At 43.3% G+C, this 72089-nt stretch overlaps 1 protein-coding gene and 1 pseudogene across 1 annotated transcript; one reads left to right on the forward strand and one right to left on the reverse strand.

Moving 5' to 3' along the window:
• The first annotated feature begins 6163 nt into the window (after nucleotides 1-6163).
• Nucleotides 6164-28411, forward strand: LOC150040780 (uncharacterized). The gene is made up of 7 exons (XM_090327094.1): nucleotides 6164-6260; nucleotides 10005-10088; nucleotides 17355-17557; nucleotides 17730-21893; nucleotides 22204-22529; nucleotides 26862-27104; nucleotides 28279-28411. Exons 4-7 carry the CDS (start codon nucleotides 17925-17927, stop codon nucleotides 28409-28411), a joined length of 4671 nt encoding a protein of 1556 aa, XP_090183220.1. The 5' UTR covers nucleotides 6164-6260; nucleotides 10005-10088; nucleotides 17355-17557; nucleotides 17730-17924.
• A 70-nt stretch (nucleotides 28412-28481) lies between these two features.
• LOC150040781 (coiled-coil domain-containing protein 85C pseudogene) lies at nucleotides 28482-29366 on the reverse strand (annotated as a pseudogene).
• Between the last annotated feature and the right edge of the window lie 42723 nt (nucleotides 29367-72089).

Genomic DNA, 72089 nt, shown 5'->3' on the forward strand with positions numbered 1-72089 from the left:
ATGTTAGTCACTCTAATATGTGTATAGGCCCTAATTTCAGCAACAGGGCCACAGAGCTAGGCCACTTTATTCACAGACATGCATTTGAATCCCACCCTGATGTCTGGGACTAGGCTGCTCTTGCAAGCTCACATCAACCCAGCTGGGCCCATTGACCATGTTTCATTTTCTGGAACAGTGTACCTTAGTTGCCCCATTATATATCTGAAATCAGCACTTGGCCAAATCTTCTTCTCCAGAGCAATACATCTTTATCCCTGCATGTTGTCCAGGAAAGCTTCACTATCTAAAACTGTGTCACTTTGCCAGATACTCTTACCTTCAGCAGTACATCTACGTCCACCACTAATCTAAATATGTGCACCAAACAAGCAGGCTCTGATCAGCAGTACTGCCACAACATGGCAGAACTTTAGTTCCAGTTTCCTACCACCCAAAGAGCTGAGATTCTTCACAACCTGGGCAACCTATCATACTCTGTTTTCAGCAGAAACATAATCATGTTAAGCCTGTATTTTCCATAACCATATCACCTGTGCTGGCCAAGATAACCACAGGAGGTCCATGACATCAGGGCATATCTTCTCAACAGGGGAATGGGACTGACCCCAATTTCCATGGCTGTGGCACCCAGAGAAGTGTTGATATCTGCATCCAGGTTAACAAAACAGATATGACATCACCAGGCACAGGTTTGAATCTCTGCAGGTCAACAGGAATTCCACACAGTACTCTCCCATTTCATTACTCTGTACCAAGAGCTTTCTTCTGCTTCTTGAGCACTATGACAGGCCCTATTTGCCACCACCGTGAACCTCCATATCAACTTTGTTTTCAGAAGTTTCTGTTAGGACCTGTTCCAGGTCCTGTTGCAAGAGGCTACCCCACCCCAACTGGTACACTACACACAACCAGAACAATCCACCAAGTTCTGCCCCAGAGAGTCAAGCCGTTAAGGAATGGTCTGGCTTCCATAGCCAGGTAAATCACCAGGCAATGTCACCAAATATGGAAGCCATACCACAAGACCCTACTCTGTTGCAACCATGTCAAATTCCTGGAGTTATTCTTCCACAACCCAGTTCCAAACACCCCACCATCATAGGGTTAAATCCAACCATTGTATTTTTCCTTTGGCAACCATCAAAGTCCACTAGGTCTTTTCATTCAGTGTTACTAGCCAGGCAACTACTAAACCATATACTATGGCCCCAGTGAATATGACAGGCCCTATTGTCTGCAGACAATCTTGTGTCTTAGCCTTCATATCTAGGTTGATAAACCGACAATGTTACCACAGGCAGACCAGAGAATTGGGAATCTGTTAGGATGCAAAAGGACTGTGCCCATCCCACACAGCCAGGCCAAGCTATCATGCTCTTCGTTCTACAGCCAATTTGAACCACCAGACCCTGTACTCCATAGGCAGGCCAAATCAAGAGAACTTGCTCTTCAGAGCCCCCATTCTAGGATAGGCTGTGTTCTACATGTAATGCCACTTTGGCCACACTTTGTTTTACACAACTGCTGTACATCACCACACCGCTGTCAGGGTAGTTGGGATTCCTTTGTGAAAGATCTTTCCATCGTGAGGTAAGTTGCCAGGTTTTCATAGGACAACTTTCTTTTTTTTTCATTGTTTTTTTCATATATTTTTATTGTAATTAATAGAAGGGTTACATTATATTCACCAGATAGAAGGTGCATTACTTCACATACATTGATACCCTTTCTCATGACATGGTCCCCATTTCCCTCCCCCTCCCCCCACTCATCTTGATTTCCCCCTTCCCTATCCAATTTCAATTAATCAATTAAGCATATATAAAATATATCAGATAACAAGGTGAAATATTTTAACAATATGAGATAACCAAGGGACAGCAAAAGAGATGAGAGATAACATAGTACATTAAGGACAACAATCACTCATTATATGGCTTTTGTTTCTATATCCTGGAGGTCTTTACATTTAGGGTCATACTATATGGCCTAATGAATCTAGATTTTGTTCTATTGTAATTCTCTGCTAGGAGAGCCCAAGGTTTCTACTGATTATGACAAATGAGGGAAACCATTAAGCCTATGTTCCTTTGAGTCTGGCTTACTTCACTTAATATAATTTTTTCCAAGTCTTTCCATTTTCCATAGGACAACTTTCAAACAACACTGGCTGCTTCTACCACTGCGAGGAGCAGAACAAGAACTCCAAGGACAACCTAAGTAGGAATCTTCCATTGAGTGACCAGGCTGAAAACTAGCTAGGGTGCCCTTTCCTATGAGTTATGACCTGTCTTACATTATCTTCTCAGAGCTCTGAGCCCAACAGCATCTGCCAAAGTTTAGCTCCTAAGGAAACATTCTCAACCCTTCAGGGTAAGTACTTTTTTCTTAATGCCATCACTGCATCAGGTTGTGATGTTCCACAGAATGTATCTACATGATATATCTGCATGAGTCCATCCACTGATAACAGGACCAGATCATTCTACTGAGGCAATTCCTGAAGCCCTCAAAAGCAACCAGGCCACAGGACAAAACCTAGTTCTCAGAAACTGGGCCACCTTGTCAGAACTAGTCCTCTCAGATCTTTGTGGCCAGAATATCTAGTAATTCCTTCATTGACACCACCACTACCACTGCCACACTTGGGTAGGTTTTGTTATCCAGGGCCTCCCCCACAGGCTTGTTATCATAGCTGCCATCACCCCACATGGGCAGTACCTGATCTGTGCTGCTGCACTGTTTAGGGCAGGGTCAGATCTCTGTAAGCAGTCTACTAGACAAAGCCTGGCTCTCCACACTAGTATATCTTGGATAAATACTGGTCTCTATTACCATACTAGGCTGTCAGACCCAGATCTCTGCTACTTAGCTACTTTACCCAGCCCAGTATTCTACAGCAGTGCATCAAGGAAAAACCCAGTCTATAACCCTACCCAATCAATGTGCATAGTAAGCCCCATTCTCCACAGTCAGGGCAAAACCCCAAGACCATCCACTATAGGTAGAGTGAAATATCATGCCCTGCCTTCTGTAAGCCAAAAGGAACCAGACTCTGTCCTGTGTAACTATATAAAAGAACTGGGTACAACCCACACAGCTAGGAAAAACCACTATATTCTTTCATCCAGCAAACAAACCCAACAGTGTCTATACCCCTATACACCATAGCCAGGATAAATAAAGAAGCATTGTCCTTCAGAGCCTTCATGCCAAGGGCAGGCTCTGTCCTTCAATGTGTTGCTACTTTACCACACTCTGATGTCTACAGCTGTGTGCTACATCATCAGGTCCTCACATCTGTATTTGTGTCTCTACCCCAAACCCAATCCCCTAGAGCCAAACCACTCATAAAAGGTCATTCCCCAGCTGTGTCCCTTTTTGCATCTGTGCTGGCTGCCTATAGTACTCCCTTTTCTCATGGGTTTGACTTACAAATGCTTGACTTCTAGAGCAGCTCTCCCAGGAGTGTTTCCTCACCCTTGTCTCTTGGCATAATTCTGTTCTCTACTGAGAATTTCTGCTCCTCCTCTCCAAGGTCCTCTGGCCTGAGCTCTGATATCATCTTCTAGACTTTGTCTTTTGACGACCTCCTCCTCCTCCTCCTCCTCCTCCTCCTCCTCCTCCTCCTCCTCCTCCTCCTCCTCCTCATCCTCCTCCCATGGTTTTGCACCTGGGCTCATTCTACACTCCCCGCCCAGCAAGGCTTAGGATCACCTTTATCCCTGACCTTCAGGTTCTGAATCTAGCCTCTCTGGAGAGCAAATATAAGGAGCAAACCTCCCTCCTTTACCCTCCTAAATTAGGACCCTCTCCAAGAGTTCTGCAATGCATCTACTCCGTGTGTTGAGTGTGCTGCAGGCTATATGCTTACATATAACTAAGCCATTATCTAGAATAAAATTGTAGCCAACTTTCCCTCTTGATGCCATCATGTAGCACTTATCTCATATGGACCACTGATTAAAAAATGTGCTTCCACTTAAAAGGGCTTACTTTTGTTTTAGTGTTGACTTTTCTATTTTCCATGTTGTCTCCTATATAGGGTTGTTTAAAAAGTAAAATTACAATGCTGATTTCCTTTTTTTTTTACTGCTTCTCTTGATTAAGTTCAGAGTATTGTGTCCTTGCTCAGTACACATTCTAATATGGAATTACACCCAACACCAAGAGGACTTTGCAGTGTGGCAAAAATAGGCACTTCTTCACTATATTTGGAGAATCAATGAAGGGAGTGACAATCAGTCTGTGAGAATTAAGACCACCTTTCTTGCTGAACTTTAGGTCCTGAATCTAACCTCCCTGAAGAGCAAATATAGGGAATATCCTCACCACTTTCCCCCTTGGAGTTGTGGCCCTGTCTTATAATAACAACACAAGCCTGTACTCATGGGGTGTTACAAGATAGGTAATTATAAATGCTTCAGAGAAGATACCTCCTGAAGGGCACAAAGGGCTTTGCCAAGCCAGTGGACACTTTGTTCCTGATGTTATTTCAAAAAGGAATTTTGGGGACACAATGACCAAAGTTATTCTTAAAGCCAAGGAGGTGGGGGAGAGAGAGAGTGATAGAGAGAGAGTGGGGGAGAGACAGTGTCAGAGAGAGAGAGGGGGAAGGGGGGGAAAGGGTGAGACAGAGACAGAGACAGAACACACCCATGTAAGGGTTCTGACATGTCTGATGACAGGTTCAGTAATTAGTATAACATTACAAATATTTTCTGGGAAAAGTAGGTTTGTGTTTGGCTCAGATTCACCTTAGAATTAGTTTTTCCTTTTGATGCTATACCTGATACAATTTATCATTCTTGCTGTTACAATATTTTATAATGGGCACAGAGATTTTGAATTTGGCTGACAATGTAAACTTGGGACATTAATATCTAACATCCCTTCTGGATTCTATCACATGCTCCCTCCAAGTCAGATGTCCATTCTCCTGATATGTTTTCTTTATTAAATGGGTTTTGTGTCATTTTCCTTGGTTAAACTTATTTTATTCTATTAACATCTCCTTACACAAGTTCTAAAACATATTAATCATTGGACCAGGAGACAGGGTCACTGAGTAACTGATGTTTTCTTGACATTGTTTTTCCCTTTTGGCAAATTATTGCAGTTTATAAGGCAGTATAAGGATTAAGGCAAAAACAGTGGTTATGTATTTTTAATCAACATGGATATCAATATAATTTTTGTCTTTGGATGTCTGGGCACCGTTTCTTATACCCAGTGAGGAAGATCCAGCATGGTTTCAAGGTAGTAGCACCTTGGGCTCCACAGTAAGACATTCTTATGTATACATATCCATATATATATATATATGTATATGGTATCATGCATAATATAGCATTGTATATTTTATGTAGTATGTGTTATACATTAATGCATATTATATAACATTTTATGTGATTTACATTGCATATGACATAGTACACCTATATAACAAAATGGAATATGTAAAATGAAGGAATGTATGGGTCATAATAGCTAATTTTAAAAGTAAAACAACATAATAATCTATCAATCACTCGATTTCTGTGAAATGAGGTTGTAACTAAAAGCTCATTCGTAGACACTATGTATCTTTTTATTACAGGCTCTGGCAGACTTCTCCAACAGAACTTGAAAGACTTGGGCAGCGTCCAGCAGCAGACTCTTCCCAAAGATTCTCATTAGACTTTGAGAAAAGATCCCAGTTAGACTTCCCCAGACCTTGGCCGACTTCGGCAGACACCAGCAAACAGAACCCAAAGTCTCCATTGGACTGTTGGGAAAGAACGCCATCAGAGCTGGGCCGACTCCTGCGGACTCTGCGGCGTCCCGTGGCCAACTCCCCGCACAGCACTGGAGACACCACTCCCGAAGACCGGCCCAAGGCCTCCAGAGACCGGGTCAGTCCCCGCAGACCACTGACAGGGCAGGGGTGGGGGAGGGGCGGGCAGATCAGGCAAGTGGGGGTCAGAGGGCCCAGTCCAGCCTCCGGACATCTTGGATGTGTCATGTGCTGCACGCCTAGCCAATCAGAAGCGGGGTTCAGTCACTCCCTCCCTCCGCCCCTGCCACAGGCTCTGCCTCCTCGGGGCTCCCACCGAGGACATCTTGGCAGCCCCGTCACTTGTCCCCGAGTGACAGCCTGCCGGTGGAGCCTCCGAGACACCCCAGCTCCGCCGAGAGCGAAGAAGGGGGCTTCCCTAGCCCCTGGACACGCGTGCGGAGTGACGGTTGCCCTGCTGGGTTCTGAGGCCACAAACCAGGTACTGTGGCGTCGGCCGCCATCTTTGTTTCCGAAGCCCAGGCGCCGCCCCTCAGGACTGCAGACCCTCAGTGCCTTCTGCCGTCGGGGTTAGGAAAGCCGAGGTCCCTGCACATCCTCAGCCGTCGGGGACCGCAGGGGCCAGCCAGGGCTCGGCGGGGCAGTACTCGCAGGGCACTGGTTCCCCTGGCCGGTATGGGGGCAGACGCAGAACCCGAGGACAGTGTCGTTGGGGATTGGTCTGGCAGTGCCAGGCAGCAAAGCGTGCAGGGTGCCATCTTCTTCCCGGGCTCTTCAGTCTCCTCCCTGTTCTCCTCTACTTGCATCTGAGAGCTCTCAGCCCTGTAAGCAGTAGTCAGCCTGCCGCTTCTGGAGGAAGACTCGTCTCTCGTTCAGGGCCACCGCCTGTGACAGTTAGTGTAGGGTTTTGTTTTGTTTTGGCTAAAATGTATACTAAGCCCTGTTCTGTACAGCATATATCAACTCAAGATACTAATATCTGCCGAGTTCCACCTAGACTGTTTACAAACTGGTTAGAATCGCTCAGAGAACCAGATATCTGAAAACAGGCCAGAGGAGAAGGCCCTGAACTTTATTCATAATCAACATGTAGATCTTTGTGAATGTGTACCTTTGCCATGCTGGGTCAGGGTCCTCTGGCGCAGTATATCAAGGTCTGGCTTTGATTTGTTTGTCCTGAATTGTACAATGAGGTTATGATAGAGGCTGCTTCTACTGCCCCTCGTAGGCATGTTCTGATTAGTCTTGAATTCTGGGCTACGTAGTAAGACTGTGTGTGTATATATGTTTATACACACATATTTGTAGATATATATTCACATCTAAAATGTATATATACCCATATATATAATGGATAGTATATAATATGTTGCATTATTGTTGTGGGCTCTCAAATAGGGAGATGTAATACCAGGAAAGAGTATATGTGCAATCCCATAGTTGATAGAGTCCTATTTTCCTAAAACTGTATGAGAATGAAATGTTTGTGTATTTTAGATCCTCTCTGCCTCCTTATATTTTTACATAGTATTTTTTGGCTTTATTTTATTTAATTTTGTCATCAGGGTGATGTAAGGTTACATATGTAAGGTAGTAAGTACATTTCTTCAGAAACATAGTTATTCCCTCTCACATTTTGCTCCCACTTTACATCCACTCAACCCTCCAAGTTGTAAAGTTCATTTCCAACATGTTATCTTGTAATTATCGCTGTTATGTTGCACCACCCTTTCTCCTTTGTCTCATCATTTTTTTTTGTATACAATACAGCAGGTAACAAAGTCAGATGCAGTGACAACAGGAGATAAACCATACGGGGAAAACAACAAAAGAAAAGAAAAAAGAAATAGCTTCACATAATACATTGAAAACAACAAACACAAAGAAAAAAACTCTTGTTTCCATATCTTCCTCTACCACTTGAGCCACAGTGCCACTTCCAGTTTTATAGTGGTTAACTGGAAATAAGTCTCATGGACTTTCATGCCTGGGCTAGCTTCAAACTACGATCCACACATCTGAGCCTCCTGAGTAGCTAAGATTATAGGCATGAACCAGCACCCAGCTGGTTGATGTATATTTTTACATTATTATAAGAGTGTCTGACATTTGTCATTTTTTGACCATAGCTTGCATAAAGAACTAGAGACATAATGAGTTTTCCTCATTTGCCATAATTAGTATAAACCTTGGACTCTCCTAACAGAGGTTTACAATAGGGCCTAGATACATAAGGCCATATAGGACGAGGGTAAATGAAAGGACCTCCAAGATAAAGAAACCAGAGCCATATAAGATGTGGCTGTTATTTTTAATGTAATATGTTATTTTTCATCTCTTTTGTTGTCTTTGGTTATCTCATATTGTTACAGTATCTTACCTTGTTATCTGATATATTATATAAATGAAAGGACCTCCAATATATAGAAACAAGAGCCATATAAGGTGTGGCTGTTGTTCTTAATGTAATATGTTACTTCTCATCTCTTTTGTTGTTCTTGGTTATCTCATATTGTTACATTATCTTACCTTGTTTTCTGATATTATATATATATATTTATTTGAAATAGGATAGGGAAGGGGGGAAAACAAGATGAGAGGAGAGGGTGGGGGAAGGAAATGGGGTAGCAATGATTGTTAAATAATGCCCCTTCTATCTGGCAAATATAATATAACATTTCTATTAATTACAATAAGTAATAAAAAAGAACTACAGACAGATTTTATATCCAGAGCTTACAGGCAAGAAAGTAGTGGATATGCTCCTAATGGTAAGCCCACAATACCAGTGAGGGTTTTGCTTTCCAGAATAGTTGAGACCCACCATCCAATTAATTCTCTGGGGTTCCAAATCTATCAAGTTTAGACTAGGACCTGGGCTATTCTTGCGTTTGTAAACTGAACTCTTATAATCAGTCTTTAACATTTATATGTCAGCAATAGTTATTTAGGGTAACTTTCTACATAGTCTATCCTCCAGAGACCAATAAGTAGTTTAAGTCTAAGGGGTTTTATTAGATACATTGTGTGCCTTAGAAATCTTTTGTGCTTATAGAGTGAGAGTTTGGCAGTTACAATAACATGTTCATTGGATAATGTTTAGTAATTCTGCTGTTCTTGCCAGGATGTTTCATTTTTTGTTGACTGAAACCTCTAATTGTTTCCCTGTTCAAGAGGGAGTAAGAAGAAGGAAGGGTTAATACTCCCTGGGATGTGCCTTTCTTACCGACCTTTTGGTAAAACAAAATTACTCCATTTTCTTACAAATCCAATAATTGGGCCTCCCAGTTTGTCTCAATCATTTCATGTCACCATTCCATGCAGCCTAGAATTGGTGGAAATTAGAGGGTACAGGTCCAGTTTGGTCTAATTTGGAACCTCTCCCCCCACACACCATTTAGTCTCCTGTGTTGAATTGGTAGGTGTTTTTCGACCCAGACATGTTAGTTTTCCGACCAATTCCTTAGATGGACTTTTTGACCAAGAGCTACAATACATTTTATTAATAGAAGACTTTTAGAACCATCCATTGGTGCTTGTATTGTCAAATCTAGTTGCAACGTAGGGTTCCTGGAGATCAAACATAGATCTGTCATATTAGTCCCCCCACAGGCGAACCAGGAGGAGACATTTACAGATTGAACTATAAATATTCTGTGCTAATCCAGATATTTGACTGTGGAAGAATTGGGGTTCTTGGTCTTACCTATCTCCTTGTAGACAAGACTCACCTTTATGGGTGATAGTAACTCCATGAAATAGAATAGGAATCCTAGGTTACTGCCCCATCTGTAGCTAAAAATTGTAGTATGTTAGCTATATTCCCATGTAGGGTCCTCTGACCTAAAGACAGTGAAATTCACCAGATTATAAGTCCTAGAGATGCAGTTGCATGTAGCAAAGCCTTTTCGTAGGAGTGCTGTATATATTGGCTTTTAATATGCCAAGAAGCAAAGTTAACATATTTCTAGATGGGACAGTGTGAGGTTGTAGGACCCATCCCTAGGTTAGAGTGAATAATGATACATAACACTTGTATTAATCGGAGTCTTTATCGCCATTTTGTGAGATAGCCTCCCACTTCGGCTGAAGTGGCCAGTCTCTACAGTTGTCCTCTTACTGCAAGTAACTGGGGTAAGAAATCAGATTTTTGGACCATTCATAACATCAAATTGAATTGACAACAGCAATTTTAGGGTGGTCATATGTATTTTCTTAATTACAGACCCATTGCTGTTGTGGTTTCTGACCTCCAGCCCTTTGTCATCTGGGAAGTAAGTGAGGAGGCCAATATAATCCATCTGTCCTGGTAAGTGGGTGATCTCTTAAGCTTCCTCCATTGGTAGATTAGTTAGCTTCTGAGATAACTAAAGCATCCCCATCATCTCACTGCCTGGAGGTAGCTGGAATTTCTGGAAGGTTTTGTTGATGGAATGAGAAGATGTTTCTGAGGGTGAGCTTGCACAATGAAGCCAGGTAAAGGTTCTACTACTACTCTGAAGAAGCTGGTTTTACTTGGCTGAGGTGCATCCAGGGAAAAGTCTTTCCCACATGACAGCTGTGGAGCAGAAAAAAATCACAATAAGGACCCCTCCAAAGGGGGCCTTTTGCATTTTGTTTTATTTTTATCCAGATAATCAAAAGGTATGATCAAAACTTGTTAGGCTAGTTGGGAGACACTTCCAGACTCGTTTAGTAATTTTTGAGTCAGCTATGTCAGGGTTTTTAGTCCTCAGTCCCTCGCTACCTGCAGGAGGGATAGAGAGAACATGCCCTGACCCTGACAAGCTGAGAAAGGAGAGGGCCGACTGATGGCCCCCAGCCCTCCCTCCTTGGAGGACAATCAGACACACATGTCAGGGAGACCAGTCAAGGCAGGAACTCGTTTATTGAGGAAATACATTTAGCTAATATAAGGTGCAGGAGCCAGTCAGCACAAAGGTGGGCAGGGCAGTGGGAGGTAGGTAAAGAAGGGGAATCAGGTGCTGTCTGAGAGGGAAGAAGTGTTCAGGGAAAACCCCAGAGGTAGCCTTACTTTACGTCACAAATCATAGCCATGCCTTCCAACCAGGTGACAGGCAGGTTGGGACCTAAAACCAGGAAAGGAGCACTGGGCTACGAGGTAGGCCTCTTTTCCATTTCACTGATGTGACGTGCCTCACAAGCTAGAGTACTGTATTTGCTATCTTAAGGTGAGGTCTTTTATCTGTTGTAGGTCCCTTCTTAGGCCTCCAGTTACAGTGATTTCCCATAGTACATCTCATATGATGACAGTCTGATCTGCCTGTGAGAGTGGACATAATTTTTTTTTGCCAGTCCTGGGCTTAAGCTCAGGGCCTGAGCACTGTCCTTGGACTTTTCTCAAGGCTAGAGCTCTACCACTTGAGCCTCAGCACTACTTCTGGCTTTTTTAAAGTATGTGGTACCAAGGAATCGAACCCGGGTCTTCGTGCATGTTAGGCAAGCACTTTAACCACTAGGCCAAACTCCCGGCCAGAGTGGACATAATTTTTAACAATTATATAGGTAAAAATAAGTTACATTTTAAATGTTTCTTGAAATTGTGGTGTGTGTGTGTGTGTGTGTGTGTGTGTGTGTGTGTGTGATCTAGGTTCCAGGGTCTAGTACTGTGTAAAAAGTTACCTGAACGCTGGATGCAATAGACTGAGTCATTCTTACACATTTGACATTCATTGTATCATCTCTGCCATAATTGCCAATAGACACAGATATTTTAAACCAAGGGATAATTTTTTAACAGGTAACTTGTCACTCCTTGGTCCTTTTTAGTATGTATGGGGGAAATTCTCAAGTTGTCCTGACAAGGTACAGACAATCACCAAAGAGTATCTGCATCCTCAAGCCTGAGGCATCTCAGAAGTCTATAATAAATTTTCAAAGGAAGGCCCTCCCACACTCTGAAACAGGGGTCTTCTTTCTTAATCTCCTCAAAGACTTTCTCTCATTACATGTTTCTACGTTAGGGGCTTCAGTTCTCCAAATCTTACAGCTTTATTGACAGGTCTGCCTATGTGAGTGTCTTGTAGATCCAGATATGGCAGAAGCCTGCAGCCCCAAGCAGTGGGGCCTTGTTTTCCAAGTGGGCCTTTGTCTTAACTGCCTAACTGGGATCTAATATCTGTTTCTTGCTATTTTTTTTCTTTCAGATTCTATTTTAACTGTCATTAGATTATTCTTACTGTTGATAGAAGGGGGCAAAGGATGATGACCTTTGTGACTGCTTCCTGTGAAAGGGGCCAAAGTAGGTGAGGATAATCTGGGGATCTGTAAGAGTTGCTGCTTAGGTATCTAACTACATACAAATCTTAGGAATGATTTATAAGATCTATCATACAGGGCAGGGAGTTTGGCCTAGTGGTAGAGTGCTTGCCTAGCATGCACAAAGACCCAGGTTCAATTCCTCGGTACCATATACATAGAAAAAAAGCCACAAGTGGTGCTGAGGCTCAAGTGGTAGAGCTCTAGCCTTGAGAAAGTCCAAGGACAGTGCTCAGGCCCTGAGTCCAAGTCCCAACTGGCAAAAAAAAAATCTATCATACAAAACTCAAGATACACTCATACCCTCTGCTATTTTCTTGAACATTTTATGGTTTGTGTTAGCTTCTTTTTCCATTCTGGAACAAAAATTTAAGAAAGTTTTTGCTTTCAAAATACTCTGTTATGCAAAAGAATCACTTTTTTGTTTCTTCAATTCCTTTTTCCAAAGCCTATCCATTTTTAAAAATATCAAATCCCCTATTTCTTTGCATTCTCATTCATTGACTTATTCACTTTTCCCATTAATTTGTATTTTGAAACAACTCATAAAACTATGAAATACAAAAATCAAAGAATTTTTTAGACAATATTTTGTATTCGTTAATAAAATCAATTTTAGTGGACCTATGACTCAAAGTGGTACAGTGCTAGCCTTGATCAGGAAAGCTCAACAACAGAGTCCCGGCCCTGAGTTCAAGCCTATAACCAACAAAAAAATAGAAAAGAAAAAAAAAACAATTTCAAATCCATGTTTTCTTCTCTTTTTGCCAGGCCCTGGGCACTGTCCCTGAGCTTCTTTTGCTCAAGGTTAGCTGTGTACCCCTTGAGCCATACTACCACTTCTGTCTTTTTCTGTTTATGTGGTACTGAGGAATTGAACAAAGGGCTTCATGCATGCTAGGCAAGCAGTCTACCACTAAGACACATTCCCAGCCATAAATCCATGTTTTCTTAATGTTATCCCCTTAGACACATTTATTAGTACCAATTCTTAAGACCTCATTTTCAGTTTCAGGTTACAGTTGTGCTTTTTTTCCTTTGGTATACAGAGCCAGATAATACTTGGTTATAGTAATAACACTTTTTATGAAATAAAGCATCAGATTATAGTTAACATATTCACACACATGCACAAAGTGTCAGGTAATGATATGAAGTGTGCCTCATATTGAGTTCAAAATAAAATTTGGCCATAAATTTTCTAGCATTTCAGTGGCAAATCACATATTTTACTGAGGGCTTGATAGAACTATGCTGAAAAATAATGCCCATAATCAAGTACATTAATTTAAATGATTTATTAGCATTTTAAGGGGGTGTTTGAAAAAAGAGCACTGAACTCCTGCCTTAAAATTATTCCTTTAAGATGTTTATAACCATGTGGTCAGAACTCCAAAAAAGAAGGACTAAAAATGTTTTGCAACAAAAATCAGAATAAGTTTTTTTTTTTAATTTGTCAGTCCTAGGGCTTGAAGTCAGGGCCTGGGCACTGTCCTTGAGCTTTCTCAAGGTGAGTGCTCTTCCCCTTGAGCCATAGTATCACTTCAGCTTTTTCTGTTTATGTGGTACTGAGGAATGGAACCCAGGGATTCATGCATGCTGGGAAAGCACTCTTCCACTATGCCATGTTCCTGGGCCCAGAATATGTTTTATTAATTTTTTTGTGGGTCATAGGGCTTTAATTCATCCTGGGAGTTGTCCCTGAGTTCTTCAGCTCAAGGCTACCACCCTACCCTTGAGCCAAGCCCCACTTCTCATTTTCTAGAGGTTAATTGGAGATAAGCCTCAGGTGCTTTTGTGCCTGGGCTGGCTTTGAACCTTGATCCTCAGATATCAGCCTCCTGAGTAGCTAGGGTTACAGGCGTGAGCCACCATGCCCATCTCAACATGTTCTTTTTATCTTAAATTTTATTGTAAATGTGATATATAGAGGAGTTATGTAGCAGTTACGTAAGTAAGGCAATGAGTACATTTATTTTTGAACAGTGTTACCCCTCTCTCATTTTCTCCCACTTCGCTCTCGACTCCCCTGTCCCTCAAATTGTAAAGTTCATTTCCAACATAGTGTCTAGTGAGTATCACTGTTGAATTGGTTCACCCTTTGTCTCATCGTTCCTGTGAGTCCCTTCCCTTCTCCAAATCAGATAAAATTATACATAAAACAAAGGGTAGAGAAATAAAAGACAGTGACAACAGGGAGTAAGCCAGAGCGGAAAAAAGAAAGAACAAAAAAATAAATGCAAGCAGTATAATAAAAAACTCTCTTGTTTCCATTTCCTGGAGTTCATTTTGATAAACATCATTTTATATGGTCATATTGTCCCATTCATAAGGAAATGGAAAGACTTGGAAAAATTATATTAAGCAAAGTAACCAAGACACAAAGAAATATATATTACATAGTTTCCCTTATTTGTAATAACTAGAATATATTCATAAATCTACAAGTTAATACAATGGCTAGTAAAAGACAAATAATTACAGTTGGAGAGAATATTTGTTCTTAAACAAACATAGATCACCAATAATGGAATATTTTGTAACATGTGTTAGAGCTTAGCTTTACATTAGCATATAGTTTGAAATCTGGGTGCTCCCTAGGTGGGCTTTGTCTTTCTTAAAGACCTATAAAGAGTATTATAAGGGTGATTCCAAGCTTGAATTCCAATACAAAATTATTTATTTATTTTTGCCAGTACTGGCACCTGAACGTAGGGCCTGAGCACTGTCCTTGGACACTTTTTAAAAATAATTTTTATTGTTATTAATAGAAGAGTTACATTATATTTACCAGATAGAAGGTGCATAACTTTACAAACATTGATACCCTTTCTCATGACATGGTCCCATTTTCCTCCCACCCTCCCCCCACTTATCTTGATTTCCCCCTTCCCTATCCAATTTCAAATAACCATTTAAGCACATACAAAGTATATCAGATAACAAGGTGAAAAATTGTAACAATATGAGATAACCAAGGGATGGCAAAAGAGATGAGCAATAACGTAGTACATTAAGGACAACAGTCACTCATTATATGGCTTTTGTTTCCTGATCCTGGAGGTCCTTACATTTAGTGTCATACTATATGGCCTTATGTATCTAGGTTTTGTTCTATTGTAAATCTCTGCTAGGAGAGCCCAAGGTTTCTACTGATTATGACAAATGAGGGAGACTATTGGGCCTATGTTCCTTTGAGTCTGGCTTACTTCACTTAATATGATTTTTTCTAAGTCTTTTCATTTCCTTACAAATGGGGTGATGTCGTTCTTTCTGACAGCAGCATAGAATTCCATTGTGTATAAATACCACATCTTGTTGATCCACTCATCAACTGAGGGACATCTGTGTTAATTCCATATCTTTGCTGTGGTAAATAGTGCTGCAACGAACATCATTGTGCTAGTGGATTTAGCATGCCCTTGTTTCTGGACGATTGGATAAATGCCAAGTAGTGGAATTGCTGGATCATATGGGAGCTTTATGTTTAGTCTTTTGAGGAACTGCCATACTGCTTTCCATAGTGGTTGCACGAGTTTGCACTCCCACCAACAGTGTAGTAGTGATCCCTCCTGGCCATATCCCCTCCAGCATCTGTTTTTATTAGATTTCTTGATCCTGGCCATTCTAACTGGAGTGAGGTGGAATCTTAGAGTTGTTTTGATTTGCATTTCTTTTATGACCTTAGACACTTTTTGTTCAAAGATAGTGCTCTACCGCTTGAGCCACAGCACCACTTCCAGCTTTTTCTGTGTATGTGGTACCAAGTATCAATCCCAAGACTTTGTGCATGCTAGGCAAGCACTCTACCACTAGGACATGTTCGTGGCCCCCAAAATTATTTTTTATAAACTTTATAGAGGTTCATAGAGGGGTCTAGTCATCCCTCCAGGGATCCATTCTACACCGGGGGTGCTATTTGAACTCACAAAGGACCCTGAGTTGGCAAGGAGTTCATTTAATTTATAGTCTCCAGAAAATCCTTTCTTTAAAATTTTAAGCTTGCATTCTGAGGAGGTAGCCTTACTCGATTTTCCTCCCATTTTCTCTTTTTATGAGATGACAAGACAGATACAATACCATCAGATATTTGGAAGACAGGTCAGAGATCCTTCTCTCCTCACATATAGGGGAGATGATTTGCAGCTTTCTTTATGACCTGGCTAGGAATTTCACAGATTCACTTATGGCCCTGTGCCAGGCTATATCTCACACATCCATACTCACCACAGACCTGGTCAGAGCTTGAAACCAGAGGGACCCACAATAGTCATGTCCTGCTTTCTGGACCAGGGAGAAAGTTTCACCGTAGCTTCCCATGGGATTATTTAGGTGTCTCCATATGGGGAGATTAAGCCCCCTTTCTGGTGCCTAAAAGCAAGAAATGCTTTGAACTTTGTTCTTTCCTGACTGTAGCACAGGGCACCCCAAAATGGTCTCTGTGACCCACATTCCATTTCACATTAAGGAGGGAGCCCCTCTGTACAGTTGCCCCCACTCAGATCAAGAATTCTGGAGGTGCCTGGTAGTATTCTCTTCTGGAGTACTCAGGAAGCTAGCCATAGTAGCAAAGGACTTAAAAAATCACCATCTAAAATCCTGAATGGGATCCCCCAAATGGAGTGAACTCTTAAACAGGGAGATGTGACTGACACCAGGCTCTGTTGTAGGAAACAATGTATTGTGCTGAAATACAGTTAGCAGACTCATTTCCTTAAGCATCTCAAGTACTTAGAAAAAAACCCTCTGCCTGCTTATCTTATATATGTATATTTATATAGTACTTCAATGAATGTAAAGTTTTCACCCACATTGCCTATATGTTGCTTTGTCCATAGAGCTTAGAGTCGACCTGATAGTTTCAGTCCAACTCTTCTCCATCCTGCATATCAGTTCATATTATATGTTATATATTATGTATTATATACTTTGTAATTCATATTAAATAATAAAACTTTTAGTGGTAATGTAATTTATACTGTAATAACAAGTGTTATTTTGTAATTCATATTAAATAATAAAACTTTTAGTGGCAATGTAATTTATACTCTAATAACATAAGTGTTATTTACATTATAAACTCTAGATATCTGGTATTTACATTGTATAGTACATACAAACATAGAGTACACATATAATACAAAATAAAATATGTATATAAGTAAAACATGTAGGAATATAGAGGTTATACTATCTTATTTTTGAAAATGTAGTAAATTACTATCATGTCAATTACTTAAGGTTGATGAAATATAGTTCTAGCTCAAAGGTTCACACTTACTAATATATCTTACAGACACCAGCAGACTCCTCTCAAAGACACCATCAGACCACAGAAGACGTTGGTAGACCCCAGCAGACTTCTCCCACAGACCCCATCGGACTGCAGAAGAGTCTGGTAGAGTCAGGCAGACTTTTCTAAAGACCCCCATTAGGACGTGGCAGACTCCTTTAAGAGACTCCAACATATTCTTCCCAAAGACTCCTCCTAAAGTCTAGGTATGTGACTCACACCAAAGAAAGACTTGGTAAGATTTGACAGACTTGAACAGAGACAGGAGGGGTGGGAAAGTAGGAAAGCCAGACATTTTACCTGCTAAAAGTATCAAGTGAAGTATGTGTAGCCCATCAGAGGACTGGGATTCACCATTTCACCCCACCCTTTCCACAGGCGTTGTCTCCACACATCTCCAGCCAAAGAGCCCATGGCAACCCTAGTGCTTGTCTTGTAGTGAGACTATGCCAGTATAGATAGTCAAGTACTTCAAGTACATGGAGGACTGAAGAAGAATGCTTCTCTAGTTCCTGGACACTTGCAGAAAGAGACTGTTGGACTTGTCAGTTGTGAAGCACCAAACCAGGTATCATGGCAACGGCAGACATTTCCATTTCTGAAGATGATATGCCTCCCCCTAAGGACTGCATGCAGAAAGTGCATTCTGGTCGTGGTCAGGAAAGTATGGGTCCCTACAAAATCCTTAGACGTCCGAGGACTGCAGGGGAAGTCCAGGAATCGGTGGGGCAATCCCCAAACTACACTGGATTGCCCGGATTCAATCAGGGGAAGACAAAGAACCCCCTGGGAAATTTTGATGGGAATCAGTCCAGCAGAGACCAGGCAGAAAACCCTCCAGGACACCATCTAGCTCCTGGAGCTCCTACTCTTCCTCCTTACATTCCTCCACTGGCATCTCAGAACTCTCAGCTCTGTAGCAATAGCCCACCTAAAGCTTCTAGAGGAAGACAATCATCCCATCAAGGGGCTGTTGTTTGTAGGGACAACACCCCACCAACCACACCAGGTGGTGTTCTCCTTAGGCATGCATCTGTGTCACGTCCTGCTTGGCAAAGCCATGGATCAGCTCAAGGACCTAATCTGCGCAGTCATTCCATGTGTGCAGGGTCTGATCTGCGAATAACCAACCAGAGAAGCTCAGCCATCTGCAAGCAGGCCAGTGGAAAAGGTCCCGAGCTTCAGGCAGATGGGACCCCTCAAGGTCTTCCTGATCAGGTTCGTTTGCCAGGCCGGATCCAAATCCTCCGGAGGAATACATCAAAATCTGGCCCTGATCTCTATCGGCTGAATGCTCAGAAAGCCTCTAATGGAGGCCCCGTCCGCAGCCTGACCCAGTCAGTTTCTGATCATGCCTCAGCAACTCCTGATGCTGCAAACCCTGTCACAGGAGTAGGGCAGGATCTCTACAACCAAACAGTTCCAGAAGGCCCCATTGTTTGCAGAAGTACATCTGGGTCCTACCCTGATATCCTCAAAAATGTGAGCTCCGCAAGACCCCATCTCTCCAAGAAGTCTGGGTTGGCAGACATCAGGGTCCATAAGAATAAATTAGTGTCTGGTCCTAGTCTCCATGGTCAGGTCTTGAAGGAACGTCCAGATGTCCACCACCAAAGTGTGGCAAATACTGACCTTCATGGCAATGCTAACCAAGCAAGCCTAAATTTGTGTAACCAGCCTACTCAACAAAGACCATTTCTTCAGAACAGTGAATCAGAGCCTAGTTCCTACCTCCATGACCAGGTCCCCCAGAAATGTTCTGATCGGCATTGGGGCTCCAGCCACCTTCGCCACAGGAACCAACACCAACCAAAATACACTACCCAGAGAAATTCTGATCTCTCCTGCCTAGCTACCCTGCCAAGTCCTGGTGTGAAGAATTCTTTAACACGGGGAGGCCAAGATCTCAAACAAGCCTCTAGAGAAGGCCATACTCTTCGCAGCAGTGGACAAGGGTCCCACCGTGATGTCCGTAGCCATAGTACCTGGGGTGGCCTTGATCACTATAATCAGGCCACATTGTCAGGCAACCTTCCAAAGAGCAATGCATCAGGGACTGGCACTGATCTTCATGGTCAAGTTTTCCAGATATGTGCTGATCGCTACCAACAAGGCCCCATCAGGGCAAATTCTGAACTCAGTCGCCAAGCTGCCCCATCATATCGGCACCTCTGGCAACTCTCTACTCAGGCAGACTGTGGTATCCCAAGCCATGCCAATAGAAAAGGCCTCAAATTGCACAGAAATGCATCTGTGTCCTTTGATGATATCTGGTGCTATAACAGCCAGGACTGTAACCAGGTCATGTTACGAGGTCCTCTTCTACACAGATATGCTGGTGGTTCTGGCTCTGATACTCCTGGCAAGGAATGTCAGCATGATCTTAATTGCCACCCATGTACCATCTGTGAAACTTCTGATCTCATTGGCAGTGTTTCTCTGGAGGAAGACCCAGATTATCAGTGGAAACAGGGCCAGCATTACTGGCAAGGTCCGACGGAGTCAAGTTCTGATCTTTCTAGTCATGCTACCAAGGCAGCTTCTGATATCCTGGACCCACTGATCCTGGGTGGCCAGGAACACCTCCAGCAGCCTTCCCATGAAGGCCTTGTTCTTCCTAGCAGTGTCTCAGGTTCCCATCATAATGTGCTCTACCAGACTATCTGCAGAGGCCCAAATCTTCTGAACCCAGGCACATTGCCGGGCCATGTGCAGGAGAGTGGTACATCAACATCTGATTCTGCTGTCTTTGACCAAGTCTTCAAGGGTTGCCCTGATCATTGCCTGTGCCTAGTCTGGGGAAGTTCTGACCACCATCAGTGTGTAACCCCATCAGGTCTCAATCCCTGGGACCTCTCTACTAGGGAAGGCCCAGATGTTCCAAGTTTAGCCACCCAACACGATCAAATTCAATACAACAGCTCATCTGTATCTCACCGTGATGTTTCCCTGAGTACTCCCCAGGAAGGACCAGATCTCTGCAGCCAAGTTTCAGACCATGTTCTCCCAAGCATTTCATCTAGATCCCAACCTGATGTTTTGAGCCATGCCACACTGGGAGGCCAGGATCTTGAAAAGTCTACCACTTTTTCCGGCACCAGCATTAGGCGCAATGTGCCTGGTTCTCATGCAGATGTTCAGAGCCATGCAATACTGGCACAGAGAGATGTCCAAAACTGGGTCAGTGTGAGAAATCCTCTTCTCCACAGCAGGGCATCAAGTTCCACTTCTGCTTGCAATGGTCCCACCACCAGGGCAAACCCTGATCAGCAGCGTTGCTATACCATGGCAGCAGCTAATTTTCAGGGTTTTACTCCACCAGGAAAACCTGACCTTGTTAACTCAGCCACTCCATCAGGCCTTGTTTTCAACAGCAGTGCATCCATGGCAGGCCATGATTTTCATGGCCATGTCCCCTATGCAGGTCAAGATGCCTCCCTCAGGGTCATGAATCCAGGCCAAGTTTTGTGGAACATCCCATTTGACTCCCAACATGATGTCGGTCACTCTAACGTGCATGCAGGTTCTAATCTAAAAAACTGGGCCACATTGCCCCACCACATTCTCCGCATCCATGCCTGTGGGCCAAATCCTGAATTCCAGGAACAGACTGCTCTGTCAGGGCCCCATCATCCAAACTGGTCCCATTTACCTTATCCTATTCTCTGGAATAATGCATCTGCTTCACACCATATTATCTGGAGTCAGCACCCTGCACAAGGCCAAGGTCTGCACCCCTTCCCCATTTTGCCACACCCTGTTCCCCAGAGCAGTGCATATGTATCACAGCATGATCTCCTGAGCCATTCTAGCCAATCAGGATTGAATCTCCCAAACGGGGCCACTTTGCCAGTCACTGCTGTCTTCAGCAAAGCATCACATTCCATCTCTGATCTCAGTAGCTGCACCACCCAAGCATGCTCTAATCAGCAGTATGGCCACACCATGGCAAACCTTGAGTTCCAGTTCCCTACCACCTCCACACCAGGACGTGAGACTCTTGATAACCTTGGAACCCCATCGCATCCTGTTTTCAGCAGAAATTCATCCATGTCAGGTCATTATTTCCATGAAAATATCACCTGTGCTGCCCAAGATACTGTCAGTAGGGCCACTGTACCAGGTCACATTCTTCCCAACAGGGGAATGAGGATTGATCCCAACTTCCATGGTTGTGTCACCCAGTCAAGCCCAAATATTGGCATCCAAGCCAATGAAACAGGCCCTCAACACTGCAACATCCTCTCAGGTGCGGGTTTGGATCTCTGCAGGTCAACAAGCATTCCACACAGTGCTCCTGCATATCATTCCACTGTACCAGGTCCTCGCCTGTCCTGTTTCAGCACTGTGTCTGGCCCCAATTACCACCGCTGTGAACCTCCATATCAATTTTCTCAGCAGTTTCTGTTAGGACCTGTGCCAGGTCCTGATGTGGGAGGCTCCACTACCACAACAGTTGCTCTACAACACAGCCAAGATAATCCACCAAGAGCTGCTCAAGGAAGTCAAGCAATTAAGGAATGGTCAGGCCTCCATAGCCAGGTAAATCACCAGGCAGCACCACCCAATATGTAGGCCAAACCACCAGACCCTACTCTGTTGCAGCCATATCGAACTATCAGGACTGTTCTTCTACAACGCAGTTGCAAACCCCACACCCTAAATGAGTTATGCATAAACACAGAACTTTTCCATTGGTGGTCATGAAAGTCCAATAGATCTTGCCATTCAGTGCCCACTAGTCAGAGAATCTACTGAACTATCTATTATGGACCCTGTGAGTGTTACTGGTCCCTATTGTCTGCACTCAGTGCAAAACACCAAGACTATCCTTTTCTTGATTGTAACATAGGCACTACCACCAAAGGAATACCAACGATCAGAGGCTCTCACTCTGTTAGGATACAAAAGGGCTGTATGCATTCCACACAGCCAGGGCAAACCAACCATGCTCTTTGATGGGAAGACAATTTCATACACCAGACCCTTACTTCATAGGCAGACCAAATCAAGAGAACTTCTGCAGAACCTCCAATCTAGTATAGGCTTTGCTCTTCAGTGTAGAGCCATTTTGCTACACTCGCCTTTCGACAGCTGTTGTACATCACCAGGGCCTGCCAACTATAATCCTGGCTATATTTCAGGTGGCATCCTCAAGAACCATGACTCTCAGAAAAGGTCAGCCCTCTGCTGTTTCCCTTTGGTGTCTAGGCTAGCTGCTCATAGTAATACTGTTTCCCTTGGATTGGCCTCATAAAGACTAGTCTTTTTGACCAACAGACCAAATCTTTCCTGGACTCTTCTCGTAACCTCAAGTGGATGTTCTCCAATGATAACCTTTTTCTTCTATAGATTTTTAGGCCTGGACTCAATCGCCACTCCTAGCCCTGCTAGCCTTAGTTGAACCTTACTTCCTCACCTTCATACCCTAAATACAGCCCCCTCCGGAGAGCTATATAGGGAGCAGAACTCATCTCCTTCCCACCTGGGCTTTCTGTGATTATCCTCCACAACACCTGAAATATGCCCAACCTACTCACTGTATTGAATGAGCTGCCTGCTGCATCCTTACCTGTATAGGTCAACAAAGTTCTGTAAACACAAAGCTATTCTGCTGAGCAATTTTGAAGTCTTCTCCTATCACTCATTATTCTCCCATTCCTCGTCATTGATTCCTTGTTCTTCTCCCTCAAAATTTCTCCTTTTGCACGGAGTTAAAGTTTCCGTTTTTAGGGCCGGGAGTTTGGCATGGTGGTAGAGTGCTCTCATAGCATGCATGAAGACCTGGGTTCGATTCCTCAGTACCACATACAGAGAAGAAAAGCCAGAAATGGTGCTGAGGCTCAGATAGTAGAGCTCTGGCCTTGAGAAAGTCCAAGGACAGTGCTCAGGCCGTGAGCTCAAGCCCAGGACTGGCAAAAAAAATTCTGCTTTTAAATCTTGTTTCTTATGTGTGGTTGTTAAAGCAATAAAATTTTAATGTTGGTTTTATTTTACATAGAATTGTTTTATTTTGTTTATAAGGATTGATCCAAGGGTCTGTATATGCTAAGCTCATCCTCTTCCCACTGACAAACATCCTAATACTTTTCACTATGCCAAAAGTGGTACTTTCTTGCCATATTTTTTTTGTCGGTCATGGAACTTGGACTCTGGGCCTGGGCATTGTTCCTGAGCTCTTCAGCTCAAGGCTGTCAACCTGCCCCTTGAGCCACAGCATCACTTCTGGTTTTCTGGTGGTTAATTGGAGATAAGGGTTTCATGGAGTTTAGTGCCCAGGCTGGCTTTGAACCTCAGATCTCGGCCTCCTGAGTAGCTAGGATTACAGGTGTGAGCCACCATGCCTGGCCTTTCTTGCCATACTTGAAGGACTGTAATAAGGAATGGTGATATAGGCCTTTAATCCCAGCACTGAGTTGGCTGAGGTAGGAGTGTTGTGTATTTGACAGTAGTCTGTACTATGTAGCAAGACAGTCTCACAAGAACTAAGTAAAAAGTCAGGCACTGTGGCTCACATCTGTAATCCTAGCTGCTTAGGAGGCTGAGATCTGAGGATCACAATTCAAAGGTAGCCTGGACACTAAAAACAGTTAGACTAATCTCCAGTTAACCCCTAGAAAACCGGAAGTGTTGCTGTGGCTCAAGGGGTAGGGCAGCAGCCTTGAGCTGAAGAGCATAAGCATAATACCGAGGCCCAGAGTTCAAACCCCATACCCCCCCCAAAAAAAACCCTAAATAAAATGCAAAGCAGGACTATTAACAGTCCATGTAAAGTACCTTTTTTGGTTGGTTGGGGAATTTGAACTCAAGATCTGAGTGCTGACCCTGAGCTCTTTTGCTCAAGGCTAGCACTCCACCCCATTGAACTATAGTTTTCTGGTGGCCAATGGAGATAGGAGTCTCGTGGGAACTTTTAAGCCGAGGCCGGCTTCAAACTGTGATCCTCAGATCTCAGTTGCCTGAATAGCTAGGATTGAAGATGTCAGCCACCAATGCCCAGCTTCAAGGCACCATTTTTATGTAAATCAGATTAAGATAATATCTCACCTATTTCATGTCTCCGAGACAAATTTATTTCCTAAAAATTTATACTGAGGTACTCTATACCCACTTAGCCAAGGCAACTTTTAAATTAGATGCAAGGAATTCACATGCTGTAAAATATCAAGAGTGAAGAAAATTGGGTGGTGGTGGTTGTGGATATCAAGGGTCAGCAAAAAGTCAGGACATGTTCATGCATGGCTTGCTTGGTTGGGAAGAACACCAAGAATCAGGGAAGGAGGAACAGCCTGGAGACAGGGGTCTGAGTAGAGACAGAAATTCTTTCTGCTGTTCACTAGAGTTCTACATTTTGAAATTAATGATTGACAAGGGATATGATCTTACATTTACTGGAAAACTATTCATGTACAAATCACATTGTAAAAGAGAATTCTGACCAACTCTGTAAGAAGGTATAGTAGGATAAGTATTTGTGTGCTTGTGGGTTCCAAGTTGCTTATATATGTATATATATATATATATGTGATTGATGGGGACTACATGGACATAAAATATCATATGGACAGGCTTCATTCTGGGTTTTTTTTTTGCCAGTCTTGGTCTTGATCTCAGGACCTGAGCACCTTTCTTGGGTTTTCTCAAGGCTAGAGTTTTACCACTTGAGCCTCAGTACCACTTCTTCCTTTTCTCTATGTATGTGGTACTGAAGAATCAAACCCAGGTCTTCATGCATGCTAGGCAAGCACTCTACCACTAGGCCAAACTCCGGCCCATTATGGGTTTTTGAATCAACTATGATTATAGTCTAATACTTTTATTACATGTTCTTTTTTCCCCTCTCCTTTTTAATATTTTTTAATTTAATGTATAGAGGGCACAGTAATATTTGCCAGATAGAAGGTGAATTAATTCTCACACATAAAATATTCATTCTATGTTTTTGTCCCCATTTTCCTCTCCCCTCTTCCTCCCCTCATTTTTTCCCCTCCTATTTCAAATAAATTTATGTTTTTCTCTCTTCTCTTGTGTTGCCCTTTGGTTAATCTCATATTGTTACAGTATCCCCTCCCTTTTATGTCAAGCTTGTAATGTTTTATCTTTTTGTTTCTGAGCAACTTTTTGGAGTCTGTGGAATTCCTTGGTATAGGCCCTGTTTCTAGAAAAATATGAAGGTAAGCACATAAAGTAGATAGATCAAAATCCCCATTGCTAGCCCACCCAACCACTCCATGTCCTGTAGAGCAATTCATCTAGGTTCCAACATGACATCAGTCACTGAATGCTCCTTTATGCTTAGATATCTGCAACTGAGGGAACCTTGTCAGTGACCTAAGCAAATAGGCATGCTGTTATCAGCAACTGCCACATCATGGCAACTCCTGATCTCCAGTTTCTTTTTTGAGGTTTGCAAGGAGGCCTTTATTTATGTACCTCAAACTATACACTGTCACAATCTTATTTGTTATTCCTTTTACTAAAATAGTTCAAATCAATGCTTTTCTTTAAAAAAAAAACCCACACTGTCAGAAAGTTCTATTTTTTTAACTCCACAAATCAAATGTGTTTCTACACAAGGTAGAAATGGGCTAAAAGTCTATGGGCTCCACTTCTGTGCAGCCAGAGCTGTAGAGGGTGGCTGTGTATAAGTCACATACAGAAAATAGCATTGCTACTGGCCACCTGGCTCAAGAACCAAACATTCCATCCCTTCCCTAAAAGGAGCACAAATACTTTTCCCACAGAATGAAAAGTATACACCTCTACCCTGAAACCATGCATTTCAGTTCTTTAAAAAGTAAAATCAGGGGCCAGGAGTTTGGCCTAGTGATAGAGTGCTTGCCTAGCATGCACGAAGATCTGGGTTCAATTCCTTGGTACCATGTACATAGAAAAAAGCAGGAAGTGGTGCTATGGCTCAATTGGTAGAGCTCTGGCCTTGAGAAAAAATGTCCAAGGACAGTACTCAGGCCCTGAGTTCAAGCCCCATGACTGACAAAAAAACATAAATAAATAAAAAGAAAAAATATCAGTAGCATGTATTCTGTTTCCTCTCGAGTTTCAAGGGGAAAAATGAAAGATCATTTTTTTCTCTTTAAACACTGGTGTGTAGCTGGTAACTTTTGGATACAAATGTGCCACTCTAGAAAAATGTGGGCAGCAGATTCGGACTCCAGGCTAAGCAATCCGCCCAAGGGAGGTGGGAAGCTGGAGGGAGTGGCCTCATCTCAGTGGGTCAAAAGCCAGTGCAGGTGATTGAGGCTTCAAGATTTAGAATCAGCATTAGGAATGGAGAGGGATCTGTGAAAGACCATCCTCACCAACCCTGCAAAAGTGAGATTCCAGAAAGAAGGTCACCTAGTGTCACCCTGAGCTGTTGCCCTCAAGCTCCCTGTGTATGAGCCCCACCTGGCCTGTCCAGGCTGTGACTGCAGTCCCAACTGCCTGGGCTCCCACAGGGCTGCTGGCTTATGGCAGGGGGACCTGCAGGAATGCCTCTCGGATCCCCAGATGCCTCTGCCACTCCCCTGAGGGGAAGCAGCTTCCAGGTGCTCTTTCTCAGCAGGTCTGCAGATACCAAGAGCCAGGACTTATTATTTCAGTGGTAGCCATGCCATCCTCATCCATAAATGGTCCACTGGAACTCCTAGGACTGTCACCTGCCCCTGTGGACCCACACCCAAGAAGGCTACAGTTTCCTGGCCTCCGGGAAGGGGTCGCATTAGCTCAGCTGCCAGAGGCAAGTGTGGCCTGGTACCATGGCCTTCAGATAGAGTGATGGGAAGCTCACCACTAGGAACAGCAGGAGCAGCACCCTCCTATCCCTAACCCCACCACTGAGACACTGAGGCTGGGCCTTTCCATATTGAAGGGCTCTGGTTCAAGTGAGGAACAGAGACCAACTGCCTTCCCCTTGCCCTATCCCCACTCTCCATGCAGGTTGGACAAAGCTTTCCAAGTGCTTGATGTGTGAAGCTCTAAGTACCACTAGAAGCATGAAAACAGAGTGGGGAACTAGAAAAGGCCTCCAGGGGCTGGTGTTAGTTGCACAAGTGCTATAATGACCTGGCCCCTCAGGTGTTGGATCTCATTTGCAATGTACCACATCACCATCTCTTAGGGGCCTCATTTTCCTCACGCCAAATTGAAATACCTGCCTAGCATCCTTTCTGTTATATGTGTGACTATTTACACTGAACATCTCATTTGACAACCCAGGCCATAGCTGGGTCCCTGAAGCTCAGGGAGGAAGTGGCCTGAATGAGACTAGGGCAGCAAAAGCAAGCTCAGCCAAGTTCACTCATGGAATTAGCTCCCTACTTTCGGGTTCTCCCCATTGGCTCTCTCTAGAGCTGGGTGGTGTAGAATAGTAAGCTTGTTAAATGGACTCCCAGGAGACCCCGTTTCCCTAACAGGGACCCAAAGAAGCATAAATGAAAGCCAGAAGCAGATCAGGCTCCTTCCTTCCCTGGGAGAACAAGGTTGGCCATAGGCAGTTCCTGACACTCTACCCACTGTGACAGGAGGTATAGCCAGCTTAGGAGGGGCCATAATTGACAGAGACCCAAGAAAGAGATGTGCAGTTCAGCTCAAACAACCCAGGACCCTCCTGTGTCTGTGTAAACACAGAAGGAATTCCCAGCAGGAGCAACCTGAAATGGCTTAGCCTGGCAAGGTTAAGGATACCTTATGGAAAGGGGGAGGTGTCTGAGGGGGATGGAGACTGATGAATGCTACAAACAAGCTGGACACCAATTCCCAGAGAGTGAGGACCCATGAGAATCATGAAGTGCCTAGGACACCCAGAGCAACCTCCTGCCGACCATGGACTTGGTAAGTTGCTTGTCTGTGAGTCGTAGTCCCAGCCTCTGCAGGGAACAAGGGTGTGTCCTGCATCAGGATTTTGGATCTTGTGGTTTCCATTCAGGGCTGGGGCAGTAAGGGATGAAAGGCTTGATGAAATGCTCTTAATTGAACGTGAGATGCTGCTGGGACTTGGTGTGGCAACTAGAAGCAGCCTTCAGCATCTTGCAAATGGAGCCACAGCCCTGAAGGAATGACACTGTCCAGGTGACTTGTCATCTCTTCCATTTTCAGGTGTAGGATGAGGGTGAAGGTGTCCTGACCTTATCACACCATGGTGGCCAGGGAAGCTGTATCTATGTACAATTCAGCACAGGGAATGATAGGAGGGGTTAGGCCTGGAATCCCAGGGCAGTACACATACATGAAACAATAGCCCTCAAGATATCCCTTGAGTTTGTTCCTGGACAGGTGTTGCTGAATGGAGGGCTTGGAGCTGGTAGCATCACCAATTTCCTCCAGACCATGTTGCACATCTCTCAGACCATGGCCTTCCCCTTCTCGTTCAGATTCTCTCCACAGCTGTCCTGGAGCTGCTGGTGCAATTTCTTGGACAGTTCCAAGACCTTCATGAGATGAGCTTCTGTCCTGCAGAGCTGTAGCCCTTGGAGGGGGTGAGGGCAGTTCTGGGACAGGGCAGGCAGGGCCATTGTGTGAGATATCCTGGTAGGAGGGCAGAAGTAATGCAAGCTTCTGGACAGTATGAAACACTGGAGAACCCACCTGCTGTGAAAGGACCTTGTCACCCTCCAGCAGTTTCACGTCGGTTTCATCTGTCTGACGTAGGTCAACTAGGGATGGTGTAGGCTGTTGGGGATAATGCGGTGGTGAGAAGGAGCCAACAGTCGTTCAGGGACTGGCGTGTAGCTCTGCTCTGGCTATCAGGGTCCTGGTGAGGCCTGGGTAGTAGCAGCGCGGTCCAGACTTGTTGGTGGTGGTTGGAGTTGCCTAGGCTGCCCCAGCTGAATGTGTTGCTGCCTTCTTCCACATCATGGGCCCCTAATCCGTTGTGCTGCCTGCTGGCCTAGCTGCATGAGCCTGTGCCTGCACTCCTGGGACTCTCCCCTCTTCTTCCCCCTCCCCCAGTCATCGCCAGCGACTTGTGCCTTAAGTTCTGCCACTTGCATGCCACCTCGCACCCCTTCTGCCCATCATCGTTGAGGAAGCCCCAGAACTATCGCAGCTCCTGGGTATAGTCCTGCAGCTGTTGGTTCACATCCTTGAGTCCTCAGATCTCCAGCAGGTGCTGCTGGAGCCCATGGTTCCCATCATACATTGCATCAGGCTGCCATGCTCCAGAATGAAGCCTATTTTCTCGCCCTGGGTGCACTGCAGTTGCACCTAGAGGACAGTTCTTCCTTGGTCCATTGCAGCAGCTCCTCATCCAGCACCTGGCTGAGCTATGATGCTGTAGCCTCCATCACCGACCCTGCCACCACCGCAGGAGGCTTTGCCAAAGCGCAGCATTGTCCTCTCCAGCATGGCCCACTTCAGCATTGCCCCCTCCCCCGCTGGGGCCAGTGATCCCTGAGCTGGAGCTTCGCTGGTCAGGGCCACGTTTGGGCAGGGAGCCTCAGTGGGTGGGGTGGGGGTGGGTGGGAATGTGCAGCTAGGTACTGGGCCGGGAGTGCCCTCACGGAGCACACACCTGGGCCAGAGCCCGCAGGTGTTTATGCTGCCGCCACCACCGTGCTGGGCTCTCTGAGCTCTGGTGAAGCAGGCAAGGTCAGTTCTACTTCCCGGAGCCCTGATCACCCTATCTCTCCAGTTAATTATCACCTAGTATCACCAGGTCTTGACAATCTGACCATTCTGCTCAGGCCCTGAGTTCGCCCCAGGACTGGCAAAAGGAAAGAGAATTTCATGAGTATATATTGTGAAAGAGATGAGTTTATAACCTTTCCTTCTATGCCTTGATCAAACTATCAGACTTTCACTGCTCAACTTTTTTTTCATTCCCTTCCTTTACTTAAAAAAACCAATTATGACAGAATTTGTTAAGTTCTGGTACGTGTGAGAATATGATGAATCTTGACTGAAAAAATGTAATGATCCAGTTGCATGCAGACAAATACTGTATGGTTCCAACCATGTAATATACCTACTATAATCAGTTTATTAAATGTAGGTAGCAGAAGAGTGGCTGCTTGAGGCTAAGGGGAGAGAAGAATAGGGAGTTGTTGAATGTATATATACCTTCAGTTCTGTGAGAAGAATCAAATTCTGGAGACAGTGTCCAACTGCATCAATGTACTTTTTACTCATATATATATATATATATTAAAAATTTGAGACTATATATTTCTTTAGTTTTCATTTTTTTCTCATTCCAGTCTGGGGCTTGAACTCAGAACCTGGAGCAGTTACTCAATATTTTTCCTCAATGTAGAGCTCTACCACTTGAGCCACAGCTCCAGTTCCAACTCAGCTGCCTGAGTAGCTAGGCTTACAGGCACCTGGCTAGGTTGGGAGATATTAGTGACATATTCTCAGTTGCAATTAACTACTAAATGCCAGAAATAGAACTGTGCCTCAAGACAAAACAAAACAGGGAATAGTGTAAAGGCTGTGAGTTCAAGTTGCAGATCCATTATCCCCAAAGAAACAAGATCTTGGTGGCCTATGTATATAACCCTAGCTATGGAACCAGTTGAGATCTGAAGATTAAAATTCTAAGCTAGTTTGGTCAGGAAAGACTGTGTGACTCTTGTTTCTAATTAGCTAACAAAAAGCCCGAAGTGGAACCGTGGGTCAAGTAATAGAGCGCGTCTTCAACAAAAAGATTTGAGGGATATCACCTCTTCAAGCCCCAGGGTCTGCACAAACCCACAAAAGTTTGAAGATACCAGTCCTAAGCTCCAAGAACAACCTATGTAGGAGTTGTCCCCTGAGTGACTATCACCATATCACCCCCTCCACTTTTACATGTTCTGTTTCCATAAGGGCATCAACAGGCCCAGTATTGCAACTGTGTTGTTTCTCTGAGTGAGTCCACCATTATAGTCTTTCAGTCATCTTTAAAAAAGGCAAGCAGTACTGCCAGTGAGACTTAGGGTGGAAGACTGTAAACGGAAGCTTTCCTAGGCTTTTGGGAAACTTGTGTACAGACTGTTGGAATTCTCAGATAGCAAGAGGCAACCTGTGGCACCAAAAGATGAGGCTCTGCCCACATGGACTGCATGAGGAAGGTGAACTCTGGTCATGATCAGAATAGTTGCAATCCTTTTGTTGGTCTAAGATGTTTGCACCATGAGACCAGGTCCATATAGGGCAATCTTCAAACAGCACTGGCTGCCTTCACAAGTGCCAGGAACAGACCAAGAGCCCAAAGAAACACCAAAGTAGGAATCCTCTCTCGTGACCAGTCTTGAAGCTCTCCAGTGTGCGCTTTCGTATGAGTTTTTGCCTGTCTGACACTATCTTCTCAGAGATCTGAGCCCAACAGCATCTGCCAAAATTTAGCTCCTAAGGAAACACACTCAACTCTTCCAGAGTAAGAGCTTCTTTCCCAATGCCATCACTGCATCAGGTTGTGATGTTCTACATACACAATTCATCTGCACCAGGTTGTGGACTGTGTACTCATTCATTACAGGTATAAGTCATTCCACTGGGGCAATTTCTGGTATCCTCAGAAGCAACCAGGCCATACAACAAGGCCCAGTTCTTAATAACTGGGCCACACACTGTTAGAATGGTTGTCTTCTCTGATCTCTGTGGCTAGAATATCCATAAATTCCCTAATTATCACCACCACACTTGGGCAGACTTTTTTTTTATCCAAGGCCTCCCCACACAGGCTTGTTATCATAGCTGCCATCACCCCACATGGAAAGTACCTGATCTGTGTTACAGCACTGTTCAGGCAGGTCCAGATCTCTGCACACAGTCAACTAGACAAGGCCTGGTTTTTCATATGCGTGCATCTGGGACAAATCCTGGACTCCATGGCCATCCTACATGGTCACTTCCACATCTCTGCAACCTAGCCACTTTACCAGCAGTGCATCAGGATCTATTTTAATTTCTTTGGCCAGTCCACACAAGTAGGTTGTGATTGTCAAAACATTTTGCCATGGCACGCCCACCTTTTCAGGGATTCTCTAATTGGGTAGACCAGGCTGTCTACAACCATGCCACATGTCAGACATTGTTCTGTGTATTAATGTACCAAGGTCTAGCATTGATCCACACAGTGGTATGCTAGTTTCAGGTTTTCATCTCTATGTTCTTGCCACCCAGGTAGTATCTGATCTTATTAATTAAACCACTTGACCATTCATATATACGAGGAACTATATAATGCACCTACAGCACCCTAATAATAGCAAATACAGACCTCATCATCCATCTCAAAATAGTTTTATACCTATTCCAAGTCCTACTCTAGGAAGTCAAAGCCTCTCAAGCTGGAAGATGCTGTTCTCAGCCAGGCCAAACCAACTGTCTCTGACACAGGTAGTCAGGCAATTAGGTGAGACCCTGCCCTTGGCAGGCAAGGAAAATACCCTGGTCCTGCCATTTTTAGCCTGGGTAACACACAAGGCCCTCTTCAAGTAGCCAGGTCAAATCAGCATACTCTATCCTCCAAAAGCCATGTCCAGGGCCAGGAGTTTGTCCTAGTGGTAGAGTGCTTGCCCAGCATGCATGAAGACTCAGGTTCATTTCCTTGGTACCACATTCATAAAAAAAAGCTGGAATTGGTGTTGTGGCTCTAGCCTTAAGAAAGTTCAAGGACATTGCTCAGGCCCTAGTGTTCAAGCCCCAAAACAGGCAAAAAAAGTAGTTAGAAAAAATCCAAATTCAAAACCAGTGCTCTTGTCCTCCATATCCCATTACATAAAGATAAAGCTACTAGACTCTGACCTTTAGAGTCCACAAACAAGGTAATTCAATAGGCGCTATACTGTCTAGCAACAATATATTACCATGTCTTATATTATCCAGGCAAAACCACAGCATGGTGCAACTATTTCAGATCATTAGGCCACACCCTACACAATCAAGACAAACCATCAGTCAGGTTATATTAATAGGCCTTGTTCCTCAAAACCTCCATGCAGAGAATCTTATGCCCTTGCAAACTGCTTGACTTTACCACACCCTGTTCTCTATATTTGGCCTAGAGCTGAAGATCACCAGTCCCTGCCATTAAGAACCAACTACCAAAAATAAACCCCTGGCCATCCTCCAACTATACAAGCGGCACAGTAGGCCTCATTCTGTGTAAAACCCTAAGATAATCATCTATAGCTGGAGTGAAACATCATGCCCTGTTCTCTGCAAGCAAAAAAAGAACTAGACCTGTCCTATGTAACTATGCAGAATGACTGGCTACAACCTACAGAGCTAGGAAAAACCACCATATTCTCTCATGCATAGTTAAGCTAACCCAGAATTACCCATACACCACAGGCAGGACAAACAGGTCTTTTCCTTCAGAGACTTCATGCCAAAGGTAGGCTCTGTCCTTCAGTGTGTTGCTACTTTGCCAAACTCTGATGTCTACAGCTGTGTTTTACATCATCAGGTCCTCACATTTGTATTTGTGTCTCTACCCCATACCCAATCCCCTAGAGCCAAACCACTCATAAAAGGTCATTCCCCAGCTGTGTCCCTTTTTGCATCTGTGCTGACTGCCTATAGTACTCCCTTTCTCATGGGTTTGCCTTACAAATGCTTGCCTTCTAGAGCAGTTCTCCTTTATTTAAAGCCCTACAAACAGCCTCTCAGCGCCATTTGGCCATTACCAGAAGTGTTTCCTCACCCTTGTCTCTTGGCATAATTCTGTTCTCTACTGAGAATTTCTGCTCCTCCTCTTCAAGGTCCTCTGGCCTGAGCTCTGATATCATCTTCTAGACTTTGTCTCTTGAGCTCCCCTTCTTCCTCCCCATCCTCTTCCTCCTCCTCCTCCCATGGTTTTGGACCTGGGCTCATTCTACACTCCCAGCCCAGCAAGGCTTAGGATCACCTTTATCCCTGACCTTCGGGTTTTGAATCTAGCCTCCCTGGAGAGCAAATATAAGGATCAGACCTCACTCATTTCCCCTACTAAGTTGTGGCCCTCTCCAAGACCTCTGCAATGCATCCCCACCTACCCCTGTGCTGAGTATGCTGCAGGCTTCATGCTTACCTGCAAGGAAATAATCACCTAGAACAATATTGTAACCAACTTTCCCCCTTGATGTCATCATGCAGTACTTACCTCATGTGGGCCCTTGATTCCCAACGTGCTTCCCCTTAGAAGACCCTACTTTTGTTCCAGAGTTGATATTTTAATTTTCTATGTCATTTCTTTCACAGGAATTATTTTTTTTGTAATTGCGAACATGTACAGAGAGGTTATAGTTACAGGAGTTACTCAGAGAGTGCATTCCTTCTTGAATAGTAGTGTTATACCTACCCTTGCTTTCTCCAGGTTTTCCCTCTTTACCACCCTCCATAATTTATATAGTTTATTTTAAGCATAGTGTCTAATGAGTGTCACTAAATTGTTCACCTTTTCCCCACCATTTCTCTGCTCCTATCTTGACCTTCCCTAAAAAGATAAATGTACATACAAAACAAAAGGAAAAGAAAACAAAAAAGTAATAAGGGAGAAAAAAATAGCAAAAACCTGTTCTCATTTCTTGGGTTCATTTCATTAATATCATTCTATTTGATCATGTGAACATATCTATTGAGCCATAGTAATACTCTCCTCAGAATATCTTCATTTGGTCTCACGATGGGAATATCTAGACTCCTGTATAATTTATTATTTCCAAGTTTATTTTTTGTCTTTTTACCATCCAGTATGTTTACTTCTAGATTTACAGGCACATTCTAATTACAGCAAATGAGGAAAAGCATGCAACCTATGTTCCTTTGGCTCTGGCTTACTTCACTTAAATATTTTTTCCAAGTCTTTCCATTTCCTTACATACAATAAAATATTCTTTCTGATGGAAACAGAATTCCATCGTGTATATACACCATATTTACTTGATGCATTTTTTTCCACCGAGGGACATCTGGGTTAATTTCATATCTTGACTATGATAAACAATGCCACAATGAACATGGTTGTGCTGGTGGCTTTAGTGTGTTCTTGTTTGGAGTCTATTACACAAAAATTCCCAGGAGTGGAATTGCTGTGTCATAAGGAAGCTTTATGTTCAGTCTTTTAAGGAACTTGAATGCTGCTTTCCAGAGTGGTTGAACAAGTTTATATTCCCACCAACAGTGCAGTAGCATTCCTTTTGGCCACATCCATACCAACATCTATTGTTAATTTTCTTGATAATGGCCATTCTAACTTGGGTGAGGTGGAATCTCAATTTTTAAAATTTTATTTTCAGTATAATAGAGGGATTATAGTTACATTTGTCAGGTAGTAGGTGCCTTACTTCTCCCACATTTATACCCCTTCTCATGTTTTTGTCCCCGTTTCCCTCCCCGAGCCCCTCCCAGTCATCGTTTCCCTTCCCTATTTCAATTAAAAAATAAATGTATATATACAATATACCAAGGAACAAAGTCAGATACAGTAACAACATGAGATTAACCATAAGGCAATAAAATAGAAGAGAAATAATATAGTACATTAAGAACAACAATCACGGAAGTTAAACTTCTTGTTTCCATATGCTAGAGTTCATTTAATCTCATCAATGTTGTTTGATTGTTTATATTTCTTTTATGGCCAGAGAGGTTGAAAATCTCATGTATTTATTGACAACTTTTACTTCTTCTGAGAAATCTTTAGCCCATTTATTAATTAGGTAATTTTTTCTTTGAGGGTTTATTTTGGGGGGGATTTATTTTTTTAACTCTATATTTTATATGAGGCCCTTGACTGATGCATAGTAGTAAAAATCTTCACCCATTCTGCAGGCTTATTATTTATCATGCTAAATATGTCCTTTGCCACTCAGAAACTCCTCAGTTTGATGCAATCCCATTTACTTAATGTTTCTTTTATTTGTTGTGATTCTGAATCTTTATTTAGGAAGTAAAGTGCTCCTGTGCCTAGGAGCCCTTTTGTCTTCTCTACTCCTTCCTGTAAATATTTTCATGGTATCTGGCCTTGCATTGAGGTCTTCAATCAATTTGTACAGATTGATCTAAATGTCTACCTTCAGTTTTCTGCATGTGTATACTCACTTCTTCCAGCAACATTTATTGAAGAGGCTGTCTTTCTCCTATTCTATGTTTTTGGCTCTATTATCAAAGATTATGTGGTTGTAGGTCTGTGAGTTGATTTCTGGGTCTTTTGTCCTCAGGCCTATTCTTCTTCTAGTACCAAGCTATCTTTATTACTATGACTTTGTGATAGAATTTGATGTTTAGTATTGATATCCTTCCAACACTGTTCTTCCTGCTAATGATTATTTTGCTCCTTGGGGGTCATTTAGTATTCCATATGAATTTTTGGATTGCTTTCTGTATATCATTGAAGAAAGTTTTTGGGAGTTTGATGGGCATAGCATTGAATTTGTAAGTGGCTTAGGAGCATTTTCACAGTGTTAATCCTTCCAATCCAGGAACACAGAATGTTTTTCCATTTCCTTAAATCCACTTTAACTTCTTTTTGTTTTCAAATGTTTGAAGTTTTTATAACAGAGGTTATTCACATCTTTAAGTTAATTACTAGGACTTTCTTTTTGGAGGCTATTACAAATGGGGTTGCTTTCTGATTCCAGTCTCAATCATACAGAAAATCTATTGATTTTTGTGGGTTAATTTTATACCCTGCTACCTTGCTAAAGTTTTGATCAGTGTAAGTAACTTGGGGGAGAAATCCATTGGGGTCTTCAAATACAGACTCAAGTTATTTGCGAAAAGGGATAGTTTTACTTCTTTCCCTACTTGGACCCCACTTAATATTTTTCTTTTGCCTTATTATTCTTGCTAGGAATTCAGTACTATGTTGAAAAGGAATGGAGAGAGTGGACATCTTTGTATCTTTCCTGATTTTAGAGGAAATAGTTTTAGCATTTCACCACTGTAGTTTTGTCATATACAGCCTTCATTATATTGAATAAAGTCGCAGGGATTCCTAGCTTCTTCAGAGCTTTCATCATAAAGTGGTATTGAATTTTGTGAATAGTGTATTCTATATCCCTTGAGAGGATGTGATTCTTGCCCTTGCTACTGTCGATATGTTGAATTACATTAATTGACTTACATATATTGAACCAGGTTTGCAATCCTGTAATGAATGCCATTTGATTGTAGTGTATGATTATTTTTGGTTGTTCAATTCTGTTTGACATAATTTTATTGATAAATTTTGTGTTGATGTTCATCAGAGATGGGTCTATATATCTCTACCTTTGATGAGTCCCTATCTTATTTGGGGATGGGAGTTATGTTGGCGTCCTATTATGAGTTTGTTAGTGATCTTTTCCTTTCTCTTTCACTGAAGAGCTTGAGAAGTATTAAAGTGAGTTCTTACAGAATTCATATCCTGAATTTTTCTTTTTTTCCCTTGGTTTTTCTTGGATGTGAATCTTTTTTTGTCATTTCAATTTTATTACTTTTTATGGGTCTATTTAGTTGGTTTAGCTTGGTGTGTGTGTGTGTGTGTGTGTGTGTGTGTGTGTGTGTGTGTGTAATATAGGAATTCCTTAATTACTTCCGAATTCACCAGTTTGTTGGCATAAAGGTTTGCAAATTATTGTTGCATTTTCCATTGTAATGCTTTGTATGGTTTATTTAAAGACTAAAATTAAAATGTTGGTTTCATTTAGTTTTATGTTGTATAACTTTTTTCTGTTACTAGAGGTTGAACCCAGGGTATTGTATCCATGAAATGTATAAATTCTAATACATAGGTACAGCCAACACCAAGAGGAGTTTAATTTGTTGGAAAAGTAGTTAACTCCTCACCATATTTGGAGAATGAAAAGGAGGAAGTGATAGTCAGGTATTATGACACAAGCCTTTCATGCCAACATATGGGATGTTATCAAATTGATAACATGTAACCTTTTTGCAATAACACCAAGAACTTCAGTGCCCAAGGGCCAGACAAAGCCCTTCTTCCTTTTGGGATGTCTTTCCTTAAACATTTACAATTAGCAATCTGAAAACATCCATGTGTTGGGATGAGAGGCTTGTGTCATGATTCCTGATTATCTTTCCTTTTGATTCTCCAAATACGGTGAGGAGTTACCTACTTTTGTCATAACGTAAATTCTGTGTTGGGTTATAGCAAAGTAGAATTTGAGGGCACGGTGAGCCAATGACCAACGATATCTATTAGGATAGCAAAGGGAAATAGAGAAACACTATACACCCAGATAATGATTGTGTCATGTGTGATGATGTGTATAATGATTGGTATAACATTACAAGTAATTATGGGGGAAATGTAGGCTAGTGTTTGGCTCTAATTCACTTTAGGATGAGTGCTCTTCTTTGTTCCCATAAGTGGTACAATTTGTCATTTTTGCTGTTACACTATTTTAATATATGGGCTCAGAGCTTTTGAAGTTGGCTTAATGATTAAACTTGGTACAAGGATATCTCTTCAAGCATACCATTGCTAACCACAACCTGGGACAGCAGGATGACATACCAAAACCAAAGAAATGAGAAAGGACAGAATGAGTAATAATAGCAGGAACCTAGCGGTTCAGTGCTTACTGGCTTCTGATCCTCAAGTTCCTGTAAGCAAAATTATAGTATAGGGAAGGTTACCAAGTGTGCATGTAGAGAACAAGGCATCTGTACTGGTACTAAATCTAAATACAGAAGTTTTTGTGTCAATAACTGGAGTCTGGGAAGCTAAAAGTGCAATCTTCACATAATCAAATATGTATTCTACTTTATCTAATTTTCAAGGTCCAATTCACAGTCCTTCCAACACTAAGATGTAGAATTCCAGCCACTTTACCCTTTCCAGAGTCACCAGTTCTCAGCGTTCCAACCTGACAATTCTCTTCAGATTTCACAACTCAGCTTCAGAGTTCCTTAAAAATACGACGGATACTATCACATGCTCTCACCAAGATAGGTGTCCATCCTTATATTTTCTTCCTTAAGCAGGTTTTGTGCTGAGGATTCATTTTCCTAGTGTTGTTGGTTTTTTCTTAACATCTCTTTGACCATCCCTAGAGCATATTAAGTATTTGGAAAAGGTGGCAACGTTACAGGGAGACAGATGGCTCTTTGGACTTTTTTTTCCATTCTGGAAAATCATTGCGGCTTATGAAGGAGTATAAGGATTAAAGCAAAGAGCTTACATGCTTTAAATAAAATACATACTAATACAATTTTTGTCCCTAAATTCCTAGCCAATGTTTCTTATGCCTCTTTCCTGTTATCTACTCTGCCACAGTGAGGCTGAGGTAAGAGGATTTTATGTTTGGGAGCAGTTTGGACTATATAGTAAGATATTCTTTTTGTGTGTGTAGATCATGGGTCTTGAACTTGGGATGGGTGCTGTCCCTGAGCTCTTCAGCTCAAGGCTACCACCCTACACTGGAGCCAAGCCCCACTTCCAGTTTTCTAGAGGTTAATTGGATATAAGAGTATCTGTTCTTTTTGTGCCCAGGCTGGCTTTAAACCTTGACCCTCAAATCTCAGCCTCCTTAGTAGGTAGGATTACAGGCGTGAGACACTGCGCCTGGCCATAATAAGATACGCTTACATCCATATATATAATATGTATAAACTTATGTACTATATATTTTGTATATAATGCATAATGATATTCTGTCAATAACTAAATATCGGTGAAATGGAGTTCTAGCTAAAAAGTTCACATTTTGACACTATGTATCTTGATATCATTAACTGGCAGACTTTTTCAAACACTTCCCAAGAACTCCAACAGAATTTGGAAAACTAAGGCAGAGTCCACCAGAATTCTCGCAAAGAACCCCGTTAGATTTTGCCAGATATTGAAAAGAGTCCAATGCAGTCCTCCCAAGGACTCTACAGACCCTTATATTACGTCAGCAAATACTGGCAAATTCTGCGCAAAGATGCCATTGGAAGACAAGGACAGAGATAGGCATATTCTTCCCAAAGATTCCATTGGATTTCTAGGAAAGTAAGCCATCAGATTTCGGCGGATACCTACAGAATGAGGAGTCCTGTGGAGGACTCTAGCATAAAACTCTAGAAAGGATTCCAAAAGACACGACTCGATCCATCCCAAGATGGAGTCAGATGCTGCAGACTCCTGCTAAGATGTACACAGGTTGGGGGAGGAGTGGTGGGCAGCCACAAACAGGATTACAGGGCACGTTCTAGCCTCCGGACATCTTGGTTGTGTCATGTGGCGGGGATTCAGCAACTCTCTTCCCTCAACCCCTCCCAAGACTAAGTAAAATCCCGCACATTCTCGTTTACAAGAACCCAGGCGTGAGGGAGGGGGAGGAGCAGACAACCACAGGCAAGGTCGAGGTCAGAGGGCACAGCCCAGCCTCTGGACATCTTGGGTGTGTCATGTGCTGCACGCCTAGCCAATCAGAGGCGGGGATTCAGCCACTCCCTCCCTCCGCCCCTGCCACAGGCTCTGCCTCCTCGGGGCTCCCACTGAGGACATCTTGGCAGCCCTGTCACTTGTCCCCGAGTGACAGCCTGCCGGTGGAGCCTCCGAGACACCCCAGCTCCGCGGAGAGCAAAGAAGGGGGCTTCCCTAGCCCCTGGACACGCGTGCAGAGTGACGGTTGCCCTGCTGGGTTCTGAGGCCACAAACCAGGTACTGTGGCATCGGCTGCCATCTTTGTTTCCGAAGCCCAGGCTCCGCCCCTCAGGACTGCAGGCCCCCAGTGCCTTCTGCAGTCGGGGTCAGGAAAGCCATAGGGAGATTCCCCAAAAGATTAACATGGAGCTCCCCTATAACCCCTCCTGGGCATTTATCCAATTGGCCACACACCAGGCCACACTAATTCCTGCACATCCTCAGCCGTCGGGGACCGCAGGGGCCAGCCAGGGCTCGGCGGGGCAGTACTCGCAGGGCACTGGTTCCCCTGGCCGGTATGGGGGCAGACACAGAACCCGAGGACAGTGTCGTTGGGGATTGGTCTGGCAGTGCCAGGCAGCAAAGCGTGCAGGGTGCCATCTTCTTCCCGGGCTTCTCAGTCTCCTCCTTGTTCTGTACTGGCATCTGAGAGTTCTCAGCCTTATAAGCAGAAGCTAGTCTGCCGCTCCAGTGCCACCAGCTGTGACAGTTAGTGTAGGGTTTTGGCTATGTATATTCTATCTTGTTCTGTGCAGCATATATCAGCTCAAAGTAATGATATCCGCAGTTGTTCTTTGTGGATTATTTCTGATTTGGTTACAAGCAGTAAAACAGTCCTAGGTATCTGCAACCAGACCAATGGACAAGCCCTGGATTTCATTTATGACCAACATGTCTAGATGTTTCTGAATAGGCACCAATGCTAGGCTGGGTCTGGGTTCTTTGGCCGAGCATGCAAGGTCTGGCTTTGATCTGTGTGTCCTGAATTTTACAGTGAGGTTCTGGTCGAGGCCACCACCACAACCTCTCCCAGGCAGGTTCTGATCTTTCCTGAACTATAGGCTACATAAGACTGTATATATGTATGTATACATATCCTTATATGCACATATATAAAGTATACTTTATAGCATATTACATTCTTGTAGTGGTCTCAAACATGGAGATGGGACATAATGCTCTGTTATAGGAAATAATTTATTGTTCTATCATAGATTTGGCAGACTCATGTTCTCTAGAATGCGAACTTTTCACTGAAGTTAACTCTGTCCTGCTTCGGTCTCTGGGCTCAGCTCAGTCACCCTGATTATTACCACTTTTTACGTTTTGACCCATTAAGAGTTAAAGCACATCGTCATCACTTAACGGCTTATTTTTTTACATCATTATAAGGATGGATGGCATTTCTTATTATTTTTCACCATGGCGCGTCCATCATAACTGGAGACAGATTTTATAACCAGAGGTAACAAAGTATTGGATAGACCCCAGTCCTAAATCCACAATACTAATGAGAGTTTTGAGTCCCTCAAAAGTTGAAAACCATCATCTAAAAAATTCCCTGGGGTTCCAACACTTTCAGGTTTAGACCTGTACCAGAACAATATTTTTGTTGGATCAGTGAACTCTTAAGATTTTCCGTTATTATTCGTGTGTAAACAACAGTTACTTAAGGTAAATTTCTTACATATTCTGTCCTTCAGAGGCCAGTAAATGGTTTAATGGCAAGAGGTTTTGTTAGATAGCACTGTGTGTCTTAGACATCAGTTGGGCTTCTAGAGTGAGAATTCTGGCAGTCTTCTTTTTTCTTTTTTGGTCAGTCCTGGGCTTGGGCTCAGGGTTTGACCACTGTCCTTGGGTTTCTCAAGCCTAGAGCTCTACCAATTGAGCCACAGCACTGGTGCAGGCTTTTGTCTATGTATGTAGTATGGAGGAATTGAACCCATGTCTTCATGCATGCTAGGCAAGCACTCTAGCACTAGGCCAAACTCCCACTCGCTGGCAGTTTTATTAACAATAGTATCTAAATTCTTTAAAAGGATTAACATGAAAGAAAAGGTTTAACATGTCCATTGTCCAGTTTGTAATGTCCGTTTCTCTTGCCAGTATGCATGATTTCTGTAGATTGGTATTTCCCTGTTCATGGGGGACTAAGAAGAAGGAAGAGTGAATAGGCCCTATGGTGGACATATCTGACCATTTTTGGGTAAAACAAAATACACCCTTTTCTTAAAAATCCAACAATGAAGTCTCCTAATATGTCAGTTTTGATCTTTGCATGCAGTCTGGAGGTAGATGAAATTAGGCAGAGGGTACAGGTCCAGTCTGACATAGTTTGGAACATCTTCCACCCTACAGTTTAGTCTTCTGGGCTGAATTGTTATATGATATTTGTCCTAGACAAGTCAGTGTTTTCACTGGTTCCTTAAACTGACTTTTTGATCAGGTGTGGCAGTCCCTTTTCACAATAGAAGTTTACTTAGAAGCTGTCTTCTGATACTTGTAAATCCTAATTTCAACTTAGGGTACCAGAGGCTCAGTATTTTTGCTCTCATGGCCACTGATCTAACATATTAGTCCCTCACTGACAAATCAATAGGAGAATTTGAGATTGAACTGTAGTCTGTGCTAGCTCCATGAACGTATTTTTGGTTATGGAAGTGATGGTAGACCCAACTTTATTGATGACATTAACCTTCTTTTTTCATATGTTTTTATTGTAATTAATAGAAGGGCTACATTATACTCTCCAGATAGAAGGTGCATTAATTCACATACATTGATACCCTTTCTCATGTCTTGGTTCCCATTTCCCTCCCCCCACCCCCTCCCCGACATTAACCTTCTTGAAATATAATAGGACTCCTGAGTCTTCTCCCTTTCCATAGATACAGATGGCAATCTGTCAACTGCGTTTCCATGTAAAGTCCTCTGTCTAATTTATCCATTCTGAAGTTTACAGGATTAAAAATTCCAGAGGTATAGTCTGATGTATAATATCTTTTTGTAGGAGTACTTTTTTGTTTGGGTTTTACTGAACCAAGAAGCCCATTTCACAGAGTCTTAGCTGGAACAGTGTGAACTTCTAGGAGGCATCCATAAGTTAGGGTGCACAGTAGAACATCACACATGTACTTATCAGGGCATGCATTGCTGTTTCCAAGATAGGCCCCTGATGAGCCTTAGTAGGCAGCCACTGAAGTTGCCCTCTTACTGTGTACTATTGGAGTGAAACATCAGATTTTTGGGTTACACCATACATATATCAAACTGAATTGACACCCATTGACACCTACTGACATCTATTCTAGGCTGGTGGTGATGTGTATTTTCTTAATTATAGGCTCTTTGCTGTTGTGGCTTCTGACCTCTAGCCATTTGTCATCTGGGAATAACTGAGGAGGCCAATATAGTTCATCTATCCTGGTAAGTGATTCATTTCTCAAGCTGCCTCCATGGATAGTTCAGTTAGCTTTTGGGATGACTAAAGTAAGGCTATCATCTCATTGCCTGGAGGTAGCTGGAGATTTTGGATTGTCTTGTTGAGATAGTGAGCATGTATTTTTGAAAGTGAACTTGTACAGTGAAACCACATCAAGGCTTCTACTCAGAGAAGCTGGATTTACTTGGCTGTGGTGGTTCCAGGGAGTAGTCTCTGGTCTTGAAAGCTATGGTATAGAAAAAAAACTAACATCAAAGTCCCCTGCTAAGGGGCCATAGTAGCTGGAAATTTTATTTTATTTTTTTCCAGATAATCACTAACTTTTATTTGTGGTCAGAACTTGTTAGGCTAGCTGGAATTCTCTCCCAGACCCATTTGTTAATTTTTTGAGTCGACAGAAACGTATTTTCTGTCTTACAGTTAGGCCTCTTATCATCCACATATCTCCCTGAGGCCTCTAATTAATGGCGTACCTACATAAAAGCCTCCTGTCTTTTCTATCTTTTTGCTTGCTTATCTAGTAAATGTTTATATATAGTATTTCATTGGTTGATTTCATAATCAAAATGTTCACCATAATTGTATATGCTCTGCTTTGTCCAGAGGGCTCAGCTTCCTTACACATAATTTTCTTCCAGATCTTCTCCATCCCCCACAGCACTACATATTATATACTATGTATTATATATTATGTGCTATATAATACATTTTAATTAAGAACTCATTGAATAACAATGCAGTTACTTATATTTTATACTAACACATACATTATTTATGCTGTATCATATACATGTAGATATCTATGAGAACACATAATACAGAATGAAATATATAATGTAAAATGAAGGACTATAGAGGTTATACAATCTTTTGACAATGGAGTAAAATATTACTGTGTCAATCACTTAAAGTCTCTGAACTGGAGCTGTAGCTCAAATATTCATACCCAGAAAATCTATATCTCAGTATGCATCCTCAACAGATACCAGCAGACTCCTCTCAAAGACACCATGAGACCACAGAAGACTTTGGTAGACCCCAGCAGTCTTCTCCTATAGACTCCATCAGACTGCAGAAGAGTCTGTTAGAGTCGGGAAGATTTTCCCCAAACACCCCCATCAGAACTCAGCAGACTCCTTTAAGACTCTTCCCAATGACTCCTCGTAATGTCTAGGTATGTGACTCAACCCAAAGACTTGGTAAGACTTTGGCAGACTTGAACAGAGGCAGGAGGGGAAGGGAGGGCCGTGAAGTCAGACACTAGAGTGAGGGAGGCAGATTGTAGTCCCCTTATCTGTTGAAAGTGTCAAATGACTTATGCCTAACCCATCAGAGGCAGGGATTCAGCCATTTCACCCCACCCCTTCCACAGGCTTTCCTTTCACATCTCTCCAGTTGAAGACCCCATGGTAACCATTGGCTTGTCCTGGAGTGAGACCTGTGGGTAGAGATAAGCAAGCACCACAAGTCGGTGGAGGGCTGAAGAAGGAGGCTTCCCTAGTCCCTGGACACTTGAAGGGAGAGACTGTTGGACTTGTTGGTTGTAACACAACAAATCAGATACCATGGCATCAGCAGACATTTCAATTTCTGAAGATGAGGTTCCTTCTCCTAAGGACAGTAGGCAGGATGTTCATTCTGCTGGTAGTCAGGAAAATCCGGGTCCTGACAAAAACATTAGATGTTCTGGGACTACAGGGGGAGGCCAGGGATTGGTAGGGCAATCTATGAAATGCACTTGGTTGACTGACCAAAATCAGGGGCAGACACGGAACCACAACAACAACTTTGATGGGAATCAGTACTGTGATGACCAGGCAGCAAACCCTCCAGAGCACCCTCTAGGTCCCAGGGCTCCCATCCCCTCCCCATATCCTCTTCCACTGGCATCTCAGAGCTTTCAGTCCCATAGCAGCAGCCAACCTGCAGCTTCTAGGGGAAGATACTCATTCCATCGAGGACCTATTTTTTGCCGGCTCACCATTCCACCTGCCACATCAAGTGTTCTCCTTAAGAAAGCATCTGTGCCAGGTTCTACTTGGAAAAGATTAGTATCAGTTCAGGGACCTGATCTACGTGGTCATTATCTTTGTGCATTTTCTGATCTGCGAATAACCAATCAGAGAACTGCAGTCATCTGTAAGCAGGCCAGTGGAAAAGGCCCCAAGCTTCAGTCATATAAACCTCGCAGAGGTCTTCCTGATGAGGTACCTTTTCCAGGGCAAGTCAATATCCTCCCAAGGAGTACATCAAGTTCTGACTCTGATTTCTGTGACCTGACTGTACAAGAAGACCATGATGGATGCTGCCTCGACAGCCTGACCCAGGTAGTTTCTGATCACTCCTGTCTTGCTGCCCTGGCAGATCCTGATGCTCAGAGTCCAGTTACAGGAGTAGGGGAGGATCTTCACAGCCCAGAATCACCCAGAGGACATGTTTTTTGTAACTGTACATCTGAGTCCTACTGTGATATCCTGAACTGTTCTAGATCAGCAGGAAAACATCTCCCAGAAAAGGTTGGTTTGGAAGACATCAGGTTTCAAAACAGTGCATTTTATGTTGAGTCTGGTCCTAATCTCCATGTTCAAGTCTCACAGGAAAGTCCAGATAGCTACCATGCACCTGTGGAAGGTAATGAACTTCATGGCATTGCTAACCATGTAAGCCTGAATTTGTCCAGCCAGGCTACTCACGACAGCCCATCTCTTCAGAGCTGTGAATTTGAGTTCACTTCCTACCCACATGGCCAGGTCCCCCAGGAAAGCTCTGATCAGCATTCTTGCCACAGCCACCTCCACCACAGGAACCAACACCAATCAAAACACACTACCCAAGAAGGTGCTGATCGCTCCTGCCTACCAGACCCACCAGGTCTACATGTGTGGAATTCTTTAAATCAGGGAAGCCCACATATCAAGGTAGCCACTAGAGAAGGCCACACTCTTTGCAGCAGTAGATCAGGGTTTCACCATTATGTCCATGGCCATAGTACAAGTGGGAGCATACATCAGTGTAACCAGGCCACATGGTCAGGCAACCTTCCAAGGAGCAATGCATCAAAGACTGGCCCTGATCTCCGTGGCCAAGTCTTCCAGGACTGTTATCATCAACACCACCAATGCCATGTCAGGGAAAATTCTGAATTCAGTCACCATACTACCCCATCATATCATCATCTCTGGCAGGACTCTGCTCAGGAAGACAGTGGTATTCCAAGCCATGTCAAAAGAAAAAGCTTCAAACTGCACAGAAATGTATCTGTGTCCTGTGATGATGTCTGGTGCTGTACTCACGAGGACTCCAAACTGTTCATGTCACGAGGTTCTGCAAACGGTTCTGGCCCTGGGATTCCTGGCAAGAAATGTCAGCATGACCCTCATTGCCACCCACATAACAACTGTGCAAGTTCTGATCTCACTGGCAGTGATTCTCTGGAGGAAGACCCTGATTACTTGTGGCAACAGGGCCAAAGTTCCTGGCAAGGTATCATCGAGTCAGGTTCTGATCTCTCCAGTCATGCTACCATGTCAGCTAGTGATACCCAGCACCTACTTATCCTGGGTGGTCAGGATCTCCCCCAGCAGGACATCCATGAAAATCTCATTCTTCCTAGCAGTGACTCTGGTTCTCATCATGATGTGTGCTACCTGAATATATGGGAAGGCCCAGATATCCTGAATAAAGCCACATTGCCAGGCCACGTTCAGCAGAACAGTGCATCAACATCTGGTTCTGATATCTTTGACCAAGTCTCCAAGAGATGCCCTGATCATTGCCTGTGCCTTGTCTGGGGAGATTCTGACCACCATCAATGTGCAACCTCATTAGGTCTCAATCCCTGGGACCTCTCTACTAGGGAAAACCCAGATGTTCCAAGTGTAGCTGCCCAAGAAGGCCAAAATCTGCAGGGCAGTTCATCTGTAGATCACCATGATGCTTCCCTGAGTGCTCCCCAGGCAGAACCAGATCTCTGCAGCCAGGCTCCATTGTCTGACCATGTTCTCTCCAGCATTTCATCTACATCCCAACCTGATGTTTTGGAACATGCCACAGTGGAAGGCCTGAATGTTGAAATCTCTACCACTTCGTCAGGACTAATCCTTGGCAGCAATGGGCCTGGTTCTCATGCAGATATCCAGAGCCCTGCCATGCTGGCACACACAGATGCCAGTGTCAGTGTGAGAAATCTCATTCTTCACAGTCACAGCTCCACCTGTGACTGCAGTGTTCTCACCACTCAGGCAAATCCTGATGGGCAGCATGCCTATAACATGGCAAATGCTAATCTTCAAGAATTTTCCCTACCAAGAAGAACTGAGCCTGTCAATCCCTCCATTCCACCAGGCCTTGTTTTCCACAATGGTACATATATGGCAGGCCATAATTCTCATGGCCATGGCCCTTATCCAAACCAAGAACCCTGCCATGGAGTCAGAAATGCTGGCCAAATTGTTTGGAACAATACATGTGGATCCCAACATGATATATCTCAGTTTAATGTGTGCACAGGTTCTAATCTCAGCAATGGGGCCACATTTCCAGTCCACATTTTCCACAGCCACTCATCTGGTTCCCACTGTGATGTCCAGTACCATGCTGGTTTGGCAGGCTCACATCATCATAATCGGGCCCATTTACCATGTTCCATTCTCTGGTACAGTGCATCTGGGTCACAACACTGTATCTGGGATCAGGCTGCATCACACATGGATTTCAGCAGAAATGTATCTTTATCAAACCATTGTTTGCATGACCACATCAACTGTACTGGCCAAGATACCTGCTGTAGGGCTACTTTACCATGCCACATTCCTTCCAACAGGGGAATGAGGACTGATTCCAATTTCCATGGCAGTATCACCCAGGCAATCCCAGATATCTGCATCCAGGCCAACGAAACAGTCCCTCAACACTGCAGTATCACCTCAGGCGGAGATTTGAATCTCTGCAGGTCAACAAGCATTCCACACAATGTTCTTCCTGTACCAGGTGCTCACGTTTCCTACTTGAGCACCATGCCCAGCTCAGTTTGCAACCACAGTGAATATCCATATCACATTCTTCATCAGCAGTATGTGTTAGGACCTATGACAGGTCCTGCAATAAGAGGCTGCACTACCACCACAGGTGCTCTTCACCACCACCAGGACAATCCACCAAGAACTGCTCAAGGAAGTCAAGCCATTAGGGAGTGTTCTAGTTGCCATTGCCAGGTAAATCACCAGGCACCACCACCACCAAATATATAGGCTAAACCACCAGACCCTACTCTTTTTCAGTCATGTCAACCTACCAGGAATGTTCCTCCACAATCCAATTTCAAACCCCACACCCTAATAGAATTAAGCCCAACCAGTGTACTTTTACTTTGGCAGCCATGAAAGTACACCAGGTGTTTCATTCAGTGCCCACTTGCCAGCTAAAACTATTAATTGTCATAGTACTGACCCAGTGAATATGGCTGGTTCCTATTTTCTATATTCAGTACAAAACATCAGTACTCCTCCATATTATGGTTGTAACACAGGCACTGTCCTCACAAGCAGACAAGGGAATCAGATGATGTCACTTTATTAGGACACTAAAGGGCTGTGCCCAACCCACACAACCAGACCACCGTGATCTTTGATGTGCAGATAGTTTAAACCACCAGACCCTGTACTTCAGGCAGGCCAAATCAAGAGGCCGTCCTCTTCAGAGCCTCCATTCTAATATAGGCAGTGTTCTTTCATACACTGTCACTTTGCCACACTTTGCTTTCCAAACACTCTGCTGTATATTTCCAGGCCTTGCCATGTGCAGTCCTGCATCTGCTCCAGGCAGCATTCTCAAGAACCATGCCATTCACAAATGGTCAGTGCTGTGCTGCCTCCCTTTGGTGTCTGGGCCAACATACTACTCCTTTTCCCCTTGGACTGGTCACATAAAGACTAATTTTCTAGACCAGTTCACTTTAACCTGAGGTCTTAAACCTGGCTGCCTAGCAAGACCTTGACATTTGCAGGAGCTCTTCTTTACCATTATCTCATGGCACATTTCTTTCCTTGGTTAAACATTTTCCCTTCTCTTCCATACATTTCTTGGATTCCTTTCCCAACCTAAATTTGATATTCTGCCATGAGCTCCTTTTCCTCCTTCAATAGGTTTTTAGGTCTGGTCTCACTCCTAGTCCTGTTAGCCTTAACCATCATCCCTTAAATGCAGTCCCTACAGAGATCGTATATAGAGAGTGGACTTCACCCTGTTTTCATCTGAACTGTGGCTTTCTGTAATCATCCTCTATAACACCTAAAGGATCCACAACCTACCCACTCTATTGAATGGGATGCTTGTTCAATATTTATCTGTAGGTCACCAAAAATTCTATAAGTTTGCAACCATTTGGCCGTGCAAATTCGGTTTCTCATTATCATGCATTCCTCTCCCACTGTTGGTTATTGTTTCCTGGTTCTATTACCCCAAAATTTCTGTTTTTGCCCCTGAATTAAGATTGCTGATTTTAAATCTTGTTTCTTATGTGTGGAGTGTTTAAGCAATAAAGTTTAAATGGTTTTTTTTGTTTTTATCTTGTTTCTAGGGATTACTCTAAAGCACTGCTAAGCCTGCCCATTTCACACTGACCAAAACCCAACAGTTTTCACTGTACTGAAAGTGTTAATTCCTTGTCATATTTCAAGCACTTTAATAAGATAGACCTAAACAGACATGGCTACTCAGGCCTATAATCACAGCACTGGATGGGTTGCAGTAGGAGGATTGTGCATTTGAGAGAAATCCTGGCTATGTAAGAAGACAGTCTCACAAAAATGACAAATGCAAAATAATAATGTGAAGGGTCCACCCAGGCTACCATTTCTATAGTGAACTAGGGTAAGATAATATTCTGTCAACCATTTAATGTCTCTAAAATGGATTATTTCATGAAATTTTTTAGAGAGGGACTGTATACCTACTTATCCAAGATAGCTTTTAATTTAGATGAGAGGAGTTCACTGGTTCTAACACAAAATCAATGAAGAAAATGGGTGGTTGTTGATGTAGATATTCAGGGTCTACAAAGAATCAGGGCCTTGGGGCAGGGGCCTGACTTTCTAGAGGCACAAATTTTGTCAGCTGGTAACAGGATAATGATTAACATGGGATATGATCAAACATTAACTGGAAAGACATTAATGTAAAAATCACATTGTAAAAGAGAATTCTGACTTACTCTATGAGGAGTTATATTAGGCTGAGTGTTTGTGGGACTGTGGGTTCCGAGTTCCTTTTATATATGTGATTGGCAGGAACTGCGTGGACATAAAACATCTTATGGGTAGGCTTCATTCTGGGTTCTTGAATTAACTGGGGATATGGTCTTACACTTCTTTTTCATGTTCTTGTCTCTTCTCTCTTTAATGGCAAGCTGGTAGCATTTCATTTTATTGTTTGTGAGAAACTTTTTGGATTCTAGATTCCCCTAGTGTTGGCCTCATTTTAAGAAAGATAGGAAGGTAAGTACATCAAGTATGCAGGTCAGGATTCCCATTGCTAGCCCACCCAACCATGCCACGTTTTGCAGAGCAAATCATCTGAGTTCCAACATAACATTTGTCATTCAGTACCCCTCTATGTACAGATACCTGCAACTGGGGGAACTTGACGGGTCTAAGTATCCAGGCATGCTGTTATCCACTCCTGATAACTCCTGATCTCATTTCTTATCACCTAGTACTACCAGATCTTGGCAACCTGGCCACTCTTCCAGGCCCACCTATGAGACTTCTGTCTCCAGTCAACCAATTAAAAGTCAAAAGTAAACGTGTGCCTTAGATGAGCTCCTGTCTTGAGCAAAATGTACAGTAAGCACATAGGCCCTGAGTTCAATCCCCATCACCAACATGTCCTCTCTCTGTTTCTCTGTCTCTGTCTCTGTCTCCATCTCTCTGTCTGTCTGTCTGTCTGTCTGTCTGTCTGTCTGTCATTTCTCTCTGTCTCTCTCTCTCTCTCTCTCTCTCTCTCTCTCACACACACACACACACACACACACACGCACACACACACACACACACACACACACACACACACACACACACACACACACACAAATACAGATATTATTGCCAGTGCTATAAAAACAAGCTGCAACACATTGGGTAATATGACAGCTCTGGTTTATTGACAAAAGCTTGAATGACCTATTTAGGGATCCCTAACCTGGTAGTCTGAGATTCAGGTAAAGGAATAGAGGACCAAGGTATCTAATCTTTAGAATATGAGGGAGAAAGGGAAGGGAATGTACATATGGGCTGGGAGTATGGCAGATAGTTTGAAACTACAGAGGGATCTCCTTGGGAGTTGACATACCTGCTATTAATGAAGAAACTGACAGACAGTGATCAGAATTGAAAACATTTGCACCTTTTTATTGATGTGAATTTTTACATCAATAAAGTGGCATCAATGTAAAAACTAGGATAGTGCATCTACCAGAATAAAGTGGAGTACCATATGATGCAACATGTTCCTTACTTCTACACTGAAATGTACAGAAAGCAGGTTCTTGACCAGTGTGTACGTCCACATTCACAGCAGTATAATTCATAAATACTATTGTATTAAAGGGTAGAATAGAAAATGTGAATTTTCAGATTGATGATAATTCAAAAATATTGGTGCTATATAATATCATTCAGACTTGAGAGGAAAAACATTTTAGAGACTTTTCATGAGTATATATTATAGTCGTCCAAGAGGGTAGTTTATTATTACCTCTCTATCCATGCATTCAGGTACTTTGATTAAACTCTCCCTGCTTATCTGTCTCCTTCATTCCCTTCTCTTTCTTAAAACAATCACCACAGAATTTGTGAATTTCTCATACATGTGCGAATATGGATGATTCATGACTACTAAAATTAATGAGTCAGTTGCATGAAGACAAATACTGTATGTTCCACTCATGTAATATATCTCCGTTAGTCAATTTAATAAATCCAGAAAGCAGAAAGGTGGCTGCCTGAAGCTGAGGGGAGAGAGCAGTAGAGAGTTGTTGAATTGGGTACACACCTTCAGTTCTTCAAGAAGAAACCAATTCTGGCGACTGAGTGCCCAACCACATCAAGTGTACTTATTTGGGTACACATCTAAAAATTGTTTAAGACTATTTATTAGGTAGTTACTTCTTTTTCTTCTGGCACCAGCCCTGAGTTCAGAGCCTGGGTACTATAACTGAACCTTCTTGCTTGAGAGTTCTTGAATCCAGTTCCAGTTCCATTTGTGTGTGTGTGTGTGTTCAATTAGTGATTAGAGTCTTTGAGACATTCCTGCTTAACATGGCTTCAAATATCAATCTTTAGATCTCAGGCTCCTGAGTAGCTAAGATCACAGGTGTGAGCCACTAGCACCTGGCTAGGTTGGGGGATTTTAGATATATTATCAGTCATACTTAGATAAAGATAGAAATAGATTTGTGACTCAAGAAGTAGATTACTAGACTGGAGCAAGAAGTTCAGGAACACAACCCGGTCATGAGTTATAAGTCGTAGAGATCTCTGTCTCCAAAGAAATAAAAGCTAGGTGGTGCTATAGCAAGTGGTATAGCGGTAGTCATGAGCTGAAGAGCTTAGAGACAAGTGACCAGACCCACAGTTCAAGCCCATGACCGTCAAAAAGAAAAAAAAAGAAAGAAAAGCTAGGTGCAGGGGGATTTTGTATGTAATCCTAGCTACTGAGGTGCCTGAGATCTGAAGACCACAGTTCAAGGCCAGTTTGGTCAGGAAAGTCTAAGAGACACTTATTTTCAATTGCCGAACAAAAAAGTCAAAATGGACCTTTGACTAAAATGGGAGATTGCTAGTTTTGGCCGAAAGGTGACCCAGTTCCTGAGTTCAAGCCCCAGAACCAGCACTAAAACAACAATAACAAAAAGTTTGAAAATACATGTCCAAAGACCTACCTGAGTAGGAGTCCTCTGCTGAGTGACTACCACCATATCACCCCACCTCAAACAATAACAACAAGAAGCAGTGCTGCCAGTGAGACTTTTGTGGAAGGCTGAAAAAGGCAGGTGCCCTAGGTGCTTGGAACCTATGTGCTCTAACTGTAGGAATTCTCAGCCAGCCAGAGGCAAATGATGCCTCCAAAAGATAAGGCTGCGCTCACAGGGACTGCATGAGGAAGGTGCTCTCTGGTCATCATCAGGGTAGTTGGGGTCCCTTTGTCACTCTAAGAGGTTTGTGCCAGGTCCCCATAGGGCAACCTTCAAATAGCTCTGGCTGCCTCCTCCCTTGCCAGGAGTAGACTGAGACCCCCCCAAGGACAACCAAAGTAGTAATCTTCCCCTGTGACCAGGCTGAAAATTCTCCAGGGTGCCCTTTCACATGTGTGATGACCTGTCTTACATTATCTTCTCATAGTTCTGAGCACAGCAGCATCTGCCAACCTTTAGCTCCTAGGGAAACACACTCAACCCTTCCAGGGCATGTGCTGCTTTCTCAATGTCATCACAGCACCAGCTTGTGATGTTCCATACCATATGGATTGTTTTCCGTGTCTCCTTACACTGATTCCAGAAACAGATAATTCCACAATGGTAATTCCTGATACCCTCAGAAAAAACCAGGCCACATGACAAGGCCCAGCAACTGGGCCACTTTGTCAGAGCTGGTTGTCCTCTCTGATATCTGTGACTAGAATATCCAGTAATTCCCTAATTACCCCCACTACCACACTTAGGCAGGCTTTGTTCTCCAAGTCCTCACCACTCAGGCTTATTATTATGGCTGTCATCACCCACATGGGCAATTTTTGATCTGTGCTGCAGCACTGTCCAGGCAGGTCACGATCTCTACAACCAGTCGGCAAGAAAAGGCCTGGCTTTTCCACATGAGTACCTCTGAGACAAAACCTGGTCTCCATGGCCATAGTACATGACCGTACCTAGATCTATATGATCCAGCCATTTTACCAAACCCAGTTGTTTACAGCAGTGCATCAGGATTTGTTTCTGGTTTCTTTGGCCAGTCCACACAAGTAGGTTGTGATTGTCAAAACATTATGCCATGGCATGCCCAGATTTTCAGAGATTTTCTATCTTTGTAGACCAGAGCCTCTATAACAATGCCATATGACAGGAATCTTTTTCAGTACCAGTGTACCCAGGTCCAGCAATGGCTGTGAAAGTGATTTCCTAATAAACGCTCTCATCTCTGTGCTCTTGCCACCCAGGTAGGACCTGATCTTAATACCCAGGCCATTTGACTGGGCAGTATTGCCCAGAGCATTTCACCAGGGTATGGTTCTGATTTCTATGACTGGGTCACACAGGAAGATACTTACTGCCACCACTGCCTCCATCTGACTACTATGGCCCTGTCACATTGGCAGACTCAAAATCTCTGCAACCAGGCCAATCAGGCCCAGTTTTCCACAGCAATATACCTGTCTCTAGTTCTTTTCTGTGGCTGTATCAAATAGGCAAAGCCTCCAGTCGTGTGGTTCATGGCACATCCTTCCCTCTGTATAGCTTAGCCACCCAGGAAAGCCTTGATTGCTACCACTGTCCCTCAGGACAAATTCTCAGTCAAGCTACCCACACAATCCTACATCCCCAAGACAATGCTACCTGAGAAGGAAATAGCTCCTTTGCTTTACTATGCTCTCTTCAGAACTTCCTCAGGTTATGGATTTCATTGCAATTTCTAGGATATCCAGAAATTCTCTGATTTGTAGCTACTGCCCTGTCAATGCAGAGTTTGACCTCCACTGTCCCATTCCCCATTTAGGCTTTTAATTTGCCAATCAACTGCTGTGCTATTCACCACAGCAGTGCAGATGGGTCCCAATCTGATTTCTGCACAGGCATATACATATATATATCTTCACAACTGGGACACTTTCCTGAGCCCTGTTCTTCACAGTAGAGCATCATTGTCCAGCTGTGGTTTCCATGGTGGCACCACTCCATGTACCCACCACTCACACACCTGGGCAAGTCCTGACCCCATCCCTAGTTGTCCTTTCAGTGCAAGCATAGTTCTCTGCCACCTGGCCTCTTTGCAAGGCCCTTCATCCTTTAGCAAAGATTTTAATTCCTACTCTGATCTACACAGGCATGAAATCCTGGCCAAAAAACGATCCCCACCTCCCCACATATGTGTAACACCCAAGCTGAGAAACCAGGACACTTTTTCAGGCCTCATTTTTACCAGTACATTTGTGCCTTCAAGCCTGATCTCATTAGCCATGCTACCTAGATAGGCCACACTTTCTGAAGCAGGGTAATTCAGCTCAGCTGCTTTCTCCACAATTGTCCTTTGGTTATCAGTCCTGATTTCCTTGCCCCTCTTCCCAAGCAGGTACTGATCAGCACAGTGTGGCCTCTATCCAAGTCCCTAATTTCTGTGGCCAGATAAACAGAGCATTGCTTGAACACCCTCATCTCTGAACCCTAGTCATTTGGTCACTTGGGGGTCCCATATGTAATTTATGTATACCAGGTACACATAGCACCCCAACAACAGTGAATGGATACCTCATAATCCATCTCAAATAGTCCTATACTTATGCCAGTTTCTCCTGTGGCAAGTCAAAGCTTCATCAAGCTGGAACTTTCTGTTTTCCCCAGCCAGGCCAAACTGTTTCTGCCACAGGCAGTCAAGCTATCAGACTTGATCCTGACTTTGGCAGGCAGAGTAAATGAGCAGGTCCTGCCCTCTTTAGCCTGCTATAGCAGAAGGCCCTCATCCAGTTGCTAGGCCAAATCATCAGACAACATCAGTCAAAAGTCTGATCCAGAAACAGTGCCATTCTCCCCTACATCTCATAACATAGGGGTAGGGCCAATAGACCCTGTCTTTAGAATCTACAGGCAAGGCCAATGAAATGGCCTTACACTTTACAGCCATAGCATATTACCATGCCTTAGACAGGTAATAGATTATAGATTGTACAGGGAATACTGTGCATCTATGCTATACCATGAGGCCCCATTCTGAACAGGCAAGGAAAACCACCAGCTAGGCAAAAATAATGGGCCTTGCCCTTCAGAACCTATATAAAAAGGCATTTTCTGCCCTTGCAAACTGGCTAACTTTACCCCTACCTGCTCTTTATTTTGGGTATACAGGTGAATACTACCAGATCCTGCCATTTAGAGTCCAGGCTAAACTCCCAGGCCATTCCCTACCCAGAGGTTATACATAGTAGGCTCTACTATCCACAGTCAGTGCAAAATCCCAAGATCATCCTGTATAGCCTGAGTGAAATTCCATGCCATGTTCTCTGCAAGGTAAAAAAGAACCAGACCCTGTCCTGTGTAACCATGTAAAAGGACTAGGTACAACCCACATAGCCAGGACAAACAACTAGTAGTACCTATATACCATAGCCAGGCCAAATAAACATATCTTGTTCTCCAGAGCCCTCATACCAAGGACAGGCTCTGTCTTTCACTGTATTGCCACTTAGCCACACCTTGATGTGTGCAGTTTCTCTACATTACTAGGATCTAACATCTGTATTTGTGTCTGTATCCTATGTCAATCCTCAGGAGTCAGGTCACCCCAAAAATGTTCAGTTCTCTGCTGCCTCCCTTCTGCATCTGGGTGGGCTGCCTTTACTACTTCTTTATTCCACTTTATGTTTTTTATCCTTTTTTGCCACACAAAGGCTTATTTTCTAGAGAATCTCACCACCTTAAGCTGTAGTCCTATACATAGCCTTTCAACCCCATTTGGCCATTCATAGTAGCTTTTCTTCACTCTTCTCTTTTGGCATACTTTTAGTCCATACTGAGAATTTCTGATCCTCCTGTCCAAGATGTGAGCTCTGATTTCATCTTTTGAACTTTCTCTCCTGAGCTTCTTTTCTTCCTCCTCTCCCTTGGATTCTGTATTTGGACTCATTCCATACTTCTATCCCTGCAAGACTTATGAAAATCTTTATCCCAGACCTTTGGGCCCTGAAACTAGCCTCCCTAGAGAGCAAATACAAGAAGCAGACCTCACTCCCTTCCTCTCCTGAGTTGTGGCACTCTCTGAGAGCTCTACAATGCATCCCCATCTTCCCATGTTACTGGGTGAGCTACTGGCTTCCTGGATACCTGTAAGGAGGACATTAATGAGACCAAAATTAAAACCAACTTTCCCCTTTGATGCCATTATGCTTTTATGTCATTGGTCTTTGATTCCCAGTGTAATTCTCTTCAGAAGATCGTAATTGTGCTTCTGAATAAATTTTTCTGTTTTCCATTTTGTCTCTTAGATAGGAATTTTTTAATAAGTTAAAATGTTGGTTTCGTTTATTTTTACCTATGATGTCTTTTTTTCCTGCTCCTAGTGGTTGAGCCCAGGGTACTGTGTTCATGATCAGTACACATTCTAATCCAGAGTTAAACCCAACATCGAGAGTCTACATTAGGGAAAAAAATAGGCAACTCCTCTACATATTTGGAGAATCACAAAAGGGAGGAAAATCAGGAATCATAACATAAGCCACTCACCCAATACATGGGATGCTTCCAGATGGGTAATTGTACATGCTTAAGGGATGACAATTTGTAAAAGGAAAAGGGCTTTCCCTGGTCCTTGTGTACTGAGTTCTTGATGCCATTGCAAAAAAGGAATTTAAGGACACATTGAGGCAATCACCAAGGATATATAATAATAAAGTAAAGACAGAGATACAATACATACCTAGGGAGGAGTCTGCCATGTCTGATAACAGGTGCAATGATTGGTGTAACATTAAAAGTATTTGTGGGATAAAAGTAGGCTGCTGTTCGGCTCAAATTAATCTTCGGTTGAATATTTCTTTTTGTTCCCATACCTGGTAAAATAAATCATAATGCTTCATTATTATATTAATGGTCTCAGAGATTTTGAAGTTGGCTAACTCATTAAACTTGGGACAGTGATGTCTAATATCCCTTCAAGCATGTGATGAATTGTGTCACTTTTTCTCACTAAGTCAGTTGTCCATTCCCATGATAAGTTTTCTTCTAGAGAACATTAAGCATTTGAACAAGCAGGCAAGGTCACAGGGAGAGAGATGTGCTGGAGCCTACCGGCAGCAAATTGCGGTTCCTGAAATAGGGGGCAGGGACTGAAAAAATAGAAGAGAGACAAACACATCAGGTCCGGGAGGTCTGCAGCCCAGGTAAAAACTGCTCCCCCTTTATTGTCAACTCCAGGCTTCTATCCCTTCTCGAAACCAGGGAACTTCCAGCTGTTACATTCATATGGTAAATCTCAGGTCATTTAAACAGAATAAGGCCATAAAACAATAAGACAATAAAGCCATTGTCTGATGCAAATCAAGGTACAATTTGATTCCACTCTGGCTCCCAACATATCCCCCGTTTTTATTTTAAAAGAAACACAAGTGCAATTTTTTCTCTTTCCTATACCTCTTATTTATCCTGTCTCATTTTCCAAAAATGACTTTGGTCCCTTCATCTAAAGGGGATTGATGGGTGGAGATTCAGCTTCTGTGACTTCTTCAAGCTGACTCAGGGGCGTTGTCTCTGTGCTTGACCAGGGACCTTAAGAAGCCTAGCCTGTTTTATCAAGGGGTTGCAAGGATTAGATATCAGGAACAATAATTTGCTCCAAACTGGAGATCATATTTAACATTTAACAACTGCACAACCATCTTTGGCTACAATACTGTAACTTACTTAGCACCCATTTGCAAAGGCTTTTTCTAGATTGTCTGGAGAACTAAATTTCTGCAACCTTAACAATGCTTCAGTTGTCAGATCTAAACAGATTAATAGAGACACAAGCCCCAGATCCACAAACTTTCCTGAATTTGTGGCTGGTGTCAAATAAAAAATTCGGTCAATTAGGACTTTAAACTACCCACTATCACAGAAGATTGACAAGTTCCTGCCCAGTTATGAAAGGCACGGGCATTAGTAAGGCATGCTTACAAACTATTCTATGACCTCCCGGCTCTGATTAATTTGAGTGGCCAAGCACAAGTGACTCTAAGATCTGACACCATCTCTGCCATCCAAGCAGAGGCTTTCGTGTCCCAGTAGTGTCTCTCCACACAGGGATAAACATGCCATTGGCATTTCACTTTGTTGGTTGCTGTATTTGAACTCAGGGTCTGGGCGCTGTCTCTCAGCTCTTCAGCTCAAGGCTAGCACCCTGCCACTGTGAGTCCCAAGCTTGGTGCTTGAGTGCTTCCCCCCAGCTTTTCAGCTCAGAGCTAGCACTCTACCACTTCGAGCTCCAAAGCAACTCTGTCCCAGCATCCTGCTGGCAGATTAGACACCACAGTCTCACAGGGACTTTGCTTTGCCCGGGCAGGCTCAAAGCTGCGGCTTTCAGATCAATGAGTCCTACAAAAGGCCACGTTACTCCAATTAAAGCAACAAGGTGGTCAACACAGAAATAGTCTCTAAGCATGAGCTTACCTAGAACTTGGTGAGGGCCAAACTTACATCTGAATGAGGATCTGCTGTCCTTCTCCATGGGCCTGCTGGAGATTGCTATAAAGTAACTTACAAGAGCAAGCTGAAATAGCAATTAAGCAACCATTTTGATAGTCCTACTTTTCCTTGTTTCTTTTTTAGAAACAAAACTTTAGGACAACTTTACTTTTAAATTTTGTTCAGAAACCATTTCTACTTTTCTTTAATACTTTTACACTTTTTAACTTAAACTCTTAACACTTTGGTCTTTATTTGTATTTGAAAAACCTTTAAGGCTAAAGGAATTCCCTTTGTCTCCAGGCCCCCTAGGGCCCAAGTCACTCCCTTTGCCTTTGAAGAACTCCAACAACAGTTTAAAACTCAAATAACAGTTTTTCCCTAATGCAAGAATTACAAACATCAGTGCACCAAAAGTTATCATCAGACTTCCAGTGTCAGTCTGTAAGAAAAGACAGATAGGCAAAGTTTTTGACATTAATGAACAATTTTACATTTAAATCTCTAATACATGTCTCCAAACTTTAACTAAAGGTAATAAATCCCAAATTCTCTAATACCTCTGGGCTAAACAGGATACAATGTTTTCAATGTAAACAGCTGTATGCCTTGCAATAAAATGCAGATTTCAGGATCTAGAAAAATATTTACCAGTTTTTAAGACAACATAATAATCCTTTGAGACATTGTAAAACATTCAAACCTAATATTTTTCTTGAAGTTTTAAGCTTAGATTTACCCAATTGCCTTTGTGTTTAAGTGTGAATTTATCCATTGTTTTATACAGCATGTTGGTAATTTAACCTTGAACATGTTCACTCACTCATTCACACACATTCATACTCAAAGATCTTAAAGCGTGCAAAATTAATATTGGCCATTCATTTTCTGGAAGTTTGTGTCAAGAGAGCTTTGCCAATTTTACTCTTGCAGGTGAGAACCAGGTTCAAAACAAAACTTTTGGCAAGGCAACTTAGCTGGAATTTATTTTTCCAGGGCTTGTTACAACTGCAGACATGGGGGGAGCGGCCATGCTAGGCCCAGAAATGTTCAAATAAATAACAAGGATGTGTGCTTGAGTACGCACAGAAAAACCATAAGGATCCAAACTTAGAAATGGTACCAATTTTAAAGACAAAACTGGACAAGGAAAAATATGTAACACGAACAAGACAGAGAAGCGGAGACTTTTAAATAATCAGACATTGACATATAACAAGAAAATTGGACTCAATCAGATACACTTAACACAAAAAACATGAGCTCAGATGAATGTTTTCACCAAACAGCTATTTTTAGATTTAGACATGTCTTGCTGGTGGGACTCTCAGGTATGCCTTGTTATTGACAAGAAACTCAGAATGGGAAGGGGGGGTCAAGGCGTCCCTTGACCACCCAGGCCTCTATTTTAGGCCCACAGTGCACCCTTTTTTAAAAAAAAAAAAATAAAATAAATAAAACAAAACACAGACATACAGGGGGTCGGCCGACTTCTACTTACCTTTGGAGGCCTTTGCTTTTCACCTGGGCATCTTTTACAAAAAAAGGTTATTAAGAAGAGGGATGGTAAAGACAAAATAAAAAGAACAATCCTTTATCTCAATAGTATACAATTTGTAAAAGAACAATTGTCACATATTAAATTGTATAGAGTCAATGAATATGTTAAAAGGTCCCTACATAATAGTAAAAGGAGGAGAAGCACAGCTCATATGAATGTGTTGAACAAGTGGATCAGTAGCAGTCCCAATTGACATGCACAAATAACTCAGGTCCTTCCCACGTCACAGGATGCACCACTGGAGGGTTGGGGGTGTAGGCCCAGTGAGTCGCTGCTTGGATGGCCACTGTCACTCTCCACAATCCAAACGCAGCGTTCAGGCAGCCAGCGGGCGTCATTTTCTCCTTGTGAAAAAACACATACATGCCCTCGACCCCAGGTTAGAACAGGATCGGGTCCATGCCAAGCACCAGTTAGGGGATCCTTCCACTTTACTAAGGCAAAAAGACGCTGCTCTCTTTTTTCCCAGAATCGCTGAGCAGCACATAAATTATTTGAATCCAAATTCAAAAAATTTAAAACAAATAAAGCATGATTAAGTATATTCACAGGGGTAGCGGGATACAACTCTCCTTTCTGTATTTTAGCAATTTGATGTTTTAATAATCCATTAGCTCTCTCCACAATGCCTTGACCTTGAGGATTGTAAGGAATGCCTGTAATATGAGTGATGTTATAGGAATGGCAGAAGGATTGAAATGCTCGGCTTGCATAGCCAGGGCCATTATCTGTTTTTATTTGCGAGGGAATCCCCATCACAGCAAAACATCGAATGCAGTGAGAAATACAATGTTTAGTAGCTTCCCCAGCAAGGGGGGTGGCCAGGATAAAATTAGAATAAGTATCTACAGTAACATGAACATATTTTAATTGGCCAAATGATGGAACATGTGTGACATCCATCTGCCAAATGTGATTAGAAAGCAGTCCTCGTGGATTTATACCTAAATGAGGAGCTGGTGAGAAGGGCACACAGTTGGAGCAAGTTTTAACTATTTGACGTGCCGCTTCTCTAGATAATTTAAACTGTCAGCGCAAGGCTCGGCTGTTTTGATGATGGATGGCATGTGACTGCTTAGCAAGTTCAACTTGAGTTAAATAAACTCTGGTGGCAGAATCAGTAACTGCGTTACCCTCATTTAAAGGGCCAGGAAGATTAGTGTGAGCTCGAACGAAGCCAAAAAAACAAGGGTGGTTGCGAGAACAAAGCAAAGTTTGTACTTGGCGAAATTGGGTCTGGATATTGGAGTTAGTAGTTCCAATAAAGGGAACAGTTTCTATGACTTGAAGAGCACGAATTACATATTGACTGTCTGAGTATAAGTTAAAGGGCTCGTCTTGTAGCAGGATGAGTGCTTGTAAAACAGCCTCTAATTCTACCTCTTGGGCGGAGGAAAAACCTGTAACCCAAGATTGAGTTTTCCCATTAATGGTCAAAGCAGCCGTTCCATTAGAGGATCCATCTGTAAATACTAAAGCAGCAGAAGATAAAGGCGAGGCCCGTACTATGGAAGGAAATAGAAACGTATGACACACAGCAAATTGGAGAAGTTTGTTAGACGGGTAGTGATGCAAAATTTTTCCCGTATAATTGGCCCAAGCAATGGCCCAAGAATCGCAATGGGCAAATAGCCAATCTTGTTGTTGTAGATTATATGGGACACAGATAAAATGAGGTTCCTGACCTAAATATTTACGGGAATCCACTCGGCACATATGTATCAGATTAGCTACCAATTCGTAGTAGGGGGTCAGCACTTTGCCGGGTGTTGATGGTAGATAAAGCCATAAAAGTGGGCCATCCTGCCACAATACAGCAGTTGGGGAGTGAGAAGTAGCTAAAATGTAAACACCCCATGGTTTAGAATAGTCACAATAGGTCACTTGTTGCTGGGAAATTGCCTTTTCTACGATTTGGATGGCCCTCCTGGCGTCGGGATTTAAATTGTGCAAGGATGTAGGGTTGGTATCTCCTTTTAAGAGATCAAAGAGGGGTTTTAACTCTCCTGTGGACAGCTTTAGATAAGGCCAAAGCCAATTTATATCTCCTAAAAATTGCTGAAAATCATGAAGAGTTCTTAAGTGTGAAGTTTTTAATTGTATTTTTTTGGCTTTTAAAATAGTGTGGGCCTAATACATGGCCTAAATACGTAAAAGGGGGGTGTTCCTGAACCTTTTCAGCTGCTATTATAAGGCCAAAGAGGCTCAGATCTTGCTTTAGTTGTCCAAAGGCTTGTCGTACGACGATAGGGTCAGAACAAGCCAACAAGATGTCATCCATATAATGAACAATATAAACAGAAGAAAATTTTTCACGAGTGGAAGAAATGGCTCTAGCTACAAAACTTTGACATAAAGTTGGGCTATTTGCCATGCCCTGTGGAAGCACAAGCCAGTGATATCGCTTCATGGGTTCTTTAAAATTAACAGAGGGGACGCTGAAGGCAAAGCGCTTACAGTCTTGAGGCGCCAGGGGTATAGTATAGAAACAATCCTTCAAATCTATAATAATCTTATAAGTATCCTTTGGGATTGCCATGGCTGAAGGCAAGCCGGGTTGTAGGGCCCCCATCAGTTCCATAGTTGCATTTACTTTTCTCAGATCCTGTAACAGCCTCCATTTACCTGACTTTTTCTTTATAACAAAAATTGGAGAATTCCATGGAGAGTTAGAAGGGGCCACATGTCCCAAGTCCAGCTGTTCCTGTACCAGCTGCTGTACTGCAATGATCTTTTCTAGAGAAAGAGGCCACTGTTCGACCCATACCGGTTCTTCAGAGAGCCAATTTATGGGATCAGCATGAGGGGCAGGACAAACAACAGCCCCCGTTAAAGAATACCCTAATCCTTGTCTCGGGGGGTGAGTGGCTCTGGCTTCCCCTGTGCTGCTCGGCCTAGTCCCCTAAAGGGGAGGAGGCCTTGATCAAGTAACTGCTTAGTGACCGCAGCACTAGGACTAAACATATACACTCCCATTTTTTCCATGATATCACGACCCCATAAATTAATTGGCAGATGATCCAGGACAAATGGCTGAAAATGACCAGAGTGCCCTTCCTCATCTCTCCAAACAAGGATCGCACTGCTCTGCTGTGGGTCAGTTGCTTGCCCAATCCCCTGTAGGGAAGTCATAGAGGTTGTCAGGGGCCATTGGGCTGGCCAATGTTTTTTAGATATCACAGACACGTCTGCTCCAGTGTCTAATATTCCTTTAAAGGGCTTTTCTTGTATAAATATAGTCATCTCAGGCCTCTCTTGTTTTATGCTTTGTACCCAATAGATATCAGAAGATCTAAATCCTCTCTGTCCACATGGTGAATTAGCAGTCTCCCCGGGAGGTAAAGGCACAAGTATTAGTTGTGCTAATTTTTGACTGGCTGGGATCGATACCACGTGTTTCGGAGCACAGGCCATAACTTTGATTTCTCCAGTAAAATCCTGGTCAATTTTGCCAGGTGTAATTTGTATCCCTTTAAGGGCTGAACTACTTTGCCCTAACAGCAATCCAGCCACTCCCGGGGGAAGGGGACAGAAGACCCCCGTGGGGAGAGCTTGTGTCCCCATCTCTGGGGTCAATACTGAGCAGGTGGAGGAACAGAGGTCCAATCCTGCACTGCCTGGGGTGGCACGGAGGAGGCTGGAGACTGATTATGGGGGGTTGTTAGAAGATGCACTTGTGGCCGAGAAGAGGGAGGGACTGCCCCATGGTTTTGCGGGGCCAGGGGCTGGCCCCTTCTCCAGTTTCCCGAAAATGGGCGGCCATTGCGATTTGTTGCTAACTTGCAATCTTTAGCCCAGTGCTTCCCTTTACCACAGCGTGGACATGTGCCAGGTGATTTTTCTCTCTTTAACCTGGCCTGGCGTGGGCATTGCGTCATCCAATGTCCTATTTGTCCACAAGAGAAGCAACTCCCCGGGGGTCTAGCATCCTGAGAATGCCGCTGACCTCTATATTTTAGAAATTCAGTAACAGTCTTTCCTTGAGGAGCGGCAGCTAAAGTAAGGCCTTGTACATGGGAGGGTCCAATATCAGCACACAGTGAAATAAAGTCCGTGATTCCTCCCTTATTCCTATGGGGTCTGATAGCCACCTGATAGGCGGCGTTGGCATTTTCATAGGCTATGTGTCTAACTATAATCTTCCTTGCGTTCTCATCTTGTACTAGGTGGTCTGCAGTCTCCATTAATCGAGACAAAAATTCTAGATAAGGTTCATTCGGTCCCTGTTTAACTTCTACTAGATTTTTTGTACGATTGGAATTACGTAACCTTTTCTAAGCCTCTCTCGCCACAGCATTTATTTCTAAATAGGCTTCCTTTGCATAACCCAATTGATCTTCGGTGTTTTTATAGGTTCCCTCTCCTATCAACTGATCAAAAGTGTAAGGCAGGTTCTTAGACCTATTTGTTTCAATTTTAGCCCGACACTGTGCAGTGAACTCTGTCTCCCATAATAAGTACTCTCCTGCACTAAGGCATGCTCTGGCAAGCTGCTTCCAGTCATTTGGGCATGCAATACCAGCACACGTGGCCTCCAATATTACTTGAGTAAAAGGGGCAGTTGGCCCATATTGGGAGCAGGCACTTTTTAAATCCTGTAATAGTTTAACAGGAACAGGTTGATGGTATACTTGTTCATCATGATCAACTAAACTAGGGAAGCATCGAGGCCCTGAAATATCTTCCCTCTCTCTAGCAGCCTGAGCCAGGTTTAATTGCGATGCACTGTGCCTGGTTGTAGTGCCTGTTAAAAGGGACTTGTTGCTAGGGCCTTTAGGCTTGCCTAAAGGTTGAAAAAGGGATTGAGGCTGTAAGGCTGCAGCCGGAGGCGGTGGGTGTGAGGGGTAAGGTTTAGAATCAGACACCATAGTGGCCTGAGCGTCATCTTTCTTTCCTACTTCTGGGGGGGCTCTCTGCTCCATCCCCATTTTCGATAGAAGATGTAGGATTTCTTCTAACTTCTTCTCCATCGTAGCCATCCGGCCCTCCATTGACTCATCATAACTTTCCTCCTTGATATTCAAATCTGAATTCTGATACTCAATATCTACTGGTTGTTGTTCCCTTTTCAAGATCTCACTTAGACTCTCTTGGGCTGCGGCATATGGCTCAGCCTCAGGTTTTTCAGAAGGGTCCTTTAATTCATAAATTTCCCTTAATTCAAGATTAAGTTCAGCATTCTCATGTTGAGGATGTATGCATTCACTTACTAAATTCCATACATCAATAGCCTCTACTGGGGTCTTTTCGGGGCCATATACATTATAATAATCTTGAATTCCTTTTCCTATCCGCTGCCAGGTTTTTAGGAATTCCTCCTCTATAGACCTCGGGCATGCCTCCTTGACAAACTGTAGGAAGCTCTGAAGCACCCCTTTTCCCACCCACGTTCCGTGGGCTTCAAGTAGGCCTGTTAAGATCGGTACATATGACCTATGGCTATTAACTTGACCCATAATTTTTACTCTGGACAATACAGCCTCCTGCCCTCTCACTCTCTAAAAATCCTCTCCTAATAGTCCTACGATGTGTCACTCACCACAGCGGGGTCCTCCACCGTCGTCCCAGATTTTCAGGGTCCCTGTTCGGGCACCAGATGCCGGAGCCTACCGGCAGCAAATTGGGGTTCCTGAAATAGGGGGCAGGGACTGAAAAAATAGAAGAGAGACAAACACATCAGGTCCGGGAGGTCTGCAGCCCAGGTAAAAACTGCTCCCCCTTTATTGTCAACTCCAGGTTTCTATCCCTTCTCGAAACCAGGGAACTTCCAGCTGTTACATTCATATGGTAAATCTCAGGTTATTTAAACAGAATAAGGCCATAAAACAATAAGACAATAAAGCCATTGTCTGATGCAAATCAAGGTACAATTTGATTCCACTCTGGTTCCCACAGAGATGCTCTTTGATATTTTTTCCTTTCTGGCGAATCATGGCAACTCATAAAAGGAAGTATAATGATTAAAACAAAATAATGGTTATGTGCATTTAATCAATATACATATTAATAAAGTCTTTCTCTTTGAACTTCTGTCTGTTTTCATGCATCTTTCCTGTTATCTTACCTGCCACAGAGAGGCTGAGGTAGGAAGATTTCATGTTTTGGAGCAATTTAAAGTTTATAACAAGACAATCTTATATACATACCCATATATAATATCATGTATAACACATTACAGTATATTTTATGTAGTAAAATTGTCATATATACTGTATATATCACATTTTATGTTGTTCATAGTCAATATAGTACACATATATAATACAATATGGAATACCTATATATGATTCAAATGAAGGATATGACCCTTTTCATATCTACTAATTTAAAAAGTAGGATAAGCCAGGCATGAGTGGCTCAAGCCTGTAATCCTACATACTCAGGAGGCTGAGATCTGAGGATTGCAGTTCAAAGCCTGCACAGGCAGGAAAGTCCATGAGATGCATCTTTAATTAATGTCCAGAAAACTAGAAGTGGCACCGTGGTTCAAGCAGTAGAGCGCTGGCCTTGAGCACAAAGAGGATCGGGGACGGCACTCAAGCCCCGAGTTTAAGCCACAGGACTGGACAAAAGAACACAATAACCTGCCAATCACTTAGTGTTTGTGAACTGGAGTTCTAACTAAAACTTTGTTCACAGTTTGACACCATGTATCTTATTACTGACTGGCAGACTTGCCCAGACTCCTCCCAACAACTCCAGGAGGATTTGGCAGTTTGGCAGAGACTTCCCTGAGTTCCCATTAGACTTTTGCAGACATTGGCAACCTCGGCCGACATCGACAGACTCCTGCAGTCCTGCAAAGTTTCTAAGGAGACTCCTCACAAAGACCCCTGTCCGACATCAGTAGCCATAGGAAAACTCCCCCCAGAGACTCCTATCAGACTTCGCAAGACGTGGGCAGACTCCAGGAGATTCCTCCCTAAGGACTGCGGAGAAAGAATGCCATCAGAGCTGGGCCGACTCCTGTGGACTCTGCGGCGTCCCATGGAGGAATCAGGCACACCACTCCCAAAGACCTGCGCCAGAGGTGGAGGTGGGGGGGTCCCATGACTGGATCAGAACACAGCACACAACTCCATAAACAACTCCTGAAGACTGGCCCTGACCCCTCCCAAAGCTAAGTCAGTCCCCTCAGACTCCTGCAGACAGAGACAAGGGTCAGGGGGAAGGTCCAACACACATGGGGTAAAGAGAGATAGCATATCCCAGCTGCCTGACATCTTGGATGTGTCATGTGATTTACACCTATCAATCAAAGGCGAGTATTCAGGCATTTCTCTCTCCCCGTTCTCCCCCATCCCGCGCAAGACTGAATCAGACCCCACAGACTCTGGTAGACAGGGTCTGAAGCATGAGAGAGAGGGAGGGGCAGATAGCTACACGCAGGGTCAGAGGGCCCAGTACAGCCTCCGGACATCTTGGATGTGTCATGTGCTGCACGCCTAGCCAATCAGAAGCGGGGTTCAGTCACTCCCTCCCTCCGCCCCTGCCACAGGCTCTGCCTCCTCGGGGCTCCCACTGAGGACATCTTGGCAGCCCTGTCATTTGTCCCCGAGTGACAGCCTGCCAGTGGAGCCTCTGAGACACCCCAGCTCCGCCGCGGAGAGCGAAGAAGGGGGCTTCCCTAGCCCCTGGACACGCGTGCGGAGTGACGGTTGCCCTGCTGGATTCTGAGGCCACAAACCAGGTACTGTGGCATCGGCTGCCATCTTTGTTTCCGAAGCCCAGGCTCCGCCCCTCAGGACTGCAGGCCCCCAGTGCCTTCTGCAGTCGGGGTCAGGAAAGCCATAGGGAGATTCCCCAAAAGATTAACATGGAGCTCCCCTATGACCCCTCCTGGGCATTTATCCAATTGGCCACACACCAGGCCACACTAATTCCTGCACATCCTCAGCCGTCGGGGACCGCAGGGGCCAGCCAGGGCTCGGCGGGGCAGTACTCGCAGGGCACTGGTTCCCCTGGCCGGTATGGGGGAAGACGCAGAACCCAAGGATGGGGCCGGGAGTTTGGCCTAGTGGTAGAGTGCTTGCCTAGCATGCACGAAGACCCGGATTCAATTCCTTGGTACAACATACTTAGAAAAAGGCAGAAGTGGTGCTGAGGCTCAAGTGGTAGAGCTCTAGCCTTGAGAAAAATCCAAGGACAGTGCTCAGGCACTGAGATTAATCCCAGGACTGGCAAAAAAAAAGACTATTAACAGAACCCGAGGACAGTGTCGTTGGGGATTGGTCTGGAAGTGCCAGGCAGCAAAGCGTGCAGGGTGCCATCTTCTTCCCGGACTCTTCAGTCTCCTCCCTGTTCTCCTTTTTTCTGTACTTCCCCTTCCCTTTCCCAAATCAGATAAATTTACATACCAGACAAAGTATTTGAAAACCGGAGTCCAAATAATTCCCTGGGGTTCCAACACTTGCAGGTTTAGATTCGACCTAGGCCATTTTTTTCATATGATCAATGAACTCTTTTATGATTTTACCTTTATTGTTTTTCTGCGAGCAACAGTTACCTTAGGTTAAACTTCCCACATACTCTGCCTTCAGAGGCCCGGAAATAGTTTAAAGCTAAGAGGTTTGGTTAGATAGCATCTTGTGTCTTAGAACTCTTTTGTGCATATATAGTGACATTTCTGTCAGTTTTTTTTAACAATAGACCGTAACCACTTTAGATAGCTTAACATGTCCATTGACCAATTTGTAATTCCTGTCTCTCTTTTCAGGGTGCATAATTCTTGTTGACGGGAACCTCTAATTGATTCTCTGTTCCAGGAGAATAAGAAGAAAGAAGAGCAAATAGTTCCTAGGATATACATTTCTGACCAGTCTTGGGGAAAAACAACATATTCCCTATTCTTACAAATACAATAATGTCCAGGGGCCCCAGAATTTGTGTCAATTGTGGCATTCCATATAGTCTGGAGATAGATGAAATTAAATACAGGGTACAGCTTCATGGCGTAGTTTAGGACCACCCCTAATTCCATTTAGTCTTCTGTGCTAAATTGTTATAGAAATTTTTGCCATTCCTGGGCTTGAGTTCAGGGCCCGAGCACGGTCCGTGGACTTTCTCAAGGCTAGACCTCTTTTACTTCAGCCTCAGCACCACTTCTGGCTTTTTTTCTATATATGTGGTACGGAGGAATGAACCCAGGTCTTTGTGCATGCTAGGCAAGCACTCTGCCACTAGGCCAAAGTCCCGGCCTGTTATAGAATTTTTGATGTGGACACATCAGTTTTCCTTCCAGTTCCCTAAACTGATTTTTTTTGCCAGTTCTGGTCTTGTGGTCTTGTGCTCAGGGCATGAGCACTGTCCTTGGGTTTTCTCAAAGCTAGTGTTCTACCACTTGAGTCACAGTAGTACTTCTGGCTTTTTTCTATGTATATGGGACCGAGGAATTGAACCCGGTTCTTCGTGCATGCTAGGCAAGCACTCCACCACTACACCAAACTCCTGACCCCTTAAACTGATTTTTTAAATCAAGTTTGTCAGTACCTTTTAATAATAGAGATTTCTAGAGGCCGTCCACTGGAGCTTGTATGGTAAAACCTAGCTGCAACATTGGGTACTTGGGAGTTCAATATTTTTGTTCCCAAGATGACTGGCCCATCATAGTAGTCCATTCACAAGCAAACTAGGAGGACAAATTTAAAGATTGACTCTGTTCTTGTTCCATGAACAGATTTTTATTTGTGGAGGAAATGGTTTTTTCTGTCTTTCCCTTATACTCATAGACTCAGCTTTAGGAGTGACAGTAACTCTCTTAAAATTGAATAGGAATCATGTGTCCCTGCCTTGTCCATAGATTTAGATAGTATGGTCCTCTGTGTCAAAGCTATTTAAAATCACCAATTACAAGTATGAGAGGTACAGTTTGTTATACACATACCCGTTTGGAGAAGTGCTATTTTGTTTTGGCTTTTACTGTAGCAAGAAGTCCATCAGACTCTGCTACTGACCCCAGTGAATATGACAGGCCCCTATTGTCTGCAGTCTGG

The sequence above is a fragment of the Megascapheus bottae genome, chromosome X, assembly GCF_031878675.1.
Source record: "Megascapheus bottae isolate mThoBot1 chromosome X, mThoBot2.hap1, whole genome shotgun sequence".
NCBI classification, from domain to species: Eukaryota; Metazoa; Chordata; class Mammalia; order Rodentia; family Geomyidae; genus Megascapheus; species Megascapheus bottae.

Excerpts from the sequence above, each read along its gene's own strand:
- LOC150040780 (XM_090327094.1), top strand. The coding sequence starts at position 17,925 with ATGGCAACGGCAGACATTTCCATTTCTGAAGATGATATGCCTCCCCCT. Across the intron at positions 21,894-22,203 it reads GGTCAGGCCTCCATAGCCAG|GCACTACCACCAAAGGAATA; the intron begins GTAAATCACCAG and ends ATTGTAACATAG. Across the intron at positions 27,105-28,278 it reads CCAGAGGCAAGTGTGGCCTG|GGCTGGGGCAGTAAGGGATG; the intron begins GTACCATGGCCT and ends GTTTCCATTCAG.